This window comes from Dendrobates tinctorius, unplaced genomic scaffold (genome assembly GCF_039654945.1).
Source record: "Dendrobates tinctorius isolate UK_male_01 unplaced genomic scaffold, ASM3965494v1 ptg000033l, whole genome shotgun sequence".
NCBI lineage: Eukaryota > Metazoa > Chordata > Amphibia > Anura > Dendrobatidae > Dendrobates > Dendrobates tinctorius.
The window spans coordinates 4,416,954-4,489,042 of NW_027361701.1; positions in this window are offsets into that span (position 1 = coordinate 4,416,954).

Consider the following 72,089-nt stretch of genomic DNA (forward strand, 5'->3'; position numbering starts at 1 on the left):
TAGAATAATGAATGTTTTGAATTTTCTCCAAAAGGAAAGTAGTTGCAAACTCATCCTTTTAGAGTCTTGTTTGGGCTCATGAGAGGAGTAGAAAAACATCAAAAATTTCAGTCCTGCACGATTCTACCAAGAAATGTGAGTATTCATTCAAACCGCTGTTTTTTTATATTTTGGGCCCTATTGAATAATGAATGTTTTGAATTTTCTCCAAAAGTAAAGTAGTTGCAAACTCATCCTTTTAGAAACTTGTTTGGGCTGTTGAGAAGGAGTAAAAAACTATCAAAAACTTAAATCCTGCACGATTCTACCAAGAAATGTGATTCTTCATTCAAAACCTGATTTTTGCTATTGGGCTCTATTGAATAATGAATGTTTTGAATTTTCTCCAAAAGTAAAGTAGTTGCAAACTCATCCTTTTAGAGTCTTGTTTGGGCTCATGAGAGGAGTAGAAAAACATCAAAAATTTCAGTCCTGCACGATTCTACCAAGAAATGTGAGTATTCATTCAAACCGCTGTTTTTTGATATTTTGGGCCCTATTGAATAATGAATGTTTTGAATTTTCTCCAAAAGTAAAGTAGTTGCAAACTCATCCTTTTAGAAACTTGTTTGGGCTGTTGAGAGGAGTAAAAAACCATCAAAAATTTCAATCATGCATGATTCTACCAAGAAATGTGATTCTTCATTCAAAACCTGATTTTTGCTATTGGGCTCTATTGAATAATGAATGTTTTGAATTTTCTCCAAAAGTAAAGTAGTTGCAAACTCATCCTTTTAGAGTCTTGTTTGGGCTCATGAGAGGAGTAGAAAAACATCAAAAATTTCAGTCCTGCACGATTCTACCAAGAAATGTGACTATTCATTCAAACCGCTGTTTTTTGATATTTTGGGCCCTATTGAATAATGAATGTTTTGAATTTTCTCCAAAAGTAAAGTAGTTGCAAACTCATCCTTTTAGAAACTTGTTTGGGCTGTTGAGAGGAGTAAAAAACCATCAAAAATTTCAATCCTGCATGATTCTACCAAGAAATGTGATTCTTCATTCAAAACCTGATTTTTGCTATTGGGCTCTTTTGAATAATGAATGTTTTGAATTTTCTCCAAAAGTAAAGTAGTTGCAAACTCATCCTTTTAGAGTCTTGTTTGGGCTCATGAGAGGAGTAGAAAAACATCAAAAATTTCAGTCCTGCACGATTCTACCAAGAAATGTGAGTGTTCATTCAAACCACTGTTTTTTTTATATTTTGGGCCCTATTGAATAATGAATGTTTTGAATTTTCTCCAAAACTAAAGTAGTTGCAAACTCATCCTTTTAGAAACTTGTTTGGGCTGTTGAGAGGAGTAAAAAACTATCAAAAATTTCAATCCTGCATGATTCTACCAAGAAATGTGATTCTTCATTCAAAACCTGATTTTTGCTATTGGGCTCTATTGAATAATGAATGTTTTGAATTTTCTCCAAAAGTAAAGTAGTTGCAAACTCATCCTTTTAGAGTCTTGTTTGGGCTCATGAGAGGAGTAGAAAAACATCAAAAATTTCAGTCCTGCACGATTCTACCAAGAAATGTGAGTGAAGTAGTTGCAAACTCATCCTTTTAGAGTCTTGTTTGGGCTCATGAGAGGAGTAGAAAAACATCAAAAATTTCAGTCCTGCACGATTCTATCAAGAAATGTGAGTGTTCATTCAAACCGCTGGTTTTTGATATTTTGGGCCCTATTGAATAATGAATGTTTTGAATTTTCTCCAAAAGTAAAGTAGTTGCAAACTCATCCTTTTAGAAACTTGTTTGGGCTCATGAGGGGAGTGGAAAAACATCAAAAAATTCAGTCCTGCACGATTCTATCAAGAAATGTGAGTGTTCATTCAAAAAGCTGGTTTTTGATATTTTGGGCCCTATTGAATAATGAATGTTTTGAATTTTCTCCGAAAGTAAAGTAGTTGCAAACTCATCCTTTTAGAAACTTATTTGGGCTGTTGAGAGGAGTAAAAAACCATCAAAAATTTCAATCCTGCATGATTCTACCAAGAAATGTGATTCTTCATTCAAAACCTGATTTTTGCTATTGGGCTCTATTGAATAATGAATGTTTTGAATTTTCTCCAAAAGTAAAGTAGTTGCAAACTCATCCTTTTAGAGTCTTGTTTGGGCTCATGAGAGGAGTAGAAAAACATCAAAAATTTCAGTCCTGCACGATTCTACCAAGAAATGTGAGTGTTCATTCAAACCGCTGGTTTTTGATATTTTGGGCCCTATTGAATAATGAATGTTTTGAATTTTCTCCAAAAGTAAAGTAGTTGCAAACTCATCCTTTTAGAAACTTGTTTGGGCTGTTGAGAGGAGTAAAAAAACATCAAAAATTTCAGTCCTGCATGATTCTACCAAGAAATGTGATTCTTCATTCAAAACCTGATTTTTGCTATTGGGCTCTATTGAATAATGAATGTTTTGAATTTTCTCCAAAAGTAAAGTAGTTGCAAACTCATCCTTTTAGAGTCTTGTTTGGGCTCATGAGAGGAGTAGAAAAACATCAAAAATTTCAGTCCTGCACGATTCTACCAAGAAATGTGAGTGTTCATTCAAACCACTTTTTCTTATATTTTGGGCCCTATTGAATAATGAATGTTTTGAATTTTCTCCAAAAGTAAAGTAGTTGCAAACTCATCCTTTTAGAAACTTGTTTGGGCTGTTGAGAGGAGTAAAAAAACCATCAAAAATTTCAAACCTGCATGATTCTACCAAAAAATGTGATTCTTCATTCAAAAAGCTGGTTTTTGCTACTGGGCTCTATTGAATAATGAATGTTTTGAATTTTCTCCAAAAGTAAAGTAGTTGCAAACTCATCCTTTTAGAGTCTTGTTTGGGCTCATGAGAGGAGTAGAAAAACATCAAAAATTTCAGTCCTGCACGATTCTACCAAGAAATGTGAGTGTTCATTCAAACCGCTGGTTTTTTATATTTTGGGCCCTATTGAATAATGAATGTTTTGAATTTTCTCCAAAAGTAAAGTAGTTGCAAACTCATCCTTTTAGAAACTTGTTTGGGCTGTTGAGAGGAGTAAAAAAACATCAAAAATTTCAATTCTGCATGATTCTACCAAGAAATGTGATTCTTCATTCAAAACCTGATTTTTGCTATTGGGCTCTATTGAATAATGAATGTTTTGAATTTTCTCCAAAAGTAAAGTAGTTGCAAACTCATCCTTTTAGAGTCTTGTTTGGGCTCATGAGAGGAGTAGAAAAACATCAAAAATTTCAGTCCTGCACGATTCTACCAAGAAATGTGAGTATTCATTCAAACCGCTGGTTTTTGATATTTTGGGCCCTATTGAATAATGAATGTTTTGAATTTTCTCCAAAAGTAAAGTAGTTGCAAACTCATCCTTTTAGAAACTTGTTTGGGCTGTTGAGAGGAGTAAAAAACCATCAAAAATTTCAATCCTGCATGATTCTACCAAGAAATGTGATTCTTCATTCAAAACGCTGGTTTTTTCTACTGGGCTCTATTGAATAATGAATGTTTTGAATTTTCTCCAAAAGTAAAGTAGTTGCAAACGCATCCTTTTAGATTCTTGTTTGTGCTCATGAGAGGAGTAGAAAAACATCAAAAATTTCAGTCCTGCACGATTCTACCAAGAAATGTGAGTATTCATTCAAACCGCTGTTTTTTGATATTTTGGGCCCTATTGAATAATGAATGTTTTGAATTTTCTCCAAAAGTAAAGTAGTTGCAAACTCATCCTTTTAGAAACTTGTTTGGGCTGTTGAGAAGGAGTAAAAAACTATCAAAAATTTAAATCCTGCATGATTCTACCAAGAAATGTGATTCTTCATTCAAAACCTGATTTTTGCTATTGGGCTCTATTGAATAATGAATGTTTTGAATTTTCTCCAAAAGTAAAGTAGTTGCAAACTCATCCTTTTAGAGTCTTGTTTGGGCTCATGAGAGGAGTAGAAAAACATCAAAAATTTCAGTCCTGCACGATTCTACCAAGAAATGTGAGTATTCATTCAAACCGCTGTTTTTTGATATTTTGGGCCCTATTGAATAATGAATGTTTTGAATTTTCTCCAAAAGTAAAGTAGTTGCAAACTCATCCTTTTAGAAACTTGTTTGGGCTGTTGAGAGGAGTAAAAAACCATCAAAAATTTCAATCCTGCATGATTCTACCAAGAAATGTGATTCTTCATTCAAAACCTGATTTTTGCTATTGGGCTCTATTGAATAATGAATGTTTTGAATTTTCTCCAAAAGTAAAGTAGTTGCAAACTCATCCTTTTAGAGTCTTGTTTGGGCTCATGAGAGGAGTAGAAAAACATCAAAAATTTCAGTCCTGCACGATTCTACCAAGAAATGTGAGTATTCATTCAAACCGCTGTTTTTTGATATTTTGGGCCCTATTGAATAATGAATGTTTTGAATTTTCTCCAAAAGTAAAGTAGTTGCAAACTCATCCTTTTAGAAACTTGTTTGGGCTGTTGAGAGAAGTAAAAAACCATCAAAAATTTCAATCCTGCATGATTCTACCAAGAAATGTGATTCTTCATTCAAAACGCTGGTTTTTGCTACTGGGCTCTATTGAATAATGAATGTTTTGAATTTTCTCCAAAAGTAAAGTAGTTGCAAACTCATCCTTTTAGAGTCTTGTTTGGGCTCATGAGAGGAGTAGAAAAACATCAAAAATTTCAGTCCTGCACGATTCTACCAAGAAATGTGAGTATTCATTCAAACCGCTGGTTTTTGATATTTTGGGCCCTATTCAATAATGAATGTTTTGAATTTTCTCCAAAAGTAAAGTAGTTGCAAACTCATCCTTTTAGAAACTTGTTTGGGCTGTTGAGAGGAGTAAAAAACCATCAAAAATTTCAATCCTGCAAGATTCTACCAAGAAATGTGAGTATTCATTCAAACCGCTGGTTTTTGATATTTTGGGCCCTATTGAATAATGAATGTTTTGAATTTTCTCCAAAAGTAAAGTAGTTGCAAACTCATCCTTTTAGAAACTTGTTTGGGCTGTTGAGAGGAGTAAAAAACCATCAAAAATTTCAGTCCTGCACGATTCTACCAAGAAATGTGAGTATTCATTCAAACCGCTGTTTTTTGATATTTTGGGCCCTATTGAATAATGAATGTTTTGAATTTTCTCCAAAAGTAAAGTAGTTGCAAACTCATCCTTTTAGAAACTTGTTTGGGCTGTTGAGAGGAGTAAAAAACCATCAAAAATTTCAATCCTGCATGATTCTACCAAGAAATGTGATTCTTCATTCAAAACCTGATTTTTGCTAATGAGCTCTATTGAATAATGAATGTTTTGAATTTTCTCCAAAAGTAAAGTATTTGCAAACTCATCCTTTTAGAGTCTTGTTTGGGCTCATGAGAGGAGTAGAAAAACATCAAAAATTTCAGTCCTGCACGATTCTATCAAGAAATGTGAGTGTTCATTCAAACCGCTGGTTTTTGATATTTTGGGCCCTATTGAATAATGAATGTTTTGAATTTTCTCCAAAAGTAAAGTAGTTGCAAACTCATCCTTTTAGAAACTTGTTTGGGCTCATGAGGGGAGTAGAAAAACATCAAAAAATTCAGTTCTGCACGATTCTATCAAGAAATGTGAGTGTTCATTCAAACCGCTGGTTTTTGATATTTTGGGCCCTATTGAATAATGAATGTTTTGAATTTTCTCCGAAAGTAAAGTAGTTGCAAACTCATCCTTTTAGAAACTTATTTGGGCTGTTGAGAGGAGTAAAAAACCATCAAAAATTTCAATCCTGCATGATTCTACCAAGAAATGTGATTCTTCATTCAAAACCTGATTTTTGCTATTGGGCTCTATTGAATAATGAATGTTTTGAATTTTCTCCAAAAGTAAAGTAGTTGCAAACTCATCCTTTTAGAGTCTTGTTTGGGCTCATGAGAGGAGTAGAAAAACATCAAAAATTTCAGTCCTGCACGATTCTACCAAGAAATGTGAGTGTTCATTCAAACCACTTTTTTTATATTTTGGGCCCTATTGAATAATGAATGTTTTGAATTTTCTCCAAAAGTAAAGTAGTTGCAAACTCATCCTTTTAGAAACTTGTTTGGGCTGTTGAGAGGAGTAAAAAAACCATCAAAAATTTCAAACCTGCATGATTCTACCAAAAAATGTGATTCTTCATTCAAAAAGCTGTTTTTTGCTACTGGGCTCTATTGAATAATGAATGTTTTGAATTTTCTCCAAAAGTAAAGTAGTTGCAAACTCATCCTTTTAGAGTCTTGTTTGGGCTCATGAGAGGAGTAGAAAAACATCAAAAATTTCAGTCCTGCACGATTCTACCAAGAAATGTGAGTGTTCATTCAAACCGCTGGTTTTTTATATTTTGGGCCCTATTGAATAATGAATGTTTTGAATTTTCTCCAAAAGTAAAGTAGTTGCAAACTCATCCTTTTAGAAACTTGTTTGGGCTGTTGAGAGGAGTAAAAAAACATCAAAAATTTCAATTCTGCATGATTCTACCAAGAAATGTGATTCTTCATTCAAAACCTGGTTTTTTCTACTGGGCTCTATTGAATAATGAATGTTTTGAATTTTCTCCAAAAGTAAAGTAGTTGCAAACGCATCCTTTTAGATTCTTGTTTGTGCTCATGAGAGGAGTAGAAAAACATCAAAAATTTCAGTCCTGCACGATTCTACCAAGAAATGTGAGTATTCATTCAAACCGCTGTTTTTTTATATTTTGGGCCCTATTGAATAATGAATGTTTTGAATTTTCTCCAAAAGTAAAGTAGTTGCAAACTCATCCTTTTAGAAACTTGTTTGGGCTGTTGAGAAGGAGTAAAAAACTATCAAAAATTTAAATCCTGCATGATTCTACCAAGAAATGTGATTCTTCATTCAAAACCTGATTTTTGCTATTGGGCTCTATTGAATAATGAATGTTTTGAATTTTCTCCAAAAGTAAAGTAGTTGCAAACTCATCCTTTTAGAGTCTTGTTTGGGCTCATGAGAGGAGTAGAAAAACATCAAAAATTTCAGTCCTGCACGATTCTACCAAGAAATGTGAGTATTCATTCAAACCGCTGTTTTTTGATATTTTGGGCCCTATTGAATAATGAATGTTTTGAATTTTCTCCAAAAGTAAAGTAGTTGCAAACTCATCCTTTTAGAAACTTGTTTGGGCTGTTGAGAGGAGTAAAAAAACATCAAAAATTTCAATCCTGCATGATTCTACCAAGAAATGTGATTCTTCATTCAAAACCTGATTTTTGCTATTGGGCTCTATTGAATAATGAATGTTTTGAATTTTCTCCAAAAGTAAAGTAGTTGCAAACTCATCCTTTTAGAGTCTTGTTTGGGCTCATGAGAGGAGTAGAAAAACATCAAAAATTTCAGTCCTGCACGATTCTACCAAGAAATGTGAGTGTTCATTCAAACCACTTTTTTTTATATTTTGGGCCCTATTGAATAATGAATGTTTTGAATTTTCTCCAAAAGTAAAGTAGTTGCAAACTCATCCTTTTAGAAACTTGTTTGGACTGTTGAGAGGAGTAAAAAAACCATCAAAAATTTCAAACCTGCATGATTCTACCAAAAAATGTGATTCTTCATTCAAAAAGCTGGTTTTTGCTACTGGGCTCTATTGAATAATGAATGTTTTGAATTTTCTCCAAAAGTAAAGTAGTTGCAAACTCATCCTTTTAGAGTCTTGTTTGGGCTCATGAGAGGAGTAGAAAAACATCAAAAATTTCAGTCCTGCACGATTCTACCAAGAAATGTGAGTGTTCATTCAAACCGCTGGTTTTTTATATTTTGGGCCCTATTGAATAATGAATGTTTTGAATTTTCTCCAAAAGTAAAGTAGTTGCAAACTCATCCTTTTAGAAACTTGTTTGGGCTGTTGAGCGGAGTAAAAAAACATCAAAAATTTCAATTCTGCATGATTCTACCAAGAAATGTGATTCTTCATTCAAAACCTGATTTTTGCTATTGGGCTCTATTGAATAATGAATGTTTTGAATTTTCTCCAAAAGTAAAGTAGTTGCAAACTCATCCTTTTAGAGTCTTGTTTGGGCTCATGAGAGGAGTAGAAAAACATCAAAAATTTCAGTCCTGCACGATTCTACCAAGAAATGTGAGTATTCATTCAAACCGCTGGTTTTTGATATTTTGGGCCCTATTGAATAATGAATGTTTTGAATTTTCTCCAAAAGTAAAGTAGTTGCAAACTCATCCTTTTAGAAACTTGTTTGGGCTGTTGAGAGGAGTAAAAAACCATCAAAAATTTCAATCCTGCATGATTCTACCAAGAAATGTGATTCTTCATTCAAAACCTGATTTTTGCTATTGGGCTCTATTGAATAATGAATGTTTTGAATTTTCTCCAAAAGTAAAGTAGTTGCAAACTCATCCTTTTAGAGTCTTGTTTGGGCTCATGAGAGGAGTAGAAAAACATCAAAAATTTCAGTCCTGCACGATTCTACCAAGAAATGTGAGTATTCATTCAAACCGCTGTTTTTTGATATTTTGGGCCCTATTGAATAATGAATGTTTTGAATTTTCTCCAAAAGTAAAGTAGTTGCAAACTCATCCTTTTAGAAACTTGTTTGGGCTGTTGAGAGGAGTAAAAAACCATCAAAAATTTCAATCCTGCATGATTCTACCAAGAAATGTGATTCTTCATTCAAAACCTGATTTTTGCTATTGGGCTCTATTGAATAATGAATGTTTTGAATTTTCTCCAAAAGTAAAGTAGTTGCAAACTCATCCTTTTAGAGTCTTGTTTGGGCTCATGAGAGGAGTAGAAAAACATCAAAAATTTCAGTCCTGCACGATTCTACCAAGAAATGTGAGTATTCATTCAAACCGCTGTTTTTTGATATTTTGGGCCCTATTGAATAATGAATGTTTTGAATTTTCTCCAAAAGTAAAGTAGTTGCAAACTCATCCTTTTAGAAACTTGTTTGGGCTGTTGAGAGGAGTAAAAAACCATCAAAAATTTCAATCCTGCATGATTCTACCAAGAAATGTGATTCTTCATTCAAAACCTGATTTTTGCTATTGGGCTCTATTGAATAATGAATGTTTTGAATTTTCTCCAAAAGTAAAGTAGTTGCAAACTCATCCTTTTAGAGTCTTGTTTGGGCTCATGAGAGGAGTAGAAAAACATCAAAAATTTCAGTCCTGCACGATTCTACCAAGAAATGTGAGTGTTCATTCAAACCACTGTTTTTTTATATTTTGGGCCCTATTGAATAATGAATGTTTTGAATTTTCTCCAAAACTAAAGTAGTTGCAAACTCATCCTTTTAGAAACTTGTTTGGGCTGTTGAGAGGAGTAAAAAACTATCAAAAATTTCAATCCTGCATGATTCTACCAAGAAATGTGATTCTTCATTCAAAACGCTGGTTTTTGCTACTGGGCTCTATTGAATAATGAATGTTTTGAATTTTCTCCAAAAGTAAAGTAGTTGCAAACTCATCCTTTTAGAGTCTTGTTTGGGCTCATGAGAGGAGTAGAAAAACATCAAAAATTTCAGTCCTGCACAATTCTACCAAGAAATGTGAGTGTTCATTCAAACCGCTGGTTTTTTATATTTTGGGCCCTATTGAATAATGAATGTTTTGAATTTTCTCCAAAAGTAAAGTAGTTGCAAACTCATCCTTTTAGAAACTTGTTTGGGCTGTTGAGAGGAGTAAAAAAACATCAAAAATTTCAATTCTGCATGATTCTACCAAGAAATGTGATTCTTCATTCAAAACCTGATTTTTGCTATTGGGCTCTATTGAATAATGAATGTTTTGAATTTTCTCCAAAAGTAAAGTAGTTGCAAACTCATCCTTTTAGAGTCTTGTTTGGGCTCATGAGCGGAGTAGAAAAACATCAAAAATTTCAGTCCTGCACGATTCTACCAAGAAATGTGAGTATTCATTCAAACCGCTGGTTTTTGATATTTTGGGCCCTATTCAATAATGAATGTTTTGAATTTTCTCCAAAAGTAAAGTAGTTGCAAACTCATCCTTTTAGAAACTTGTTTGGGCTGTTGAGAGGAGTAAAAAACCATCAAAAATTTCAATCCTGCAAGATTCTACCAAGAAATGTGAGTATTCATTCAAACCGCTGGTTTTTGATATTTTGGGCCCTATTGAATAATGAATGTTTTGAATTTTCTCCAAAAGTAAAGTAGTTGCAAACTCATCCTTTTAGAAACTTGTTTGGGCTGTTGAGAGGAGTAAAAAACCATCAAAAATGTCAGTCCTGCACGATTCTACCAAGAAATGTGAGTATTCATTCAAACCGCTGTTTTTTGATATTTTGGGCCCTATTGAATAATGAATGTTTTGAATTTTCTCCAAAAGTAAAGTAGTTGCAAACTCATCCTTTTAGAAACTTGTTTGGGCTGTTGAGAGGAGTAAAAAACCATCAAAAATTTCAATCCTGCATGATTCTACCAAGAAATGTGATTCTTCATTCAAAACCTGATTTTTGCTAATGGGCTCTATTGAATAATGAATGTTTTGAATTTTCTCCAAAAGTAAAGTATTTGCAAACTCATCCTTTTAGAGTCTTGTTTGGGCTCATGAGAGGAGTAGAAAAACATCAAAAATTTCAGTCCTGCACGATTCTACCAAGAAATGTGAGTGTTCATTCAAACCACTGTTTTTTTTATATTTTGGGCCCTATTGAATAATGAATGTTTTGAATTTTCTCCAAAACTAAAGTAGTTGCAAACTCATCCTTTTAGAAACTTGTTTGGGCTGTTGAGAGGAGTAAAAAACTATCAAAAATTTCAATCCTGCATGATTCTACCAAGAAATGTGATTCTTCATTCAAAACGCTGGTTTTTGCTACTGGGCTCTATTGAATAATGAATGCTTTGAATTTTCTCCAAAAGTAAAGTAGTTGCAAACTCATACTTTTAGAGTCTTGTTTGGGCTCATGAGAGGAGTAGAAAAACATCAAAAATTTCAGTCCTGCACGATTCTACCAAGAAATGTGAGTGTTCATTCAAACCGCTGTTTTTTTATATTTTGGGCCCTATTAAATAATGAATGTTTTGAATTTTCTCCAAAAGTAAAGTAGTTGCAAACTCATTCTTTTAGAAACTTGTTTGGGCTGTTGAGAGGAGTAAAAAACCATCAAAAATTTCAATCCTGCATGATTCTACGAAGATATGTGATTCTTCATTCAAAACCTGATTTTTGCTATTGGGCTCTATTGAATAATGAATGTTTTGAATTTTCTCCAAAAGTAAAGTAGATGCAAACTCATCCTTTTAGAGTCTTGTTTGGGCTCATGAGAGGAGTAGAAAAACATCAAAAATTTCAGTCCTGCACGATTCTACCAAGAAATGTGAGTATTCATTCAAACCGCTGTTTTTTGATATTTTGGGCCCTATTGAATAATGAATGTTTTGAATTTTCTCCAAAAGTAAAGTAGTTGCAAACTCATCCTTTTAGAAACTTGTTTGGGCTGTTGAGAGGAGTAAAAAACCATCAAAAATTTCAATCCTGCATGATTCTACCAAGAAATGTGATTCTTCATTCAAAACCTGATTTTTGCTATTGGGCTCTATTGAATAATGAATGTTTTGAATTTTCTCCAAAAGTAAAGTAGTTGCAAACTCATCCTTTTAGAGTCTTGTTTGGGCTCATGAGAGGAGTAGAAAAACATCAAAAATTTCAGTCCTGCACGATTCTACCAAGAAATGTGAGTATTCATTCAAACCGCTGTTTTTTGATATTTTGGGCCCTATTGAATAATGAATGTTTTGAATTTTCTCCAAAAGTAAAGTAGTTGCAAACTCATCCTTTTAGAAACTTGTTTGGGCTGTTGAGAGGAGTAAAAAACCATCAAAAATTTCAATCCTGCATGATTCTACCAAGAAATGTGATTCTTCATTCAAAACCTGATTTTTGCTATTGGGCTCTATTGAATAATGAATGTTTTGAATTTTCTCCAAAAGTAAAGTAGTTGCAAACTCATCCTTTTAGAGTCTTGTTTGGGCTCATGAGAGGAGTAGAAAAACATCAAAAATTTCAGTCCTGCACGATTCTACCAAGAAATGTGAGTGTTCATTCAAACCACTGTTTTTTTATATTTTGGGCCCTATTGAATAATGAATGTTTTGAATTTTCTCCAAAACTAAAGTAGTTGCAAACTCATCCTTTTAGAAACTTGTTTGGGCTGTTGAGAGGAGTAAAAAACTATCAAAAATTTCAATCCTGCATGATTCTACCAAGAAATGTGATTCTTCATTCAAAACGCTGGTTTTTGCTACTGGGCTCTATTGAATAATGAATGTTTTGAATTTTCTCCAAAAGTAAAGTAGTTGCAAACTCATCCTTTTAGAGTCTTGTTTGGGCTCATGAGAGGAGTAGAAAAACATCAAAAATTTCAGTCCTGCACAATTCTACCAAGAAATGTGAGTGTTCATTCAAACCGCTGGTTTTTTATATTTTGGGCCCTATTGAATAATGAATGTTTTGAATTTTCTCCAAAAGTAAAGTAGTTGCAAACTCATCCTTTTAGAAACTTGTTTGGGCTGTTGAGAGGAGTAAAAAAACATCAAAAATTTCAATTCTGCATGATTCTACCAAGAAATGTGATTCTTCATTCAAAACCTGATTTTTGCTATTGGGCTCTATTGAATAATGAATGTTTTGAATTTTCTCCAAAAGTAAAGTAGTTGCAAACTCATCCTTTTAGAGTCTTGTTTGGGCTCATGAGCGGAGTAGAAAAACATCAAAAATTTCAGTCCTGCACGATTCTACCAAGAAATGTGAGTATTCATTCAAACCGCTGGTTTTTGATATTTTGGGCCCTATTCAATAATGAATGTTTTGAATTTTCTCCAAAAGTAAAGTAGTTGCAAACTCATCCTTTTAGAAACTTGTTTGGGCTGTTGAGAGGAGTAAAAAACCATCAAAAATTTCAATCCTGCAAGATTCTACCAAGAAATGTGAGTATTCATTCAAACCGCTGGTTTTTGATATTTTGGGCCCTATTGAATAATGAATGTTTTGAATTTTCTCCAAAAGTAAAGTAGTTGCAAACTCATCCTTTTAGAAACTTGTTTGGGCTGTTGAGAGGAGTAAAAAACCATCAAAAATGTCAGTCCTGCACGATTCTACCAAGAAATGTGAGTATTCATTCAAACCGCTGTTTTTTGATATTTTGGGCCCTATTGAATAATGAATGTTTTGAATTTTCTCCAAAAGTAAAGTAGTTGCAAACTCATCCTTTTAGAAACTTGTTTGGGCTGTTGAGAGGAGTAAAAAACCATCAAAAATTTCAATCCTGCATGATTCTACCAAGAAATGTGATTCTTCATTCAAAACCTGATTTTTGCTAATGGGCTCTATTGAATAATGAATGTTTTGAATTTTCTCCAAAAGTAAAGTATTTGCAAACTCATCCTTTTAGAGTCTTGTTTGGGCTCATGAGAGGAGTAGAAAAACATCAAAAATTTCAGTCCTGCACGATTCTACCAAGAAATGTGAGTGTTCATTCAAACCACTGTTTTTTTTATATTTTGGGCCCTATTGAATAATGAATGTTTTGAATTTTCTCCAAAACTAAAGTAGTTGCAAACTCATCCTTTTAGAAACTTGTTTGGGCTTTTGAGAGGAGTAAAAAACTATCAAAAATTTCAATCCTGCATGATTCTACCAAGAAATGTGATTCTTCATTCAAAACGCTGGTTTTTGCTACTGGGCTCTATTGAATAATGAATGTTTTGAATTTTCTCCAAAAGTAAAGTAGTTGCAAACTCATACTTTTAGAGTCTTGTTTGGGCTCATGAGAGGAGTAGAAAAACATCAAAAATTTCAGTCCTGCACGATTCTACCAAGAAATGTGAGTGTTCATTCAAACCGCTGTTTTTTTATATTTTGGGCCCTATTAAATAATGAATGTTTTGAATTTTCTCCAAAAGTAAAGTAGTTGCAAACTCATTCTTTTAGAAACTTGTTTGGGCTGTTGAGAGGAGTAAAAAACCATCAAAAATTTCAATCCTGCATGATTCTACGAAGATATGTGATTCTTCATTCAAAACCTGATTTTTGCTATTGGGCTCTATTGAATAATTAATGTTTTGAATTTTCTCCAAAAGTAAAGTAGTTGCAAACTCATCCTTTTAGAGTCTTGTTTGGGCTCATGAGAGGAGTAGAAAAACATCAAAAATTTCAGTCCTGCACGATTCTACCAAGAAATGTGAGTATTCATTCAAACCTCTGTTTTTTGATATTTTGGGCCCTATTGAATAATGAATGTTTTGAATTTTCTCCAAAAGTAAAGTAGTTGCAAACTCATCCTTTTAGAAACTTGTTTGGGCTGTTGAGAGGAGTAAAAAAACATCAAAAATTTCAATCCTGCATGATTCTACCAAGAAATGTGATTCTTCATTCAAAACCTGATTTTTGCTATTGGGCTCTATTGAATAATGAATGTTTTGAATTTTCTCCAAAAGTAAAGTAGTTGCAAACTCATCCTTTTAGAGTCTTGTTTGGGCTCATGAGAGGAGTAGAAAAACATCAAAAATTTCAGTCCTGCACTATTCTACCAAGAAATGTGAGTGTTCATTCAAACCGCTGGTTTTTGATATTTTGGGCCCTATTGAATAATGAATGTTTTGAATTTTCTCCAAAAGTAAAGTAGTTGCAAACTCATCCTTTTAGAAACTTGTTTGGGCTGTTGAGAGGAGTAAAAAAACCATCAAAAATTTCAATCCTGCATGATTCTACCAAAAAATGTGATTCTTCATTCAAAAAGCTGGTTTTTGCTACTGGGCTCTATTGAATAATGAATGTTTTGAATTTTCTCCAAAAGTAAAGTAGTTGCAAACTCATCCTTTTAGAGTCTTGTTTGGGCTCATGAGAGGAGTAGAAAAACATCAAAAATTTCAGTCCTGCACGATTCTACCAAGAAATGTGAGTGTTCATTCAAACCGCTGGTTTTTTATATTTTGGGCCCTATTGAATAATGAATGTTTTGAATTTTCTCCAAAAGTAAAGTAGTTGCAAACTCATCCTTTTAGAAACTTGTTTGGGCTGTTGAGAGGAGTAAAAAAACATCAAAAATTTCAATTCTGCATGATTCTACCAAGAAATGTGATTCTTCATTCAAAACCTGATTTTTGCTATTGGGCTCTATTGAATAATGAATGTTTTGAATTTTCTCCAAAAGTAAAGTAGTTGCAAACTCATCCTTTTAGAGTCTTGTTTGGGCTCATGAGAGGAGTAGAAAAACATCAAAAATTTCAGTCCTGCACGATTCTACCAAGAAATGTGAGTATTCATTCAAACCGCTGTTTTTTGATATTTTGGGCCCTATTGAATAATGAATGTTTTGAATTTTCTCCAAAAGTAAAGTAGTTGCAAACTCATCCTTTTAGAAACTTGTTTGGGCTGTTGAGAGGAGTAAAAAACCATCAAAAATTTCAATCCTGCATGATTCTACCAAGAAATGTGATTCTTCATTCAAAACGCTGGTTTTTTCTACTGGGCTCTATTGAATAATGAATGTTTTGAATTTTCTCCAAAAGTAAAGTAGTTGCAAACTCATCCTTTTAGATTCTTGTTTGTGCTCATGAGAGGAGTAGAAAAACATCAAAAATTTCAGTCCTGCACGATTCTACCAAGAAATGTGAGTATTCATTCAAACCGCTGTTTTTTTATATTTTGGGCCCTGTTGAATAATGAATGTTTTGAATTTTCTCCAAAAGTAAAGTAGTTGCAAACTCATCCTTTTAGAAACTTGTTTGGGCTGTTGAGAAGGAGTAAAAAACTATCAAAAATTTAAATCCTGCATGATTCTACCAAGAAATGTGATTCTTCATTCAAAACCTGATTTTTGCTATTGGGCTCTATTGAATAATGAATGTTTTGAATTTTCTCCAAAAGTAAAGTAGTTGCAAACTCATCCTTTTAGAGTCTTGTTTGGGCTCATGAGAGGAGTAGAAAAACATCAAAAATTTCAGTCCTGCACGATTCTACCAAGAAATGTGAGTATTCATTCAAACCGCTGTTTTTTGATATTTTGGGCCCTATTGAATAATGAATGTTTTGAATTTTCTCCAAAAGTAAAGTAGTTGCAAACTCATCCTTTTAGAAACTTGTTTGGGCTGTTGAGAGGAGTAAAAAACCATCAAAAATTTCAATCCTGCATGATTCTACCAAGAAATGTGATTCTTCATTCAAAACCTGATTTTTGCTATTGGGCTCTATTGAATAATGAATGTTTTGAATTTTCTCCAAAAGTAAAGTAGTTGCAAACTCATCCTTTTAGAGTCTTGTTTGGGCTCATGAGAGGAGTAGAAAAACATCAAAAATTTCAGTCCTGCACGATTCTACCAAGAAATGTGAGTATTCATTCAAACCGCTGGTTTTTGATATTTTGGGCCCTATTGAATAATGAATGTTTTGAATTTTCTCCAAAAGTAAAGTAGTTGCAAACTCATCCTTTTAGAAACTTGTTTGGGCTGTTGAGAGGAGTAAAAAACCATCAAAAATTTCAGTCCTGCACGATTCTACCAAGAAATGTGAGTATTCATTCAAACCGCTGTTTTTTGATATTTTGGGCCCTATTGAATAATGAATGTTTTGAATTTTCTCCAAAAGTAAAGTAGTTGCAAACTCATCCTTTTAGAAACTTGTTTGGGCTGTTGAGAGGAGTAAAAAACCATCAAAAATTTCAATCCTGCATGATTCTACCAAGAAATGTGATTCTTCATTCAAAACCTGATTTTTGCTATTGGGCTCTATTGAATAATGAATGTTTTGAATTTTCTCCAAAAGTAAAGTAGTTGCAAACTCATCCTTTTAGAGTCTTGTTTGGGCTCATGAGAGGAGTAGAAAAACATCAAAAATTTCAGTCCTGCACGATTCTACCAAGAAATGTGAGTGTTCATTCAAATCACTGTTTTTTTTATATTTTGGGCCCTATTGAATAATGAATGTTTTGAATTTTCTCCAAAACTAAAGTAGTTGCAAACTCATCCTTTTAGAAACTTGTTTGGGCTGTTGAGAGGAGTAAAAAACCATCAAAAATTTCAGTCCTGCACGATTCTACCAAGAAATGTGAGTATTCATTCAAACCGCTGTTTTTTGATATTTTGGGCCCTATTGAATAATGAATGTTTTGAATTTTCTCCAAAAGTAAAGTAGTTGCAAACTCATCCTTTTAGAAACTTGTTTGGGCTGTTGAGAGGAGTAAAAAAACATTAAAAATTTCAATCCTGCATGATTCTACCAAGAAATGTGATTCTTCATTCAAAACCTGATTTTTGCTATTGGGCTCTATTGAATAATGAATGTTTTGAATTTTCTCCAAAAGTAAAGTATTTGCAAACTCATCCTTTTAGAGTCTTGTTTGGGCTCATGAGAGGAGTAGAAAAACATCAAAAATTTCAGTCCTGCACGATTCTACCAAGAAATGTGAGTGTTCATTCAAACCACTGTTTTTTTTATATTTTGGGCCCTATTGAATAATGAATGTTTTGAATTTTCTCCAAAAGTAAAGTAGTTGCAAACTCATCCTTTTAGAAACTTGTTTGGGCTGTTGAGAGGAGTAAAAAACTATCAAAAATATCAATCCTGCATGATTCTACCAAGAAATGTGATTCTTCATTCAAAACGCTGGTTTTTGCTACTGGGCTCTATTGAATAATGAATGTTTTGAATTTTCTCCAAAAGTAAAGTAGTTGCAAACTCATACATTTAGAGTCTTGTTTGGGCTCATGAGAGGAGTAGAAAAACATCAAAAATTTCAGTCCTGCACGATTCTACCAAGAAATGTGAGTGTTCATTCAAACCGCTGGTTTTTTATATTTTGGGCCCTATTAAATAATGAATGTTTTGAATTTTCTCCAAAAGTAAAGTAGTTGCAAACTCATCCTTTTAGAAACTTGTTTGGGCTGTTGAGAGGAGTAAAAAACCATCAAAAATTTCAATCCTGCATGATTCTACGAAGATATGTGATTCTTCATTCAAAACCTGATTTTTGCTATTGGGCTCTATTGAATAATTAATGTTTTGAATTTTCTCCAAAAGTAAAGTAGTTGCAAACTCATCATTTTAGAGTCTTGTTTGGGCTCATGAGAGGAGTAGAAAAACATCAAAAATTTCAGTCCTGCACGATTCTACCAAGAAATGTGAGTATTCATTCAAACCGCTGTTTTTTTATATTTTGGGCCCTATTGAATAATGAATGTTTTGAATTTTCTCCAAAAGTAAAGTAGTTGCAAACTCATCCTTTTAGAAACTTGTTTGGTCTGTTGAGAAGGAGTAAAAAACTATCAAAAATTTCAATCCTGCATGATTCTACCAAGAAATGTGATTCTTCATTCAAAACCTGATTTTTGCTATTGGGCTCTATTGAATAATTAATGTTTTGAATTTTCTCCAAAAGTAAAGTAGTTGCAAACTCATCCTTTTAGAGTCTTGTTTGGGCTCATGAGAGGAGTAGAAAAACATCAAAAATTTCAGTCCTGCACGATTCTACCAAGAAATGTGAGTATTCATTCAAACCGCTGTTTTTTGATATTTTGGGCCCTATTGAATAATGAATGTTTTGAATTTTCTCCAAAAGTAAAGTAGTTGCAAACTCATCCTTTTAGAAACTTGTTTGGGCTGTTGAGAGGAGTAAAAAAACATCAAAAATTTCAATCCTGCATGATTCTACCAAGAAATGTGATTCTTCATTCAAAACCTGATTTTTGCTATTGGGCTCTATTGAATAATGAATGTTTTGAATTTTCTCCAAAAGTAAAGTAGTTGCAAACTCATCCTTTTAGAGTCTTGTTTGGGCTCATGAGAGGAGTAGAAAAACATCAAAAATTTCAGTCCTGCACGATTCTACCAAGAAATGTGAGTGGTCATTCAAACCGCTGGTTTTTGATATTTTGGGCCCTATTGAATAATGAATGTTTTGAATTTTCTCCAAAAGTAAAGTAGTTGCAAACTCATCCTTTTAGAAACTTGTTTGGGCTGTTGAGAGGAGTAAAAAAACATCAAAAATTTCAATCCTGCATGATTCTACCAAGAAATGTGATTCTTCATTCAAAACCTGATTTTTGCTATTGGGCTCTATTGAATAATGAATGTTTTGAATTTTCTCCAAAAGTAAAGTAGTTGCAAACTCATCCTTTTAGAGTCTTGTTTGGGCTCATGAGAGGAGTAGAAAAACATCAAAAATTTCAGTCCTGCACGATTCTACCAAGAAATGTGAGTGTTCATTCAAACCACTTTTTTTATATTTTGGGCCCTATTGAATAATGAATGTTTTGAATTTTCTCCAAAAGTAAAGTAGTTGCAAACTCATCCTTTTAGAAACTTGTTTGGGCTGTTGAGAGGAGTAAAAAAACCATCAAAAATTTCAATCCTGCATGATTCTACCAAAAAATGTGATTCTTCATTCAAAAAGCTGGTTTTTGCTACTGGGCTCTATTGAATAATGAATGTTTTGAATTTTCTCCAAAAGTAAAGTAGTTGCAAACTCATCCTTTTAGAGTCTTGTTTGGGCTCATGAGAGGAGTAGAAAAACATCAAAAATTTCAGTCCTGCACGATTCTACCAAGAAATGTGAGTGTTCATTCAAACCGCTGGTTTTTTATATTTTGGGCCCTATTGAATAATGAATGTTTTGAATTTTCTCCAAAAGTAAAGTAGTTGCAAACTCATCCTTTTAGAAACTTGTTTGGGCTGTTGAGAGGAGTAAAAAAAATCAAAAATTTCAATTCTGCATGATTCTACCAAGAAATGTGATTCTTCATTCAAAACCTGATTTTTGCTATTGGGCTCTATTGAATAATGAATGTTTTGAATTTTCTCCAAAAGTAAAGTAGTTGCAAACTCATCCTTTTAGAGTCTTGTTTGGGCTCATGAGAGGAGTAGAAAAACATCAAAAATTTCAGTCCTGCACGATTCTACCAAGAAATGTGAGTATTCATTCAAACCGCTGGTTTTTGATATTTTGGGCCCTATTGAATAATGAATGTTTTGAATTTTCTCCAAAAGTAAAGTAGTTGCAAACTCATCCTTTTAGAAACTTGTTTGGGCTGTTGAGAGGAGTAAAAAACCATCAAAAATTTCAATCCTGCATGATTCTACCAAGAAATGTGATTCTTCATTCAAAACGCTGGTTTTTTCTACTGGGCTCTATTGAATAATGAATGTTTTGAATTTTCTCCAAAAGTAAAGTAGTTGCAAACTCATCCTTTTAGATTCTTGTTTGTGATCATGAGAGGAGTAGAAAAACATCAAAAATTTCAGACCTGCACGATTCTACCAAGAAATGTGAGTATTCATTCAAACCGCTGTTTTTTTATATTTTGGGCCCTATTGAATAATGAATGTTTTGAATTTTCTCCAAAAGTAAAGTAGTTGCAAACTCATCCTTTTAGAAACTTGTTTGGGCTGTTGAGAAGGAGTAAAAAACTATCAAAAATTTAAATCCTGCATGATTCTACCAAGAAATGTGATTCTTCATTCAAAACCTGATTTTTGCTATTGGGCTCTATTGAATAATGAATGTTTTGAATTTTCTCCAAAAGTAAAGTAGTTGCAAACTCATCCTTTTAGAGTCTTGTTTGGGCTCATGAGAGGAGTAGAAAAACATCAAAAATTTCAGTCCTGCACGATTCTACCAAGAAATGTGAGTGTTCATTCAAACCACTTTTTTTATATTTTGGGCCCTATTGAATAATGAATGTTTTGAATTTTCTCCAAAAGTAAAGTAGTTGCAAACTCATCCTTTTAGAAACTTGTTTGGGCTGTTGAGAGGAGTAAAAAAACCATCAAAAATTTCAATCCTGCATGATTCTACCAAAAAATGTGATTCTTCATTCAAAAAGCTGGTTTTTGCTACTGGGCTCTATTGAATAATGAAGGTTTTGAATTTTCTCCAAAAGTAAAGTAGTTGCAAACTCATCCTTTTAGAGTCTTGTTTGGGCTCATGAGAGGAGTAGAAAAACATCAAAAATTTCAGTCCTGCAGGATTCTACCAAGAAATGTGAGTGTTCATTCAAACCGCTGGTTTTTTATATTTTGGGCCCTATTGAATAATGAATGTTTTGAATTTTCTCCAAAAGTAAAGTAGTTGCAAACTCATCCTTTTAGAAACTTGTTTGGGCTGTTGAGAGGAGTAAAAAAACATCAAAAATTTCAATTCTGCATGATTCTACCAAGAAATGTGATTCTTCATTCAAAACCTGATTTTTGCTATTGGGCTCTATTGAATAATGAATGTTTTGAATTTTCTCCAAAAGTAAAGTAGTTGCAAACTCATCCTTTTAGAGTCTTGTTTGGGCTAATGAGAGGAGTAGAAAAACATCAAAAATTTCAGTCCTGCACGATTCTACCAAGAAATGTGAGTATTCATTCAAACCGCTGGTTTTTGATATTTTGGGCCCTATTGAATAATGAATGTTTTGAATTTTCTCCAAAAGTAAAGTAGTTGCAAACTCATCCTTTTAGAAACTTGTTTGGGCTGTTGAGAGGAGTAAAAAACCATCAAAAATTTCAATCCTGCATGATTCTACCAAGAAATGTGATTCTTCATTCAAAACGCTGGTTTTTTCTACTGGGCTCTATTGAATAATGAATGTTTTGAATTTTCTCCAAAAGTAAAGTAGTTGCAAACTCATCCTTTTAGATTCTTGTTTGTGATCATGAGAGGAGTAGAAAAACATCAAAAATTTCAGTCCTGCACGATTCTACCAAGAAATGTGAGTATTCATTCAAACCGCTGTTTTTTTATATTTTGGGCCCTATTGAATAATGAATGTTTTGAATTTTCTCCAAAAGTAAAGTAGTTGCAAACTCATCCTTTTAGAAACTTGTTTGGGCTGTTGAGAAGGAGTAAAAAACTATCAAAAATTTAAATCCTGCATGATTCTACCAAGAAATGTGATTCTTCATTCAAAACCTGATTTTTGCTATTGGGCTCTATTGAATAATGAATGTTTTGAATTTTCTCCAAAAGTAAAGTAGTTGCAAACTCATCCTTTTAGAGTCTTGTTTGGGCTAATGAGAGGAGTAGAAAAACATCAAAAATTTCAGTCCTGCACGATTCTACCAAGAAATGTGAGTATTCATTCAAACCGCTGGTTTTTGATATTTTGGGCCCTATTGAATAATGAATGTTTTGAATTTTCTCCAAAAGTAAAGTAGTTGCAAACTCATCCTTTTAGAAACTTGTTTGGGCTGTTGAGAGGAGTAAAAAACCATCAAAAATTTCAATCCTGCATGATTCTACCAAGAAATGTGATTCTTCATTCAAAACGCTGGTTTTTTCTACTGGGCTCTATTGAATAATGAATGTTTTGAATTTTCTCCAAAAGTAAAGTAGTTGCAAACTCATCCTTTTAGATTCTTGTTTGGGCTGTTGAGAAGGAGTAAAAAACTATCAAAAATTTAAATCCTGCATGATTCTACCAAGAAATGTGATTCTTCATTCAAAACCTGATTTTTGCTATTGGGCTCTATTGAATAATGAATGTTTTGAATTTTCTCCAAAAGTAAAGTAGTTGCAAACTCATCCTTTTAGAGTCTTGTTTGGGCTCATGAGAGGAGTAGAAAAACATCAAAAATTTCAGTCCTGCACGATTCTACCAAGAAATGTGAGTATTCATTCAAACCGCTGTTTTTTGATATTTTGGGCCCTATTGAATAATGAATGTTTTGAATTTTCTCCAAAAGTAAAGTAGTTGCAAACTCATCCTTTTAGAAACTTGTTTGGGCTGTTGAGAGGAGTAAAAAACCATCAAAAATTTCAATCCTGCATGATTCTACCAAGAAATGTGATTCTTCATTCAAAACCTGATTTTTGCTATTGGGCTCTATTGAATAATGAATGTTTTGAATTTTCTCCAAAAGTAAAGTAGTTGCAAACTCATCCTTTTAGAGTCTTGTTTGGGCTCATGAGAGGAGTAGAAAAACATCAAAAATTTCAGTCCTGCACGATTCTACCAAGAAATGTGAGTGTTCATTCAAACCACTGTTTTTTTATATTTTGGGCCCTATTGAATAATGAATGTTTTGAATTTTCTCCAAAACTAAAGTAGTTGCAAACTCATCCTTTTAGAAACTTGTTTGGGCTGTTGAGAGGAGTAAAAAACTATCAAAAATTTCAATCCTGCATGATTCTACCAAGAAATGTGATTCTTCATTCAAAACGCTGGTTTTTGCTACTGGGCTCTATTGAATAATGAATGTTTTGAATTTTCTCCAAAAGTAAAGTAGTTGCAAACTCATCCTTTTAGAGTCTTGTTTGGGCTCATGAGAGGAGTAGAAAAACATCAAAAATTTCAGTCCTGCACGATTCTACCAAGAAATGTGAGTGTTCATTCAAACCGCTGGTTTTTTATATTTTGGGCCCTATTGAATAATGAATGTATTGAATTTTCTCCAAAAGTAAAGTAGTTGCAAACTCATCCTTTTAGAAACTTGTTTGGGCTGTTGAGAGGAGTAAAAAAACATCAAAAATTTCAATTCTGCATGATTCTACCAAGAAATGTGATTCTTCATTCAAAACCTGATTTTTGCTATTGGGCTCTATTGAATAATGAATGTTTTGAATTTTCTCCAAAAGTAAAGTAGTTGCAAACTCATCCTTTTAGAGTCTTGTTTGGGCTCATGAGCGGAGTAGAAAAACATCAAAAATTTCAGTCCTGCACGATTCTACCAAGAAATGTGAGTGTTCATTCAAACCACTGTTTTTTTTATATTTTGGGCCCTATTGAATAATGAATGTTTTGAATTTTCTCCAAAACTAAAGTAGTTGCAAACTCATCCTTTTAGAAACTTGTTTGGGCTGTTGAGAGGAGTAATAAACTATCAAAAATTTCAATCCTGCATGATTCTACCAAGAAATGTGATTCTTCATTCAAAACGCTGGTTTTTGCTACTGGGCTCTATTGAATAATGAATGTTTTGAATTTTCTCCAAAAGTAAAGTAGTTGCAAACTCATACTTTTAGAGTCTTGTTTGGGCTCATGAGAGGAGTAGAAAAACATCAAAAATTTCAGTCCTGCACGATTCTACCAAGAAATGTGAGTGTTCATTCAAACCGCTGGTTTTTCATATTTTGGGCCCTATTAAATAATGAATGTTTTGAATTTTCTCCAAAAGTAAAGTAGTTGCAAACTCATCCTTTTAGAAACTTGTTTGGGCTGTTGAGAGGAGTAAAAAACCATCAAAAATTTCAATCCTGCATGATTCTACGAAGATATGTGATTCTTCATTCAAAACCTGATTTTTGCTATTGGGCTCTATTGAATAATTAATGTTTTGAATTTTCTCCAAAAGTAAAGTAGTTGCAAACTCATCCTTTTAGAGTCTTGTTTGGGCTCATGAGAGGAGTAGAAAAACATCAAAAATTTCAGTCCTGCACGATTCTACCAAGAAATGTGAGTATTCATTCAAACCGCTGTTTTTTGATATTTTGGGCCCTATTGAATAATGAATGTTTTGAATTTTCTCCAAAAGTAAAGTAGTTGCAAACTCATCCTTTTAGAAACTTGTTTGGGCTGTTGAGAGGAGTAAAAAAACATCAAAAATTTCAATCCTGCATGATTCTACCAAGAAATGTGATTCTTCATTCAAAACCTGATTTTTGCTATTGGGCTCTATTGAATAATGAATGTTTTGAATTTTCTCCAAAAGTAAAGTAGTTGCAAACTCATCCTTTTAGAGTCTTGTTTGGGCTCATGAGAGGAGTAGAAAAACATCAAAAATTTCAGTCCTGCACGATTCTACCAAGAAATGTGAGTATTCATTCAAACCACTGTTTTTTTTATATTTTGGGCCCTATTGAATAATGAATGTTTTGAATTTTCTCCAAAACTAAAGTAGTTGCAAACTCATCCTTTTAGAAACTTGTTTGGGCTGTTGAGCGGAGTAAAAAACTATCAAAAATTTCAATCCTGCATGATTCTACCAAGAAATGTGATTCTTCATTCAAAACGCTGGTTTTTGCTACTGGGCTCTATTGAATAATGAATGTTTTGAATTTTCTCCAAAAGTAAAGTAGTTGCAAACTCATCCTTTTAGAGTCTTGTTTGGGCTCATGAGAGGAGTAGAAAAACATCAAAAATTTCAGTCCTGCACGATTCTACCAAGAAATGTGAGTGTTCATTCAAACAGCTGTTTTTTTATATTTTGGGCCCTATTGAATAATGAATGTTTTGAATTTTCTCCAAAAGTAAAGTAGTTGCAAACTCATCCTTTTAGAAACTTGTTTGGGCTGTTGAGAGGAGTAAAAGACCATCAAAAATTTCAATCCTGCATGATTCTACCAAGAAATGTGATTCTTCATTCAAAACCTGATTTTTGCTATTGGGCTCTATTGAATAATTAATGTTTTGAATTTTCTCCAAAAGTAAAGTAGTTGCAAACTCATCCTTTTAGAGTCTTGTTTGGGCTCATGAGAGGAGTAGAAAAACATCAAAAATTTCAGTCCTGCACGATTCTACCAAGAAATGTGAGTATTCATTCAAACCGCTGGTTTTTGATATTTTGGGCCCTATTGAATAATGAATGTTTTGAATTTTCTCCAAAAGTAAAGTAGTTGCAAACTCATCCTTTTAGAAACTTGTTTGGGCTGTTGAGAGGAGTAAAAATCCATCAAAAATTTCAATCCTGCATGATTCTACCAAGAAATGTGATTCTTCATTCAAAACCTGATTTTTGCTATTGGGCTCTATTGAATAATGAATGTTTTGAATTTTCTCCAAAAGTAAAGTAGTTGCAAACTCATCCTTTTAGAGTCTTGTTTGGGCTCATGAGAGGAGTAGAAAAACATCAAAAATTTCAGTCCTGCACGATTCTACCAAGAAATGTGAGTGTTCATTCAAACCACTGTTTTTTTATATTTTGGGCCCTATTGAATAATGAATGTTTTGAATTTTCTCCAAAAGTAAAGTAGTTGCAAACTCATCCTTTTAGAAACTTGTTTGGGCTGTTGAGAGGAGTAAAAAACCATCAAAAATTTCAATCCTGCATGATTCTACCAAGAAATGTGATTCTTCATTCAAAAAGCTGGTTTTTGCTACTGGGCTCTATTGAATAATGAAGGTTTTGAATTTTCTCCAAAAGTAAAGTAGTTGCAAACTCATCCTTTTAGAGTCTTGTTTGGGCTCATGAGAGGAGTAGAAAAACATCAAAAATTTCAGTCCTGCACGATTCTACCAAGAAATGTGAGTGTTCATTCAAACCGCTGGTTTTTTATATTTTGGGCCCTATTGAATAATGAATGTTTTGAATTTTCTCCAAAAGTAAAGTAGTTGCAAACTCATCCTTTTAGAAACTTGTTTGGGCTGTTGAGAGGAGTAAAAAAACATCAAAAATTTCAATTCTGCATGATTCTACCAAGAAATGTGATTCTTCATTCAAAACCTGATTTTTGCTATTGGGCTCTATTGAATAATGAATGTTTTGAATTTTCTCCAAAAGTAAAGTAGTTGCAAACTCATCCTTTTAGAGTCTTGTTTGGGCTAATGAGAGGAGTAGAAAAACATCAAAAATTTCAGTCCTGCACGATTCTACCAAGAAATGTGAGTATTCATTCAAACCGCTGGTTTTTGATATTTTGGGCCCTATTGAATAATGAATGTTTTGAATTTTCTCCAAAAGTAAAGTAGTTGCAAACTCATCCTTTTAGAAACTTGTTTGGGCTGTTGAGAGGAGTAAAAAACCATCAAAAATTTCAATCCTGCATGATTCTACCAAGAAATGTGATTCTTCATTCAAAACGCTGGTTTTTTCTACTGGGCTCTATTGAATAATGAATGTTTTGAATTTTCTCCAAAAGTAAAGTAGTTGCAAACTCATCCTTTTAGATTCTTGTTTGTGATCATGAGAGGAGTAGAAAAACATCAAAAATTTCAGTCCTGCACGATTCTACCAAGAAATGTGAGTATTCATTCAAACCGCTGTTTTTTTATATTTTGGGCCCTATTGAATAATGAATGTTTTGAATTTTCTCCAAAAGTAAAGTAGTTGCAAACTCATCCTTTTAGAAACTTGTTTGGGCTGTTGAGAAGGAGTAAAAAACTATCAAAAATTTAAATCCTGCATGATTCTACCAAGAAATGTGATTCTTCATTCAAAACCTGATTTTTGCTATTGGGCTCTATTGAATAATGAATGTTTTGAATTTTCTCCAATAGTAAAGTAGTTGCAAACTCATCCTTTTAGAGTCTTGTTTGGGCTAATGAGAGGAGTAGAAAAACATCAAAAATTTCAGTCCTGCACGATTCTACCAAGAAATGTGAGTATTCATTCAAACCGCTGGTTTTTGATATTTTGGGCCCTATTGAATAATGAATGTTTTGAATTTTCTCCAAAAGTAAAGTAGTTGCAAACTCATCCTTTTAGAAACTTGTTTGGGCTGTTGAGAGGAGTAAAAAACCATCAAAAATTTCAATCCTGCATGATTCTACCAAGAAATGTGATTCTTCATTCAAAACGCTGGTTTTTTCTACTGGGCTCTATTGAATAATGAATGTTTTGAATTTTCTCCAAAAGTAAAGTAGTTGCAAACTCATCCTTTTAGATTCTTGTTTGGGCTGTTGAGAAGGAGTAAAAAACTATCAAAAATTTAAATCCTGCATGATTCTACCAAGAAATGTGATTCTTCATTCAAAACCTGATTTTTGCTATTGGGCTCTATTGAATAATGAATGTTTTGAATTTTCTCCAAAAGTAAAGTAGTTGCAAACTCATCCTTTTAGAGTCTTGTTTGGGCTCATGAGAGGAGTAGAAAAACATCAAAAATTTCAGTCCTGCACGATTCTACCAAGAAATGTGAGTATTCATTCAAACCGCTGTTTTTTGATATTTTGGGCCCTATTGAATAATGAATGTTTTGAATTTTCTCCAAAAGTAAAGTAGTTGCAAACTCATCCTTTTAGAAACTTGTTTGGGCTGTTGAGAGGAGTAAAAAACCATCAAAAATTTCAATCCTGCATGATTCTACCAAGAAATGTGATTCTTCATTCAAAACCTGATTTTTGCTATTGGGCTCTATTGAATAATGAATGTTTTGAATTTTCTCCAAAAGTAAAGTAGTTGCAAACTCATCCTTTTAGAGTCTTGTTTGGGCTCATGAGAGGAGTAGAAAAACATCAAAAATTTCAGTCCTGCACGATTCTACCAAGAAATGTGAGTGTTCATTCAAACCACTGTTTTTTTATATTTTGGGCCCTATTGAATAATGAATGTTTTGAATTTTATCCAAAACTAAAGTAGTTGCAAACTCATCCTTTTAGAAACTTGTTTGGGCTGTTGAGAGGAGTAAAAAACTATCAAAAATTTCAATCCTGCATGATTCTACCAAGAAATGTGATTCTTCATTCAAAACGCTGGTTTTTGCTACTGGGCTCTATTGAATAATGAATGTTTTGAATTTTCTCCAAAAGTAAAGTAGTTGCAAACTCATCCTTTTAGAGTCTTGTTTGGGCTCATGAGAGGAGTAGAAAAACATCAAAAATTTCAGTCCTGCACGATTCTACCAAGAAATGTGAGTGTTCATTCAAACCGCTGGTTTTTTATATTTTGGGCCCTATTGAATAATGAATGTATTGAATTTTCTCCAAAAGTAAAGTAGTTGCAAACTCATCCTTTTAGAAACTTGTTTGGGCTGTTGAGAGGAGTAAAAAAACATCAAAAATTTCAATTCTGCATGATTCTACCAAGAAATGTGATTCTTCATTCAAAACCTGATTTTTGCTATTGGGCTCTATTGAATAATGAATGTTTTGAATTTTCTCCAAAAGTAAAGTAGTTGCAAACTCATCCTTTTAGAGTCTTGTTTGGGCTCATGAGCGGAGTAGAAAAACATCAAAAATTTCAGTCCTGCACGATTCTACCAAGAAATGTGAGTGTTCATTCAAACCACTGTTTTTTTTATATTTTGGGCCCTATTGAATAATGAATGTTTTGAATTTTCTCCAAAACTAAAGTAGTTGCAAACTCATCCTTTTAGAAACTTGTTTGGGCTGTTGAGAGGAGTAAAAAACTATCAAAAATTTCAATCCTGCATGATTCTACCAAGAAATGTGATTCTTCATTCAAAACGCTGGTTTTTGCTACTGGGCTCTATTGAATAATGAATGTTTTGAATTTTCTCCAAAAGTAAAGTAGTTGCAAACTCATACTTTTAGAGTCTTGTTTGGGCTCATGAGAGGAGTAGAAAAACATCAAAAATTTCAGTCCTGCACGATTCTACCAAGAAATGTGAGTGTTCATTCAAACCGCTGGTTTTTCATATTTTGGGCCCTATTAAATAATGAATGTTTTGAATTTTCTCCAAAAGTAAAGTAGTTGCAAACTCATCCTTTTAGAAACTTGTTTGGGCTGTTGAGAGGAGTAAAAAACCATCAAAAATTTCAATCCTGCATGATTCTACGAAGATATGTGATTCTTCATTCAAAACCTGATTTTTGCTATTGGGCTCTATTGAATAATTAATGTTTTGAATTTTCTCCAAAAGTAAAGTAGTTGCAAACTCATCCTTTTAGAGTCTTGTTTGGGCTCATGAGAGGAGTAGAAAAACATCAAAAATTTCAGTCCTGCACGATTCTACCAAGAAATGTGAGTATTCATTCAAACCGCTGTTTTTTGATATTTTGGGCCCTATTGAATAATGAATGTTTTGAATTTTCTCCAAAAGTAAAGTAGTTGCAAACTCATCCTTTTAGAAACTTGTTTGGGCTGTTGAGAGGAGTAAAAAAACATCAAAAATTTCAATCCTGCATGATTCTACCAAGAAATGTGATTCTTCATTCAAAACCTGATTTTTGCTATTGGGCTCTATTGAATAATGAATGTTTTGAATTTTCTCCAAAAGTAAAGTAGTTGCAAACTCATCCTTTTAGAGTCTTGTTTGGGCTCATGAGAGGAGTAGAAAAACATCAAAAATTTCAGTCCTGCACGATTCTACCAAGAAATGTGAGTATTCATTCAAACCACTGTTTTTTTTATATTTTGGGCCCTATTGAATAATGAATGTTTTGAATTTTCTCCAAAACTAAAGTAGTTGCAAACTCATCCTTTTAGAAACTTGTTTGGGCTGTTGAGCGGAGTAAAAAACTATCAAAAATTTCAATCCTGCATGATTCTACCAAGAAATGTGATTCTTCATTCAAAACGCTGGTTTTTGCTACTGGGCTCTATTGAATAATGAATGTTTTGAATTTTCTCCAAAAGTAAAGTAGTTGCAAACTCATCCTTTTAGAGTCTTGTTTGGGCTCATGAGAGGAGTAGAAAAACATCAAAAATTTCAGTCCTGCACGATTCTACCAAGAAATGTGAGTGTTCATTCAAACAGCTGTTTTTTTATATTTTGGGCCCTATTGAATAATGAATGTTTTGAATTTTCTCCAAAAGTAAAGTAGTTGCAAACTCATCCTTTTAGAAACTTGTTTGGGCTGTTGAGAGGAGTAAAAGACCATCAAAAATTTCAATCCTGCATGATTCTACCAAGAAATGTGATTCTTCATTCAAAACCTGATTTTTGCTATTGGGCTCTATTGAATAATTAATGTTTTGAATTTTCTCCAAAAGTAAAGTAGTTGCAAACTCATCCTTTTAGAGTCTTGTTTGGGCTCATGAGAGGAGTAGAAAAACATCAAAAATTTCAGTCCTGCACGATTCTACCAAGAAATGTGAGTATTCATTCAAACCGCTGGTTTTTGATATTTTGGGCCCTATTGAATAATGAATGTTTTGAATTTTCTCCAAAAGTAAAGTAGTTGCAAACTCATCCTTTTAGAAACTTGTTTGGGCTGTTGAGAGGAGTAAAAATCCATCAAAAATTTCAATCCTGCATGATTCTACCAAGAAATGTGATTCTTCATTCAAAACCTGATTTTTGCTATTGGGCTCTATTGAATAATGAATGTTTTGAATTTTCTCCAAAAGTAAAGTAGTTGCAAACTCATCCTTTTTAGAGTCTTGTTTGGGCTCATGAGAGGAGTAGAAAAACATCAAAAATTTCAGTCCTGCACGATTCTACCAAGAAATGTGAGTGTTCATTCAAACCACTGTTTTTTTATATTTTGGGCCCTATTGAATAATGAATGTTTTGAATTTTCTCCAAAAGTAAAGTAGTTGCAAACTCATCCTTTTAGAAACTTGTTTGGGCTGTTGAGAGGAGTAAAAAACCATCAAAAATTTCAATCCTGCATGATTCTACCAAGAAATGTGATTCTTCATTCAAAAAGCTGGTTTTTGCTACTGGGCTCTATTGAATAATGAATGTTTTGAATTTTCTCCAAAAGTAAAGTAGTTGCAAACTCATCCTTTTAAAGTCTTGTTTGGGCTCATGAGAGGAGTAGAAAAACATCAAAAATTTCAGTCCTGCACGATTCTACCAAGAAATGTGAGTGTTCATTCAAACCGCTGTTTTTTTATATTTTGGGCCCTATTGAATAATGAATGTTTTGAATTTTCTCCAAAAGTAAAGTAGTTGCAAACTCATCCTTTTAGAAACTTGTTTGGGCTGTTGAGAGGAGTAAAAAACCATCAAAAATTTCAATCCTGCATGATTCTACCAAGAAATGTGATTCTTCATTCAAAACCTGATTTTTGCTATTGGGCTCTATTGAATAATGAATGTTTTGAATTTTCTCCAAAAGTAAAGTAGTTGCAAACTTATCCTTTTAGAGTCTTGTTTGGGCTCATGAGAGGAGTAGAAAAACATCAAAAATTTCAGTCCTGCACGATTCTACCAAGAAATGTGCGTAGTCATTCAAACCGCTGGTTTTTGATATTTTGGGCCCTATTGAATAATGAATGTTTTGAATTTTCTCCAAAAGTAAAGTAGTTGCAAACTCATCCTTTTAGAGTCTTGTTTGGGCTCATGAGAGGAGTAAAAAACCATCAAAAATTTCAATCCTGCATGATTCTACCAAGAAATGTGATTCTTCATTCAAAACGCTGGTTTTTGCTACTGGGCTCTATTGAATAATGAATGTTTTGAATTTTCTCCAAAAGTAAAGTAGTTGCAAACTCATCCTTTTAGAGTCTTGTTTGGGCTCATGAGAGGAGTAGAAAAACATCAAAAATTTCAGTCCTGCACGATTCTATCAAGAAATGTGAGTGTTCATTCAAACCACTGGTTTTTGATATTTTAGGCCCCATTGAATAATGGATGTTTTGAATTTTCTCCAAAAGTAAAGTAGTTGCAAACTCATCCTTTTAGAAACTTGTTTGGGCTGTTGAGAGGAGAAAAAAACGATCAAAAATTTCAATCCTGCATGATTCTACCAAGAAATGTGATTCTTCATTCAAAACATTGGTTTTTGCTACTGGGCTCTATTGAATAATGAATGTTTTGAATTTTCTCCAAAAGTAAAGTAGTTGCAAACTCATCCTTTTAGAGTCTTGTTTGGGCTCATGAGAGGAGTAGAAAAACATCAAAAATTTCAGTCCTGCACGATTCTACCAAGAAATGTGAGTATTCATTCAAACCGCTGGTTTTTGATATTTTGGGCCCTATTGAATAATGAATGTTTTGAATTTTCTCCAAAAGTAAAGTAGTTGCAAACTCATCCTTTTAAAAACTTGTTTGGGCTGTTGAGAGGAGTAAAAAACCATCAAAAATTTCAATCCTGCATGATTCTACCAAGAAATGTGATTCTTCATTCAAAACCTGATTTTTGCTATTGGGCTCTATTGAATAATGACTGTTTTGAATTTTCTCCAAAAGTAAAGTAGTTGCAAACTCATCCTTTTAGAGTCTTGTTTGGGCTCATGAGAGGAGTAGAAAAACATCAAAAATTTCAGTCCTGCACGATTCTACCAAGAAATGTGAGTAAAGTAGTTGCAAACTCATCCTTTTAGAGTCTTGTTTGGGCTCATGAGAGGAGTAGAAAAACATCAAAAATTTCAGTCCTGCACGATTCTATCAAGAAATGTGAGTGTTCATTCAAACCGCTGGTTTTTGATATTTTGGGCCCTATTGAATAATGAATGTTTTGAATTTTCTCCAAAAGTAAAGTAGTTGCAAACTCATCCTTTTAGAAACTTGTTTGGGCTCATGAGAGGAGTAGAAAAACATCAAAAATTTCAGTCCTGCACGATTCTATCAAGAAATGTGAGTGTTCATTCAAACCGCTGGTTTTTGATATTTTGGGCCCTATTGAATAATGAATGTTTTGAATTTTCTCCAAAAGTAAAGTAGTTGCAAACTCATCCTTTTAGAAACTTGTTTGGGCTGTTCAGAGGAGTAAAAAACTATCAAAAATTTCAATCCTGCTTCATTCTACCAAGAAATGTGATTCTTCATTCAAAACCTGATTTTTGCTATTGGGCTCTATTGAATAATGAATGTTTTGAATTTTCTCCAAAAGTAAAGTAGTTGCAAACTCATCCTTTTAGAGTCTTGTTTGGGCTCATGAGAGGAGTAGAAAAACATCAAAAATTTCATTCCTGCACGATTCTACCAAGAAATGTGAGTGTTCATTCAAACCACTTTTTTTATATTTTGGGCCCTATTGAATAATGAATGTTTTTAATTTTCTCCAAAAGTAAAGTAGTTGCAAACTCATCCTTTTAGAAACTTGTTTGGGCTGTTGAGAGGAGTAAAAAACCATCAAAAATTTCAATCCTGCATGATTCTACCAAGAAATGTGATTCTTCATTCAAAAAGCTGGTTTTTGCTACTGGGCTCTATTGAATAATGAATGTTTTGAATTTTCTCCAAAAGTAAAGTAGTTGCAAACTCATCCTTTTAGAGTCTTGTTTGGGCTCATGAGAGGAGTAGAAAAACATCAAAAATTTCAGTCCTGCACGATTCTACCAAGAAATGTGAGTGTTCATTCAAACAGCTGGTTTTTTATATTTTGGGCCCTATTGAATAATGAATGTTTTGAATTTTCTCCAAAAGTAAAGTAGTTGCAAACTCATCCTTTTAGAAACTTGTTTGGGCTGTTGAGAGGAGTAAAAGACCATCAAAAATTTCAATCCTGCATGATTCTACCAAGAAATGTGATTCTTCATTCAAAACCTGATTTTTGCTATTGGGCTCTATTGAATAATTAATGTTTTGAATTTTCTCCAAAAGTAAAGTAGTTGCAAACTCATCCTTTTAGAGTCTTGTTTGGGCTCATGAGAGGAGTAGAAAAACATCAAAAATTTCAGTCCTGCACGATTCTACCAAGAAATGTGAGTATTCATTCAAACCGCTGGTTTTTGATATTTTGGGCCCTATTGAATAATGAATGTTTTGAATTTTCTCCAAAAGTAAAGTAGTTGCAAACTCATCCTTTTAGAAACTTGTTTGGGCTGTTGAGAGGAGTAAAAATCCATCAAAAATTTCAATCCTGCATGATTCTACCAAGAAATGTGATTCTTCATTCAAAACCTGATTTTTGCTATTGGGCTCTATTGAATAATGAATGTTTTGAATTTTCTCCAAAAGTAAAGTAGTTGCAAACTCATCCTTTTAGAGTCTTGTTTGGGCTCATGAGAGGAGTAGAAAAACATCAAAAATTTCAGTCCTGCACGATTCTACCAAGAAATGTGAGTGTTCATTCAAACCACTGTTTTTTTATATTTTGGGCCCTATTGAATAATGAATGTTTTGAATTTTCTCCAAAAGTAAAGTAGTTGCAAACTCATCCTTTTAGAAACTTGTTTGGGCTGTTGAGAGGAGTAAAAAACCATCAAAAATTTCAATCCTGCATGATTCTACCAAGAAATGTGATTCTTCATTCAAAAAGCTGGTTTTTGCTACTGGGCTCTATTGAATAATGAATGTTTTGAATTTTCTCCAAAAGTAAAGTAGTTGCAAACTCATCCTTTTAGAGTCTTGTTTGGGCTCATGAGAGGAGTAGAAAAACATCAAAAATTTCAGTCCTGCACGATTCTACCAAGAAATGTGAGTGTTCATTCAAACCGCTGGTTTTTTATATTTTGGGCCCTATTGAATAATGAATGTTTTGAATTTTCTCCAAAAGTAAAGTAGTTGCAAACTCATCCTTTTAGAAACTTGTTTGGGCTGTTGAGAGGAGTAAAAAACCATCAAAAATTTCAATCCTGCATGATTCTACCAAGAAATGTGATTCTTCATTCAAAACCTGATTTTTGCTATTGGGCTCTATTGAATAATGAATGTTTTGAATTTTCTCCAAAAGTAAAGTAGTTGCAAACTTATCCTTTTAGAGTCTTGTTTGGGCTCATGAGAGGAGTAGAAAAACATCAAAAATTTCAGTCCTGCACGATTCTACCAAGAAATGTGCGTAGTCATTCAAACCGCTGGTTTTTGATATTTTGGGCCCTATTGAATAATGAATGTTTTGAATTTTCTCCAAAAGTAAAGTAGTTGCAAACTCATCCTTTTAGAGTCTTGTTTGGGCTCATGAGAGGAGTAAAAAACCATCAAAAATTTCAATCCTGCATGATTCTACCAAGAAATGTGATTCTTCATTCAAAACGCTGGTTTTTGCTACTGGGCTCTATTGAATAATGAATGTTTTGAATTTTCTCCAAAAGTAAAGTAGTTGCAAACTCATCCTTTTAGAGTCTTGTTTGGGCTCATGAGAGGAGTAGAAAAACATCAAAAATTTCAGTCCTGCACGATTCTATCAAGAAATGTGAGTGTTCATTCAAACCACTGGTTTTTGATATTTTAGGCCCCATTGAATAATGGATGTTTTGAATTTTCTCCAAAAGTAAAGTAGTTGCAAACTCATCCTTTTAGAAACTTGTTTGGGCTGTTGAGAGGAGTAAAAAACGATCAAAAATTTCAATCCTGCATGATTCTACCAAGAAATGTGATTCTTCATTCAAAACGCTGGTTTTTGCTACTGGGCTCTATTGAATAATGAATGTTTTGAATTTTCTCCAAAAGTAAAGTAGTTGCAAACTCATCCTTTTAGAGTCTTGTTTGGGCTCATGAGAGGAGTAGAAAAACATCAAAAATTTCAGTCCTGCACGATTCTACCAAGAAATGTGAGTGTTCATTCAAACCACTGGTTTTTGATATTTTGGGCCCTATTGAATAATGAATGTTTTGAATTTTCTCCAAAAGTAAAGTAGTTGCAAACTCATCCTTTTAGAAACTTGTTTGGGCTGTTGAGAGGAGTAAAAAAACCATCAAAAATTTCAATCCTGCATGATTCTACCAAGAAATGTTATTCTTCATTCAAAACCTGATTTTTGCTATTGGGCTCTATTGAGTAATGAATGTTTTGAATTTTCTCCAAAAGTAAAGTAGTTGCAAACTCATCCTTTTAGAGTCTTGTTTGGGCTCATGAGAGGAGTAGAAAAACATCAAAAATTTCAGTCCTGCACGATTCTACCAAGAAATGTGAGTATTCATTCAAACCGCTGGTTTTTGATATTTTGGGCCCTATTGAATAATGAATGTTTTGAATTTTCTCCAAAAGTAAAGTAGTTGCAAACTCATCCTTTTAAAAACTTGTTTGGGCTGTTGAGAGGAGTAAAAAACCATCAAAAATTTCAATCCTGCATGATTCTACCAAGAAATGTGATTCTTCATTCAAAACCTGATTTTTGCTATTGGGCTCTATTGAATAATGACTGTTTTGAATTTTCTCCAAAAGTAAAGTAGTTGCAAACTCATCCTTTTAGAGTCTTGTTTGGGCTCATGAGAGGAGTAGAAAAACATCAAAAATTTCAGTCCTGCACGATTCTACCAAGAAATGTGAGTAAAGTAGTTGCAAACTCATCCTTTTAGAGTCTTGTTTGGGCTCATGAGAGGAGTAGAAAAACATCAAAAATTTCAGTCCTGCACGATTCTATCAAGAAATGTGAGTGTTCATTCAAACCGCTGGTTTTTGATATTTTGGGCCCTATTGAATAATGAATGTTTTGAATTTTCTCCAAAAGTAAAGTAGTTGCAAACTCATCCTTTTAGAAACTTGTTTGGGCTCATGAGAGGAGTAGAAAAACATCAAAAATTTCAGTCCTGCACGATTCTATCAAGAAATGTGAGTGTTCATTCAAACCGCTGGTTTTTGATATTTTGGGCCCTATTGAATAATGAATGTTTTGAATTTTCTCCAAAAGTAAAGTAGTTGCAAACTCATCCTTTTAGAAACTTGTTTGGGCTGTTCAGAGGAGTAAAAAACTATCAAAAATTTCAATCCTGCTTCATTCTACCAAGAAATGTGATTCTTCATTCAAAACCTGATTTTTGCTATTGGGATCTATTGAATAATGAATGTTTTGAATTTTCTCCAAAAGTAAAGTAGTTGCAAACTCATCCTTTTAGAGTCTTGTTTGGGCTCATGAGAGGAGTAGAAAAACATCAAAAATTTCAGTCCTGCACGATTCTACCAAGAAATGTGAGTATTCATTCAAACCGCTGTTTTTTGATATTTTGGGCCCTATTGAATAATGAATGTTTTGAATTTTCTCCGAAAGTAAAGTAGTTGCAAACTCATCCTTTTAGAAACTTATTTGGGCTGTTGAGAGGAATAAAAAACCATCAAAAATTTCAATCCTGCATGATTCTACCAAGAAATGTGATTCTTCATTCAAAACCTGATTTTTGCTATTGGGCTCTATTGAATAATGAATGTTTTGAATTTTCTCCAAAAGTAAAGTAGTTGCAAACTCATCCTTTTAGAGTCTTGTTTGGGCTCATGAGAGGAGTAGAAAAACATCAAAAATTTCAGTCCTGCACGATTCTACCAAGAAATGTGAGTGTTCATTCAAACCGCTGGTTTTTGATATTTTGGGCCCTATTGAATAATGAATGTTTTGAATTTTCTCCAAAAGTAAAGTAGTTGCAAACTCATCCTTTTAGAAACTTGTTTGGGCTGTTGAGAGGAGTAAAAAAACATCAAAAATTTCAATCCTGCATGATTCTACCAAGAAATGTGATTCTTCATTCAAAACCTGATTTTTGCTATTGGGCTCTATTGAATAATGAATGTTTTGAATTTTCTCCAAAAGTAAAGTAGTTGCAAACTCATCCTTTTAGAGTCTTGTTTGGGCTCATGAGAGGAGTAGAAAAACATCAAAAATTTCAGTCCTGCACGATTCTACCAAGAAATGTGAGTGTTCATTCAAACCACTTTTTTTTATATTTTGGGCCCTATTGAATGTTTTTAATTTTCTCCAAAAGTAAAGTAGTTGCAAACTCATCCTTTTAGAAACTTGTTTGGGCTGTTGAGAGGAGTAAAAAACCATCAAAAATTTCAATCCTGCATGATTCTACCAAGAAATGTGATTCTTCATTCAAAAAGCTGGTTTTTGCTATTGGGCTCTATTGAATAATGAATGTTTTGAATTTTCTCCAAAAGTAAAGTAGTTGCAAACTCATCCTTTTAGAGTCTTGTTTGGGCTCATGAGAGGAGTAGAAAAACATCAAAAATTTCAGTCCTGCACGATTCTACCAAGAAATGTGAGTATTCATTCAAACCGCTGGTTTTTGATATTTTGGGACCTATTGAATAATGAATGTTTTGAATTTTCTCCAAAAGTAAAGTAGTTGCAAACTCATCCTTTTAGAAACTTGTTTGGGCTGTTGAGAGGAGTAAAAAACCATCAAAAATTTCAATCCTGCATGATTCTACCAAGAAATGTGATTCTTCATTCAAAACGCTGTTTTTTTCTACTGGGCTCTATTGAATAATGAATGTTTTGAATTTTCTCCAAAAGTAAAGTAGTTGCAAACTCATCCTTTTAGATTCTTGTTTGTGCTTATGAGAGGAGTAGAAAAACATCAAAAATTTCAGTCCTGCACGATTCTACCAAGAAATGTGAGTATTCATTCAAACCGCTGGTTTTTGATATTTTGGGCCCTATTGAATAATGAATGTTTTGAATTTTCTCCAAAAGTAAAGTAGTTGCAAACTCATCCTTTTAGAAACTTGTTTGGGCTGTTGAGAGGAGTAAAAATCCATCAAAAATTTCAATCCTGCATGATTCTACCAAGAAATGTGATTCTTCATTCAAAACCTGATTTTTGCTATTGGGCTCTATTGAATAATGAATGTTTTGAATTTTCTCCAAATGTAAAGTAGTTGCAAACTCATCCTTTTAGAGTCTTGTTTGGGCTCATGAGAGGAGTAGAAAAACATCAAAAATGTCAGTCCTGCACGATTCTACCAAGAAATGTGAGTATTCATTCAAACCGCTGGTTTTTGATATTTTGGGCCCTATTGAATAATGAATGTATTGAATTTTCTCCAAAAGTAAAGTAGTTGCAAACTCATCCTTTTAGAAACTTGTTTGGGCTGTTGAGAGGAGTAAAAAACCATCAAAAATTTCAATCCTGCATGATTCTACCAAGAAATGTGATTCTTCATTCAAAACCTGATTTTTGCTATTGGGCTCTATTGAATAATGAATGTTTTGAATTTTCTCCAAAAGTAAAGTAGTTGCAAACTCATCCTTTTAGAGTCTTGTTTGGGCTCATGAGAGGAGTAGAAAAACATCAAAAATTTCAGTCCTGCACGATTCTACCAAGAAATGTGAGTATTCATTCAAACCGCTGGTTTTTGATATTTTGGGCCCTATTGAATAATGAATGTTTTGAATTTTCTCCAAAAGTAAAGTAGTTGCAAACTCATCCTTTTAGAAACTTGTTTGGGCTGTTGAGAGGAGTAAAAAAACATCAAAAATTTCAATTCTGCATGATTCTACCAAGAAATGTGATTCTTCATTCAAAACCTGATTTTTGCTATTGGGCTCTATTGAATAATGAATGTTTTGAATTTTCTCCAAAAGTAAAGTAGTTGCAAACTCATCCTTTTAGAGTCTTGTTTGGGCTCATGAGAGGAGTAGAAAAACATCAAAAATTTCAGTCCTGCACGATTCTACCAAGAAATGTGAGTATTCATTCAAACCGCTGGTTTTTGATATTTTGGGACCTATTGAATAATGAATGTTTTGAATTTTCTCCAAAAGTAAAGTAGTTGCAAACTCATCCTTTTAGAAACTTGTTTGGGCTGTTGAGAGGAGTAAAAAACCATCAAAAATTTCAGTCCTGCATGATTCTACCAAGAAATGTGATTCTTCATTCAAAACGCTGTTTTTTTCTACTGGGCTCTATTGAATAATGAATGTTTTGAATTTTCTCCAAAAGTAAAGTAGTTGCAAACTCATCCTTTTAGATTCTTGTTTGGGCTCATGAGAGGAGTAGAAAAACATCAAAAATTTCAGTCCTGCACGATTCTACCAAGAAATGTGAGTATTCATTCAAACCGCTGGTTTTTGATATTTTGGGCCCTATTGAATAATGAATGTATTGAATTTTCTCCAAAAGTAAAGTAGTTGCAAACTCATCCTTTTAGAAACTTGTTTGGGCTGTTGAGAGGAGTAAAAAACATCAAAAATTTCAATCCTGCATGATTCTACCAAGAAATGTGATTCTTCATTCAAAACCTGATTTTTGCTATTGGGCTCTATTGAATAATGAATGTTTTGAATTTTCTCCAAAAGTAAAGTAGTTGCAAACTCATCCTTTTAGAGTCTTGTTTGGGCTCATGAGAGGAGTAGAAAAACATCAAAAATTTCAGTCCTGCACGATTCTGCCAAGAAATGTGAGTGTTCATTCAAACCACTGTTTTTTATATTTTGGGCCCTATTGAATAATGAATGTTTTTAATTTTCTCCAAAAGTAAAGTAGTTGCAAACTCATCCTTTTGGAAACTTGTTTGGGCTGTTGAGAGGAGTAAAAAACCATCAAAAATTTCAATCCTGCATGATTCTACCAAGAAATGTGATTCTTCATTCAAAAAGCTGGTTTTTGCTACTGGGCTCTATTGAATAATGAATGTTTTGAATTTTCTCCAAAAGTAAAGTAGTTGCAAACTCATCCTTTTAGAGTCTTGTTTGGGCTCATGAGAGGAGTAGAAAAACATCAAAAATTTCAGTCCTGCACGATTCTACCAAGAAATGTGAGTGTTCATTCAAACCGCTGGTTTTTTATATTTTGGGCCCTATTGAATAATGAATGTTTTGAATTTTCTCCAAAAGTAAAGTAGTTGCAAACTCATCCTTTTAGAAACTTGTTTGGGCTGTTGAGAGGAGTAAAAAAACATCAAAAATTTCAATTCTGCATGATTCTACCAAGAAATGTGATTCTTCATTCAAAACCTGATTTTTGCTATTGGGCTCTATTGAATAATGAATGTTTTGAATTTTCTCCAAAAGTAAAGTAGTTGCAAACTCATCCTTTTAGAGTCTTGTTTGGGCTCATGAGAGGAGTAGAAAAACATCAAAAATTTCAGTCCTGCACGATTCTACCAAGAAATGTGAGTATTCATTCAAACCGCTGGTTTTTGATATTTTGGGACCTATTGAATAATGAATGTTTTGAATTTTCTCCAAAAGTAAAGTAGTTGCAAACTCATCCTTTTAGAAATTTGTTTGGGCTGTTGAGAGGAGTAAAAAACCATCAAAAATTTCAATCCTGCATGATTCTACCAAGAAATGTGATTCTTCATTCAAAACGCTGTTTTTTTCTACTGGGCTCTATTGAATAATGAATGTTTTGAATTTTCTCCAAAAGTAAAGTAGTTGCAAACTCATCCTTTTAGATTCTTGTTTGTGCTTATGAGAGGAGTAGAAAAACATCAAAAATTTCAGTCCTGCACGATTCTACCAAGAAATGTGAGTATTCATTCAAACCGCTGGTTTTTGATATTTTGGGCCCTATTGAATAATGAATGTTTTGAATTTTCTCCAAAAGTAAAGTAGTTGCAAACTCATCCTTTTATAAACTTGTTTGGGCTGTTGAGAGGAGTAAAAATCCATCAAAAATTTCAATCCTGCATGATTCTACCAAGAAATGTGATTCTTCATTCAAAACCTGATTTTTGCTATTGGGCTCTATTGAATAATGAATGTTTTGAATTTTCTCCAAATGTAAAGTAGTTGCAAACTCATCCTTTTAGAGTCTTGTTTGGGCTCATGAGAGGAGTAGAAAAACATCAAAAATTTCAGTCCTGCACGATTCTGCCAAGAAATGTGAGTGTTCATTCAAACCACTTTTTTTTATATTTTGGGCCCTATTGAATAATGAATGTTTTTAATTTTCTCCAAAAGTAAAGTAGTTGCAAACTCATCCTTTTAGAAACTTGTTTGGGCTGTTGAGAGGAGTAAAAAACCATCAAAAATTTCAATCCTGCATGATTCTACCAAGAAATGTGATTCTTCATTCAAAAAGCTGGTTTTTGCTACTGGGCTCTATTGAATAATGAATGTTTTGAATTTTCTCCAAAAGTAAAGTAGTTGCAAACTCATCCTTTTAGAGTCTTGTTTGGGCTCATGAGAGGAGTAGAAAAACATCAAAAATTTCAGTCCTGCACGATTCTACCAAGAAATGTGAGTGTTCATTCAAACCGCTGGTTTTTTATATTTTGGGCCCTATTGAATAATGAATGTTTTGAATTTTCTCCAAAAGTAAAGTAGTTGCAAACTCATCCTTTTAGAAACTTGTTTGGGCTGTTGAGAGGAGTAAAAAAACATCAAAAATTTCAATTCTGCATGATTCTACCAAGAAATGTGATTCTTCATTCAAAACCTGATTTTTGCTATTGGGCTCTATTGAATAATGAATGTTTTGAATTTTCTCCAAAAGTAAAGTAGTTGCAAACTCATCCTTTTAGAGTCTTGTTTGGGCTCATGAGAGGAGTAGAAAAACATCAAAAATTTCAGTCCTGCACGATTCTACCAAGAAATGTGAGTATTCATTCAAACCGCTGGTTTTTGATATTTTGGGACCTATTGAATAATGAATGTTTTGAATTTTCTCCAAAAGTAAAGTAGTTGCAAACTCATCCTTTTAGAAATTTGTTTGGGCTGTTGAGAGGAGTATAAAACCATCAAAAATTTCAATCCTGCATGATTCTACCAAGAAATGTGATTCTTCATTCAAAACGCTGTTTTTTTCTACTGGGCTCTATTGAATAATGAATGTTTTGAATTTTCTCCAAAAGTAAAGTAGTTGCAAACTCATCCTTTTAGATTCTTGTTTGTGCTTATGAGAGGAGTAGAAAAACATCAAAAATTTCAGTCCTGCACGATTCTACCAAGAAATGTGAGTATTCATTCAAACCGCTGGTTTTTGATATTTTGGGCCCTATTGAATAATGAATGTATTGAATTTTCTCCAAAAGTAAAGTAGTTGCAAACTCATCCTTTTAGAAACTTGTTTGGGCTGTTGAGAGGAGTAAAAAACCATCAAAAATTTCAATCCTGCATGATTCTACCAAGAAATGTGATTCTTCATTCAAAACCTGATTTTTGCTATTGGGCTCTATTGAATAATGAATGTTTTGAATTTTCTCCAAAAGTAAAGTAGTTGCAAACTCATCCTTTTAGAGTCTTGTTTGGGCTCATGAGAGGAGTAGAAAAACATCAAAAATTTCAGTCCTGCACGATTCTGCCAAGAAATGTGAGTGTTCATTCAAACCACTTTTTTTTATATTTTGGGCCCTATTGAATAATGAATGTTTTTAATTTTCTCCAAAAGTAAAGTAGTTGCAAACTCATCCTTTTAGATTCTTGTTTGTGCTTATGAGAGGAGTAGAAAAACATCAAAAATTTCAGTCCTGCACGATTCTACCAAGAAATGTGAGTATTCATTCAAACCGCTGGTTTTTGATATTTTGGGCCCTATTGAATAATGAATGTATTGAATTTTCTCCAAAAGTAAAGTAGTTGCAAACTCATCCTTTTAGAAACTTGTTTGGGCTGTTGAGAGGAGTAAAAAACCATCAAAAATTTCAATCCTGCATGATTCTACCAAGAAATGTGATTCTTCATTCAAAACCTGATTTTTGCTATTGGGCTCTATTGAATAATGAATGTTTTGAATTTTCTCCAAAAGTAAAGTAGTTGCAAACTCATCCTTTTAGAGTCTTGTTTGGGCTCATGAGAGGAGTAGAAAAACATCAAAAATTTCAGTCCTGCACGATTCTACCAAGAAATGTGAGTATTCATTCAAACCGCTGGTTTTTGATATTTTGGGACCTATTGAATAATGAATGTTTTGAATTTTCTCCAAAAGTAAAGTAGTTGCAAACTCATCCTTTTAGAAACTTGTTTGGGCTGTTGAGAGGAGTAAAAAACCATCAAAAATTTCAATCCTGCATGATTCTACCAAGAAATGTGATTCTTCATTCAAAACGCTGTTTTTTTCTACTGGGCTCTATTGAATAATGAATGTTTTGAATTTTCTCCAAAAGTAAAGTAGTTGCAAACTCATCCTTTTAGATTCTTGTTTGTGCTTATGAGAGGAGTAGAAAAACATCAAAAATTTCAGTCCTGCACGATTCTACCAAGAAATGTGAGTATTCATTCAAACCGCTGGTTTTTGATATTTTGGGCCCTATTGAATAATGAATGTTTTGAATTTTCTCCAAAAGTAAAGTAGTTGCAAACTCATCCTTTTAGAAATTTGTTTGGGCTGTTGAGAGGAGTATAAAACCATCAAAAATTTCAATCCTGCATGATTCTACCAAGAAATGTGATTCTTCATTCAAAACGCTGTTTTTTTCTACTGGGCTCTATTGAATAATGAATGTTTTGAATTTTCTCCAAAAGTAAAGTAGTTGCAAACTCATCCTTTTAGATTCTTGTTTGTGCTTATGAGAGGAGTAGAAAAACATCAAAAATTTCAGTCCTGCACGATTCTACCAAGAAATGTGAGTATTCATTCAAACCGCTGGTTTTTGATATTTTGGGCCCTATTGAATAATGAATGTATTGAATTTTCTCCAAAAGTAAAGTAGTTGCAAACTCATCCTTTTAGAAACTTGTTTGGGCTGTTGAGAGGAGTAAAAAACCATCAAAAATTTCAATCCTGCATGATTCTACCAAGAAATGTGATTCTTCATTCAAAACCTGATTTTTGCTATTGGGCTCTATTGAATAATGAATGTTTTGAATTTTCTCCAAAAGTAAAGTAGTTGCAAACTCATCCTTTTAGAGTCTTGTTTGGGCTCATGAGAGGAGTAGAAAAACATCAAAAATTTCAGTCCTGCACGATTCTGCCAAGAAATGTGAGTGTTCATTCAAACCACTTTTTTTTATATTTTGGGCCCTATTGAATAATGAATGTTTTTAATTTTCTCCAAAAGTAAAGTAGTTGCAAACTCATCCTTTTAGATTCTTGTTTGTGCTTATGAGAGGAGTAGAAAAACATCAAAAATTTCAGTCCTGCACGATTCTACCAAGAAATGTGAGTATTCATTCAAACCGCTGGTTTTTGATATTTTGGGCCCTATTGAATAATGAATGTATTGAATTTTCTCCAAAAGTAAAGTAGTTGCAAACTCATCCTTTTAGAAACTTGTTTGGGCTGTTGAGAGGAGTAAAAAACCATCAAAAATTTCAATCCTGCATGATTCTACCAAGAAATGTGATTCTTCATTCAAAACCTGATTTTTGCTATTGGGCTCTATTGAATAATGAATGTTTTGAATTTTCTCCAAAAGTAAAGTAGTTGCAAACTCATCCTTTTAGAGTCTTGTTTGGGCTCATGAGAGGAGTAGAAAAACATCAAAAATTTCAGTCCTGCACGATTCTACCAAGAAATGTGAGTATTCATTCAAACCGCTGGTTTTTGATATTTTGGGACCTATTGAATAATGAATGTTTTGAATTTTCTCCAAAAGTAAAGTAGTTGCAAACTCATCCTTTTAGAAACTTGTTTGGGCTGTTGAGAGGAGTAAAAAACCATCAAAAATTTCAATCCTGCATGATTCTACCAAGAAATGTGATTCTTCATTCAAAACGCTGTTTTTTTCTACTGGGCTCTATTGAATAATGAATGTTTTGAATTTTCTCCAAAAGTAAAGTAGTTGCAAACTCATCCTTTTAGATTCTTGTTTGTGCTTATGAGAGGAGTAGAAAAACATCAAAAATTTCAGTCCTGCACGATTCTACCAAGAAATGTGAGTATTCATTCAAACCGCTGGTTTTTGATATTTTGGGCCCTATTGAATAATGAATGTTTTGAATTTTCTCCAAAAGTAAAGTAGTTGCAAACTCATCCTTTTAGAAACTTGTTTGGGCTGTTGAGAGGAGTAAAAATCCATCAAAAATTTCAATCCTGCATGATTCTACCAAGAAATGTGATTCTTCATTCAAAACCTGATTTTTGCTATTGGGCTCTATTGAATAATGAATGTTTTGAATTTTCTCCAAATGTAAAGTAGTTGCAAACTCATCCTTTTAGAGTCTTGTTTGGGCTCATGAGAGGAGTAGAAAAACATCAAAAATGTCAGTCCTGCACGATTCTACCAAGAAATGTGAGTATTCATTCAAACCGCTGGTTTTTGATATTTTGGGCCCTATTGAATAATGAATGTATTGAATTTTCTCCAAAAGTAAAGTAGTTGCAAACTCATCCTTTTAGAAACTTGTTTGGGCTGTTGAGAGGAGTAAAAAACCATCAAAAATTTCAATCCTGCATGATTCTACCAAGAAATGTGATTCTTCATTCAAAACGCTGTTTTTTTCTACTGGGCTCTATTGAATAATGAATGTTTTGAATTTTCTCCAAAAGTAAAGTAGTTGCAAACTCATCCTTTTAGATTCTTGTTTGTGCTTATGAGAGGAGTAGAAAAACATCAAAAATTTCAGTCCTGCACGATTCTACCAAGAAATGTGAGTATTCATTCAAACCGCTGGTTTTTGATATTTTGGGCCCTATTGAATAATGAATGTATTGAATTTTCTCCAAAAGTAAAGTAGTTGCAAACTCATCCTTTTAGAAACTTGTTTGGGCTGTTGAGAGGAGTAAAAAACCATCAAAAATTTCAATCCTGCATGATTCTACCAAGAAATGTGATTCTTCATTCAAAACCTGATTTTTGCTATTGGGCTCTATTGAATAATGAATGTTTTGAATTTTCTCCAAAAGTAAAGTAGTTGCAAACTCATCCTTTTAGAGTCTTGTTTGGGCTCATGAGAGGAGTAGAAAAACATCAAAAATTTCAGTCCTGCACGATTCTACCAAGAAATGTGAGTATTCATTCAAACCGCTGGTTTTTGATATTTTGGGACCTATTGAATAATGAATGTTTTGAATTTTCTCCAAAAGTAAAGTAGTTGCAAACTCATCCTTTTAGAAACTTGTTTGGGCTGTTGAGAGGAGTAAAAAACCATCAAAAATTTCAATCCTGCATGATTCTACCAAGAAATGTGATTCTTCATTCAAAACGCTGTTTTTTTCTACTGGGCTCTATTGAATAATGAATGTTTTGAATTTTCTCCAAAAGTAAAGTAGTTGCAAACTCATCCTTTTAGATTCTTGTTTGTGCTTATGAGAGGAGTAGAAAAACATCAAAAATTTCAGTCCTGCACGATTCTACCAAGAAATGTGAGTATTCATTCAAACCGCTGGTTTTTGATATTTTGGGCCCTATTGAATAATGAATGTTTTGAATTTTCTCCAAAAGTAAAGTAGTTGCAAACTCATCCTTTTAGAAACTTGTTTGGGCTGTTGAGAGGAGTAAAAATCCATCAAAAATTTCAATCCTGCATGATTCTACCAAGAAATGTGATTCTTCATTCAAAACCTGATTTTTGCTATTGGGCTCTATTGAATAATGAATGTTTTGAATTTTCTCCAAATGTAAAGTAGTTGCAAACTCATCCTTTTAGAGTCTTGTTTGGGCTCATGAGAGGAGTAGAAAAACATCAAAAATGTCAGTCCTGCACGATTCTACCAAGAAATGTGAGTATTCATTCAAACCGCTGGTTTTTGATATTTTGGGCCCTATTGAATAATGAATGTATTGAATTTTCTCCAAAAGTAAAGTAGTTGCAAACTCATCCTTTTAGAAACTTGTTTGGGCTGTTGAGAGGAGTAAAAAACCATCAAAAATTTCAATCCTGCATGATTCTACCAAGAAATGTGATTCTTCATTCAAAACCTGATTTTTGCTATTGGGCTCTATTGAATAATGAATGTTTTGAATTTTCTCCAAAAGTAAAGTAGTTGCAAACTCATCCTTTTAGAGTCTTGTTTGGGCTCATGAGAGGAGTAGAAAAACATCAAAAATTTCAGTCCTGCACGATTCTACCAAGAAATGTGAGTATTCATTCAAACCGCTGGTTTTTGATATTTTGGGCCCTATTGAATAATGAATGTTTTGAATTTTCTCCAAAAGTAAAGTAGTTGCAAACTCATCCTTTTAGAAACTTGTTTGGGCTGTTGAGAGGAGTAAAAAAACATCAAAAATTTCAATTCTGCATGATTCTACCAAGAAATGTGATTCTTCATTCAAAACCTGATTTTTGCTATTGGGCTCTATTGAATAATGAATGTTTTGAATTTTCTCCAAAAGTAAAGTAGTTGCAAACTCATCCTTTTAGAGTCTTGTTTGGGCTCATGAGAGGAGTAGAAAAACATCAAAAATTTCAGTCCTGCACGATTCTACCAAGAAATGTGAGTATTCATTCAAACCGCTGGTTTTTGATATTTTGGGACCTATTGAATAATGAATGTTTTGAATTTTCTCCAAAAGTAAAGTAGTTGCAAACTCATCCTTTTAGAAACTTGTTTGGGCTGTTGAGAGGAGTAAAAAACCATCAAAAATTTCAGTCCTGCATGATTCTACCAAGAAATGTGATTCTTCATTCAAAACGCTGGTTTTTGCTACTAGGCTCTATTGAATAATGAATGTTTTGAATTTTCTCCAAAAGTAAAGTAGTTGCAAACTCATCCTTTTAGAAACTTGTTTGGGCTGTTGAGCGGAGTAAAAAAACATCAAAAATTTCAATTCTGCATGATTCTACCAAGAAATGTGATTCTTCATTCAAAACCTGATTTTTGCTATTGGGCTCTATTGAATAATGAATGTTTTGAATTTTCTCCAAAAGTAAAGTAGTTGCAAACTCATCCTTTTAGAGTCTTGTTTGGGCTCATGAGAGGAGTAGAAAAACATCAAAAATTTCAGTCCTGCACGATTCTACCAAGAAATGTGAGTATTCATTCAAACCGCTGGTTTTTGATATTTTGGGACCTATTGAATAATGAATGTTTTGAATTTTCTCCAAAAGTAAAGTAGTTGCAAACTCATCCTTTTAGAAACTTGTTTGGGCTGTTGAGAGGAGTAAAAAACCATCAAAAATTTCAATCCTGCATGATTCTACCAAGAAATGTGATTCTTCATTCAAAACGCTGTTTTTTTCTACTGGGCTCTATTGAATAATGAATGTTTTGAATTTTCTCCAAAAGTAAAGTAGTTGCAAACTCATCCTTTTAGATTCTTGTTTGTGCTTATGAGAGGAGTAGAAAAACATCAAAAATTTCAGTCCTGCACGATTCTACCAAGAAATGTGAGTATTCATTCAAACCGCTGGTTTTTGATATTTTGGGCCCTATTGAATAATGAATGTTTTGAATTTTCTCCAAAAGTAAAGTAGTTGCAAACTCATCCTTTTAGAAACTTGTTTGGGCTGTTGAGAGGAGTAAAAATCCATCAAAAATTTCAATCCTGCATGATTCTACCAAGAAATGTGATTCTTCATTCAAAACCTGATTTTTGCTATTGGGCTCTATTGAATAATGAATGTTTTGAATTTTCTCCAAATGTAAAGTAGTTGCAAACTCATCCTTTTAGAGTCTTGTTTGGGCTCATGAGAGGAGTAGAAAAACATCAAAAATGTCAGTCCTGCACGATTCTACCAAGAAATGTGAGTATTCATTCAAACCGCTGGTTTTTGATATTTTGGGCCCTATTGAATAATGAATGTATTGAATTTTCTCCAAAAGTAAAGTAGTTGCAAACTCATCCTTTTAGAAACTTGTTTGGGCTGTTGAGAGGAGTAAAAAACCATCAAAAATTTCAATCCTGCATGATTCTACCAAGAAATGTGATTCTTCATTCAAAACCTGATTTTTGCTATTGGGCTCTATTGAATAATGAATGTTTTGAATTTTCTCCAAAAGTAAAGTAGTTGCAAACTCATCCTTTTAGAGTCTTGTTTGGGCTCATGAGAGGAGTAGAAAAACATCAAAAATTTCAGTCCTGCACGATTCTACCAAGAAATGTGAGTATTCATTCAAACCGCTGGTTTTTGATATTTTGGGCCCTATTGAATAATGAATGTTTTGAATTTTCTCCAAAAGTAAAGTAGTTGCAAACTCATCCTTTTAGAAACTTGTTTGGGCTGTTGAGAGGAGTAAAAAAACATCAAAAATTTCAATTCTGCATGATTCTACCAAGAAATGTGATTCTTCATTCAAAACCTGATTTTTGCTATTGGGCTCTATTGAATAATGAATGTTTTGAATTTTCTCCAAAAGTAAAGTAGTTGCAAACTCATCCTTTTAGAGTCTTGTTTGGGCTCATGAGAGGAGTAGAAAAACATCAAAAATTTCAGTCCTGCACGATTCTACCAAGAAATGTGAGTATTCATTCAAACCGCTGGTTTTTGATATTTTGGGACCTATTGAATAATGAATGTTTTGAATTTTCTCCAAAAGTAAAGTAGTTGCAAACTCATCCTTTTAGAAACTTGTTTGGGCTGTTGAGAGGAGTAAAAAACCATCAAAAATTTCAGTCCTGCATGATTCTACCAAGAAATGTGATTCTTCATTCAAAACGCTGTTTTTTTCTACTGGGCTCTATTGAATAATGAATGTTTTGAATTTTCTCCAAAAGTAAAGTAGTTGCAAACTCATCCTTTTAGATTCTTGTTTGGGCTCATGAGAGGAGTAGAAAAACATCAAAAATTTCAGTCCTGCACGATTCTACCAAGAAATGTGAGTATTCATTCAAACCGCTGGTTTTTGATATTTTGGGCCCTATTGAATAATGAATGTATTGAATTTTCTCCAAAAGTAAAGTAGTTGCAAACTCATCCTTTTAGAAACTTGTTTGGGCTGTTGAGAGGAGTAAAAAACATCAAAAATTTCAATCCTGCATGATTCTACCAAGAAATGTGATTCTTCATTCAAAACCTGATTTTTGCTATTGGGCTCTATTGAATAATGAATGTTTTGAATTTTCTCCAAAAGTAAAGTAGTTGCAAACTCATCCTTTTAGAGTCTTGTTTGGGCTCATGAGAGGAGTAGAAAAACATCAAAAATTTCAGTCCTGCACGATTCTGCCAAGAAATGTGAGTGTTCATTCAAACCACTGTTTTTTATATTTTGGGCCCTATTGAATAATGAATGTTTTTAATTTTCTCCAAAAGTAAAGTAGTTGCAAACTCATCCTTTTGGAAACTTGTTTGGGCTGTTGAGAGGAGTAAAAAACCATCAAAAATTTCAATCCTGCATGATTCTACCAAGAAATGTGATTCTTCATTCAAAAAGCTGGTTTTTGCTACTGGGCTCTATTGAATAATGAATGTTTTGAATTTTCTCCAAAAGTAAAGTAGTTGCAAACTCATCCTTTTAGAGTCTTGTTTGGGCTCATGAGAGGAGTAGAAAAACATCAAAAATTTCAGTCCTGCACGATTCTACCAAGAAATGTGAGTGTTCATTCAAACCGCTGGTTTTTTATATTTTGGGCCCTATTGAATAATGAATGTTTTGAATTTTCTCCAAAAGTAAAGTAGTTGCAAACTCATCCTTTTAGAAACTTGTTTGGGCTGTTGAGAGGAGTAAAAAAACATCAAAAATTTCAATTCTGCATGATTCTACCAAGAAATGTGATTCTTCATTCAAAACCTGATTTTTGCTATTGGGCTCTATTGAATAATGAATGTTTTGAATTTTCTCCAAAAGTAAAGTAGTTGCAAACTCATCCTTTTAGAGTCTTGTTTGGGCTCATGAGAGGAGTAGAAAAACATCAAAAATTTCAGTCCTGCACGATTCTACCAAGAAATGTGAGTATTCATTCAAACCGCTGGTTTTTGATATTTTGGGACCTATTGAATAATGAATGTTTTGAATTTTCTCCAAAAGTAAAGTAGTTGCAAACTCATCCTTTTAGAAATTTGTTTGGGCTGTTGAGAGGAGTAAAAAACCATCAAAAATTTCAATCCTGCATGATTCTACCAAGAAATGTGATTCTTCATTCAAAACGCTGTTTTTTTCTACTGGGCTCTATTGAATAATGAATGTTTTGAATTTTCTCCAAAAGTAAAGTAGTTGCAAACTCATCCTTTTAGATTCTTGTTTGTGCTTATGAGAGGAGTAGAAAAACATCAAAAATTTCAGTCCTGCACGATTCTACCAAGAAATGTGAGTATTCATTCAAACCGCTGGTTTTTGATATTTTGGGCCCTATTGAATAATGAATGTTTTGAATTTTCTCCAAAAGTAAAGTAGTTGCAAACTCATCCTTTTATAAACTTGTTTGGGCTGTTGAGAGGAGTAAAAATCCATCAAAAATTTCAATCCTGCATGATTCTACCAAGAAATGTGATTCTTCATTCAAAACCTGATTTTTGCTATTGGGCTCTATTGAATAATGAATGTTTTGAATTTTCTCCAAATGTAAAGTAGTTGCAAACTCATCCTTTTAGAGTCTTGTTTGGGCTCATGAGAGGAGTAGAAAAACATCAAAAATGTCAGTCCTGCACGATTCTACCAAGAAATGTGAGTATTCATTCAAACCGCTGGTTTTTGATATTTTGGGCCCTATTGAATAATGAATGTATTGAATTTTCTCCAAAAGTAAAGTAGTTGCAAACTCATCCTTTTAGAAACTTGTTTGGGCTGTTGAGAGGAGTAAAAAACCATCAAAAATTTCAATCCTGCATGATTCTACCAAGAAATGTGATTCTTCATTCAAAACCTGATTTTTGCTATTGGGCTCTATTGAATAATGAATGTTTTGAATTTTCTCCAAAAGTAAAGTAGTTGCAAACTCATCCTTTTAGAGTCTTGTTTGGGCTCATGAGAGGAGTAGAAAAACATCAAAAATTTCAGTCCTGCACGATTCTGCCAAGAAATGTGAGTGTTCATTCAAACCACTTTTTTTTATATTTTGGGCCCTATTGAATAATGAATGTTTTTAATTTTCTCCAAAAGTAAAGTAGTTGCAAACTCATCCTTTTAGAAACTTGTTTGGGCTGTTGAGAGGAGTAAAAAACCATCAAAAATTTCAATCCTGCATGATTCTACCAAGAAATGTGATTCTTCATTCAAAAAGCTGGTTTTTGCTACTGGGCTCTATTGAATAATGAATGTTTTGAATTTTCTCCAAAAGTAAAGTAGTTGCAAACTCATCCTTTTAGAGTCTTGTTTGGGCTCATGAGAGGAGTAGAAAAACATCAAAAATTTCAGTCCTGCACGATTCTACCAAGAAATGTGAGTGTTCATTCAAACCGCTGGTTTTTTATATTTTGGGCCCTATTGAATAATGAATGTTTTGAATTTTCTCCAAAAGTAAAGTAGTTGCAAACTCATCCTTTTAGAAACTTGTTTGGGCTGTTGAGAGGAGTAAAAAAACATCAAAAATTTCAATTCTGCATGATTCTACCAAGAAATGTGATTCTTCATTCAAAACCTGATTTTTGCTATTGGGCTCTATTGAATAATGAATGTTTTGAATTTTCTCCAAAAGTAAAGTAGTTGCAAACTCATCCTTTTAGAGTCTTGTTTGGGCTCATGAGAGGAGTAGAAAAACATCAAAAATTTCAGTCCTGCACGATTCTACCAAGAAATGTGAGTATTCATTCAAACCGCTGGTTTTTGATATTTTGGGACCTATTGAATAATGAATGTTTTGAATTTTCTCCAAAAGTAAAGTAGTTGCAAACTCATCCTTTTAGAAATTTGTTTGGGCTGTTGAGAGGAGTATAAAACCATCAAAAATTTCAATCCTGCATGATTCTACCAAGAAATGTGATTCTTCATTCAAAACGCTGTTTTTTTCTACTGGGCTCTATTGAATAATGAATGTTTTGAATTTTCTCCAAAAGTAAAGTAGTTGCAAACTCATCCTTTTAGATTCTTGTTTGTGCTTATGAGAGGAGTAGAAAAACATCAAAAATTTCAGTCCTGCACGATTCTACCAAGAAATGTGAGTATTCATTCAAACCGCTGGTTTTTGATATTTTGGGCCCTATTGAATAATGAATGTATTGAATTTTCTCCAAAAGTAAAGTAGTTGCAAACTCATCCTTTTAGAAACTTGTTTGGGCTGTTGAGAGGAGTAAAAAACCATCAAAAATTTCAATCCTGCATGATTCTACCAAGAAATGTGATTCTTCATTCAAAACCTGATTTTTGCTATTGGGCTCTATTGAATAATGAATGTTTTGAATTTTCTCCAAAAGTAAAGTAGTTGCAAACTCATCCTTTTAGAGTCTTGTTTGGGCTCATGAGAGGAGTAGAAAAACATCAAAAATTTCAGTCCTGCACGATTCTGCCAAGAAATGTGAGTGTTCATTCAAACCACTTTTTTTTATATTTTGGGCCCTATTGAATAATGAATGTTTTTAATTTTCTCCAAAAGTAAAGTAGTTGCAAACTCATCCTTTTAGAAACTTGTTTGGGCTGTTGAGAGGAGTAAAAAACCATCAAAAATTTCAATCCTGCATGATTCTACCAAGAAATGTGATTCTTCATTCAAAAAGCTGGTTTTTGCTACTGGGCTCTATTGAATAATGAATGTTTTGAATTTTCTCCAAAAGTAAAGTAGTTGCAAACTCATCCTTTTAGAGTCTTGTTTGGGCTCATGAGAGGAGTAGAAAAACATCAAAAATTTCAGTCCTGCACGATTCTACCAAGAAATGTGAGTGTTCATTCAAACCGCTGGTTTTTTATATTTTGGGCCCTATTGAATAATGAATGTTTTGAATTTTCTCCAAAAGTAAAGTAGTTGCAAACTCATCCTTTTAGAAACTTGTTTGGGCTGTTGAGAGGAGTAAAAAAACATCAAAAATTTCAATTCTGCATGATTCTACCAAGAAATGTGATTCTTCATTCAAAACCTGATTTTTGCTATTGGGCTCTATTGAATAATGAATGTTTTGAATTTTCTCCAAAAGTAAAGTAGTTGCAAACTCATCCTTTTAGAGTCTTGTTTGGGCTCATGAGAGGAGTAGAAAAACATCAAAAATTTCAGTCCTGCACGATTCTACCAAGAAATGTGAGTATTCATTCAAACCGCTGGTTTTTGATATTTTGGGACCTATTGAATAATGAATGTTTTGAATTTTCTCCAAAAGTAAAGTAGTTGCAAACTCATCCTTTTAGAAATTTGTTTGGGCTGTTGAGAGGAGTAAAAAACCATCAAAAATTTCAATCCTGCATGATTCTACCAAGAAATGTGATTCTTCATTCAAAACGCTGTTTTTTTCTACTGGGCTCTATTGAATAATGAATGTTTTGAATTTTCTCCAAAAGTAAAGTAGTTGCAAACTCATCCTTTTAGATTCTTGTTTGTGCTTATGAGAGGAGTAGAAAAACATCAAAAATTTCAGTCCTGCACGATTCTACCAAGAAATGTGAGTATTCATTCAAACCGCTGGTTTTTGATATTTTGGGCCCTATTGAATAATGAATGTTTTGAATTTTCTCCAAAAGTAAAGTAGTTGCAAACTCATCCTTTTATAAACTTGTTTGGGCTGTTGAGAGGAGTAAAAATCCATCAAAAATTTCAATCCTGCATGATTCTACCAAGAAATGTGATTCTTCATTCAAAACCTGATTTTTGCTATTGGGCTCTATTGAATAATGAATGTTTTGAATTTTCTCCAAATGTAAAGTAGTTGCAAACTCATCCTTTTAGAGTCTTGTTTGGGCTCATGAGAGGAGTAGAAAAACATCAAAAATGTTAGTCCTGCACGATTCTACCAAGAAATGTGAGTATTCATTCAAACCGCTGGTTTTTGATATTTTGGGCCCTATTGAATAATGAATGTATTGAATTTTCTCCAAAAGTAAAGTAGTTGCAAACTCATCCTTTTAGAAACTTGTTTGGGCTGTTGAGAGGAGTAAAAAACCATCAAAAATTTCAATCCTGCATGATTCTACCAAGAAATGTGATTCTTCATTCAAAACCTGATTTTTGCTATTGGGCTCTATTGAATAATGAATGTTTTGAATTTTCTCCAAAAGTAAAGTAGTTGCAAACTCATCCTTTTAGAGTCTTGTTTGGGCTCATGAGAGGAGTAGAAAAACATCAAAAATTTCAGTCCTGCACGATTCTACCAAGAAATGTGAGTATTCATTCAAACCGCTGGTTTTTGATATTTTGGGCCCTATTGAATAATGAATGTTTTGAATTTTCTCCAAAAGTAAAGTAGTTGCAAACTCATCCTTTTAGAAACTTGTTTGGGCTGTTGAGAGGAGTAAAAAAACATCAAAAATTTCAATTCTGCATGATTCTACCAAGAAATGTGATTCTTCATTCAAAACCTGATTTTTGCTATTGGGCTCTATTGAATAATGAATGTTTTGAATTTTCTCCAAAAGTAAAGTAGTTGCAAACTCATCCTTTTAGAGTCTTGTTTGGGCTCATGAGAGGAGTAGAAAAACATCAAAAATTTCAGTCCTGCACGATTCTACCAAGAAATGTGAGTATTCATTCAAACCGCTGGTTTTTGATATTTTGGGACCTATTGAATAATGAATGTTTTGAATTTTCTCCAAAAGTAAAGTAGTTGCAAACTCATCCTTTTAGAAACTTGTTTGGGCTGTTGAGAGGAGTAAAAAACCATCAAAAATTTCAATCCTGCATGATTCTACCAAGAAATGTGATTCTTCATTCAAAACGCTGGTTTTTTCTACTGGGCTCTATTGAATAATGAATGTTTTGAATTTTCTCCAAAAGTAAAGTAGTTGCAAACTCATCCTTTTAGATTCTTGTTTGGGCTCATGAGAGGAGTAGAAAAACATCAAAAATTTCAGTCCTGCACGATTCTACCAAGAAATGTGAGTATTCATTCAAACCGCTGGTTTTTGATATTTTGGGCCCTATTGAATAATGAATGTATTGAATTTTCTCCAAAAGTAAAGTAGTTGCAAACTCATCCTTTTAGAAACTTGTTTGGGCTGTTGAGAGGAGTAAAAAACCATCAAAAATTTCAATCCTGCATGATTCTACCAAGAAATGTGATTCTTCATTCAAAACCTGATTTTTGCTATTGGGCTCTATTGAATAATGAATGTTTTGAATTTTCTCCAAAAGTAAAGTAGTTGCAAACTCATCCTTTTAGAGTCTTGTTTGGGCTCATGAGAGGAGTAGAAAAACATCAAAAATTTCAGTCCTGCACGATTCTACCAAGAAATGTGAGTATTCATTCAAACCGCTGGTTTTTGATATTTTGGGCCCTATTGAATAATGAATGTTTTGAATTTTCTCCAAAAGTAAAGTAGTTGCAAACTCATCCTTTTAGAAACTTGTTTGGGCTGTTGAGAGGAGTAAAAAACCATCAAAAATTTCAATCCTGCATGATTCTACCAAGAAATGTGATTCTTCATTCAAAACCTGTTTTTTGCTATTGGGCTCTATTGAATAATGAATGTTTTGAATTTTCTCCAAAAGTAAAGTAGTTGCAAACTTATCCTTTTAGAGTCTTGTTTGGGCTCATGAGAGGAGTAGAAAAACATCAAAAATTTCAGTCCTACACAATTCTACCAAGAAATGTGAGTATTCATTCAAACCGCTGGTTTTTGATATTTTGGGCCCTATTGAATAATGAATGTTTTGAATTTTCTCCAAAAGTAAAGTAGTTGCAAACTCATCCTTTTAGAAACTTGTTTGGGCTGTTGAGAGGAGTAAAAAAACATCAAAAATTTCAATTCTGCATGATTCTACCAAGAAATGTGATTCTTCATTCAAAACCTGATTTTTGCTATTGGGCTCTATTGAATAATGAATGTTTTGAATTTTCTCCAAAAGTAAAGTAGTTGCAAACTCATCCTTTTAGAGTCTTGTTTGGGCTCATGAGAGGAGTAGAAAAACATCAAAAATTTCAGTCCTGCACGATTCTACCAAGAAATGTGAGTATTCATTCAAACCGCTGGTTTTTGATATTTTGGGACCTATTGAATAATGAATGTTTTGAATTTTCTCCAAAAGTAAAGTAGTTGCAAACTCATCCTTTTAGAAACTTGTTTGGGCTGTTGAGAGGAGTAAAAAACCATCAAAAATTTCAATCCTGCATGATTCTACCAAGAAATGTGATTCTTCATTCAAAACGCTGGTTTTTTCTACTGGGCTCTATTAAATAATGAATGTTTTGAATTTTCTCCAAAAGTAAAGTAGTTGCAAACTCATCCTTTTAGATTCTTGTTTGGGCTCATGAGAGGAGTAGAAAAACATCAAAAATTTCAGTCCTGCACGATTCTACCAAGAAATGTGAGTGTTCATTCAAACAGCTGGTTTTTTATATTTTGGGCCCTATTGAATAATGAATGTTTTGAATTTTCTCCAAAAGTAAAGTAGTTGCAAACTCATCCTTTTAGAAACTTGTTTGGGCTGTTGAGAGGAGTAAAAGACCATCAAAAATTTCAATCCTGCATGATTCTACCAAGAAATGTGATTCTTCATTCAAAACCTGATTTTTGCTATTGGGCTCTATTGAATAATTAATGTTTTGAATTTTCTCCAAAAGTAAAGTAGTTGCAAACTCATCCTTTTAGAGTCTTGTTTGGGCTCATGAGAGGAGTAGAAAAACATCAAAAATTTCAGTCCTGCACGATTCTACCAAGAAATGTGAGTATTCATTCAAACCGCTGGTTTTTGATATTTTGGGCCCTATTGAATAATGAATGTATTGAATTTTCTCCAAAAGTAAAGTAGTTGCAAACTCATCCTTTTAGAAACTTGTTTGGGCTGTTGAGAGGAGTAAAAAACCATCAAAAATTTCAATCCTGCATGATTCTACCAAGAAATGTGATTCTTCATTCAAAACCTGATTTTTGCTATTGGGCTCTATTGAATAATGAATGTTTTGAATTTTCTCCAAAAGTAAAGTAGTTGCAAACTCATCCTTTTAGAGTCTTGTTTGGGCTCATGAGAGGAGTAGAAAAACATCAAAAATTTCAGTCCTGCACGATTCTGCCAAGAAATGTGAGTGTTCATTCAAACCACTTTTTTTTATATTTTGGGCCCTATTGAATAATGAATGTTTTTAATTTTCTCCAAAAGTAAAGTAGTTGCAAACTCATCCTTTTAGAAACTTGTTTGGGCTGTTGAGAGGAGTAAAAAACCATCAAAAATTTCAATCCTGCATGATTCTACCAAGAAATGTGATTCTTCATTCAAAAAGCTGGTTTTTGCTACTGGGCTCTATTGAATAATGAATGTTTTGAATTTTCTCCAAAAGTAAAGTAGTTGCAAACTCATCCTTTTAGAGTCTTGTTTGGGCTCATGAGAGGAGTAGAAAAACATCAAAAATTTCAGTCCTGCACGATTCTACCAAGAAATGTGAGTGTTCATTCAAACCGCTGGTTTTTTATATTTTGGGCCCTATTGAATAATGAATGTTTTGAATTTTCTCCAAAAGTAAAGTAGTTGCAAACTCATCCTTTTAGAAACTTGTTTGGGCTGTTGAGAGGAGTAAAAAAACATCAAAAATTTCAATTCTGCATGATTCTACCAAGAAATGTGATTCTTCATTCAAAACCTGATTTTTGCTATTGGGCTCTATTGAATAATGAATGTTTTGAATTTTCTCCAAAAGTAAAGTAGTTGCAAACTCATCCTTTTAGAGTCTTGTTTGGGCTCATGAGAGGAGTAGAAAAACATCAAAAATTTCAGTCCTGCACGATTCTACCAAGAAATGTGAGTATTCATTCAAACCGCTGGTTTTTGATATTTTGGGACCTATTGAATAATGAATGTTTTGAATTTTCTCCAAAAGTAAAGTAGTTGCAAACTCATCCTTTTAGAAATTTGTTTGGGCTGTTGAGAGGAGTAAAAAACCATCAAAAATTTCAATCCTGCATGATTCTACCAAGAAATGTGATTCTTCATTCAAAACGCTGTTTTTTTCTACTGGGCTCTATTGAATAATGAATGTTTTGAATTTTCTCCAAAAGTAAAGTAGTTGCAAACTCATCCTTTTAGATTCTTGTTTGTGCTTATGAGAGGAGTAGAAAAACATCAAAAATTTCAGTCCTGCACGATTCTACCAAGAAATGTGAGTATTCATTCAAACCGCTGGTTTTTGATATTTTGGGCCCTATTGAATAATGAATGTTTTGAATTTTCTCCAAAAGTAAAGTAGTTGCAAACTCATCCTTTTATAAACTTGTTTGGGCTGTTGAGAGGAGTAAAAATCCATCAAAAATTTCAATCCTGCATGATTCTACCAAGAAATGTGATTCTTCATTCAAAACCTGATTTTTGCTATTGGGCTCTATTGAATAATGAATGTTTTGAATTTTCTCCAAATGTAAAGTAGTTGCAAACTCATCCTTTTAGAGTCTTGTTTGGGCTCATGAGAGGAGTAGAAAAACATCAAAAATGTTAGTCCTGCACGATTCTACCAAGAAATGTGAGTATTCATTCAAACCGCTGGTTTTTGATATTTTGGGCCCTATTGAATAATGAATGTATTGAATTTTCTCCAAAAGTAAAGTAGTTGCAAACTCATCCTTTTAGAAACTTGTTTGGGCTGTTGAGAGGAGTAAAAAACCATCAAAAATTTCAATCCTGCATGATTCTACCAAGAAATGTGATTCTTCATTCAAAACCTGATTTTTGCTATTGGGCTCTATTGAATAATGAATGTTTTGAATTTTCTCCAAAAGTAAAGTAGTTGCAAACTCATCCTTTTAGAGTCTTGTTTGGGCTCATGAGAGGAGTAGAAAAACATCAAAAATTTCAGTCCTGCACGATTCTACCAAGAAATGTGAGTATTCATTCAAACCGCTGGTTTTTGATATTTTGGGCCCTATTGAATAATGAATGTTTTGAATTTTCTCCAAAAGTAAAGTAGTTGCAAACTCATCCTTTTAGAAACTTGTTTGGGCTGTTGAGAGGAGTAAAAAAACATCAAAAATTTCAATTCTGCATGATTCTACCAAGAAATGTGATTCTTCATTCAAAACCTGATTTTTGCTATTGGGCTCTATTGAATAATGAATGTTTTGAATTTTCTCCAAAAGTAAAGTAGTTGCAAACTCATCCTTTTAGAGTCTTGTTTGGGCTCATGAGAGGAGTAGAAAAACATCAAAAATTTCAGTCCTGCACGATTCTACCAAGAAATGTGAGTATTCATTCAAACCGCTGGTTTTTGATATTTTGGGACCTATTGAATAATGAATGTTTTGAATTTTCTCCAAAAGTAAAGTAGTTGCAAACTCATCCTTTTAGAAACTTGTTTGGGCTGTTGAGAGGAGTAAAAAACCATCAAAAATTTCAATCCTGCATGATTCTACCAAGAAATGTGATTCTTCATTCAAAACGCTGGTTTTTTCTACTGGGCTCTATTGAATAATGAATGTTTTGAATTTTCTCCAAAAGTAAAGTAGTTGCAAACTCATCCTTTTAGATTCTTGTTTGGGCTCATGAGAGGAGTAGAAAAACATCAAAAATTTCAGTCCTGCACGATTCTACCAAGAAATGTGAGTATTCATTCAAACCGCTGGTTTTTGATATTTTGGGCCCTATTGAATAATGAATGTATTGAATTTTCTCCAAAAGTAAAGTAGTTGCAAACTCATCCTTTTAGAAACTTGTTTGGGCTGTTGAGAGGAGTAAAAAACCATCAAAAATTTCAATCCTGCATGATTCTACCAAGAAATGTGATTCTTCATTCAAAACCTGATTTTTGCTATTGGGCTCTATTGAATAATGAATGTTTTGAATTTTCTCCAAAAGTAAAGTAGTTGCAAACTCATCCTTTTAGAGTCTTGTTTGGGCTCATGAGAGGAGTAGAAAAACATCAAAAATTTCAGTCCTGCACGATTCTACCAAGAAATGTGAGTATTCATTCAAACCGCTGGTTTTTGATATTTTGGGCCCTATTGAATAATGAATGTTTTGAATTTTCTCCAAAAGTAAAGTAGTTGCAAACTCATCCTTTTAGAAACTTGTTTGGGCTGTTGAGAGGAGTAAAAAACCATCAAAAATTTCAATCCTGCATGATTCTACCAAGAAATGTGATTCTTCATTCAAAACCTGTTTTTTGCTATTGGGCTCTATTGAATAATGAATGTTTTGAATTTTCTCCAAAAGTAAAGTAGTTGCAAACTTATCCTTTTAGAGTCTTGTTTGGGCTCATGAGAGGAGTAGAAAAACATCAAAAATTTCAGTCCTACACAATTCTACCAAGAAATGTGAGTATTCATTCAAACCGCTGGTTTTTGATATTTTGGGCCCTATTGAATAATGAATGTTTTGAATTTTCTCCAAAAGTAAAGTAGTTGCAAACTCATCCTTTTAGAAACTTGTTTGGGCTGTTGAGAGGAGTAAAAAAACATCAAAAATTTCAATTCTGCATGATTCTACCAAGAAATGTGATTCTTCATTCAAAACCTGATTTTTGCTATTGGGCTCTATTGAATAATGAATGTTTTGAATTTTCTCCAAAAGTAAAGTAGTTGCAAACTCATCCTTTTAGAGTCTTGTTTGGGCTCATGAGAGGAGTAGAAAAACATCAAAAATTTCAGTCCTGCACGATTCTACCAAGAAATGTGAGTATTCATTCAAACCGCTGGTTTTTGATATTTTGGGACCTATTGAATAATGAATGTTTTGAATTTTCTCCAAAAGTAAAGTAGTTGCAAACTCATCCTTTTAGAAACTTGTTTGGGCTGTTGAGAGGAGTAAAAAACCATCAAAAATTTCAATCCTGCATGATTCTACCAAGAAATGTGATTCTTCATTCAAAACGCTGGTTTTTTCTACTGGGCTCTATTAAATAATGAATGTTTTGAATTTTCTCCAAAAGTAAAGTAGTTGCAAACTCATCCTTTTAGATTCTTGTTTGGGCTCATGAGAGGAGTAGAAAAACATCAAAAATTTCAGTCCTGCACGATTCTACCAAGAAATGTGAGTGTTCATTCAAACAGCTGGTTTTTTATATTTTGGGCCCTATTGAATAATGAATGTTTTGAATTTTCTCCAAAAGTAAAGTAGTTGCAAACTCATCCTTTTAGAAACTTGTTTGGGCTGTTGAGAGGAGTAAAAGACCATCAAAAATTTCAATCCTGCATGATTCTACCAAGAAATGTGATTCTTCATTCAAAACCTGATTTTTGCTATTGGGCTCTATTGAATAATTAATGTTTTGAATTTTCTCCAAAAGTAAAGTAGTTGCAAACTCATCCTTTTAGAGTCTTGTTTGGGCTCATGAGAGGAGTAGAAAAACATCAAAAATTTCAGTCCTGCACGATTCTACCAAGAAATGTGAGTATTCATTCAAACCGCTGGTTTTTGATATTTTGGGCCCTATTGAATAATGAATGTTTTGAATTTTCTCCAAAAGTAAAGTAGTTGCAAACTCATCCTTTTAGAAACTTGTTTGGGCTGTTGAGAGGAGTAAAAATCCATCAAAAATTTCAATCCTGCATGATTCTACCAAGAAATGTGATTCTTCATTCAAAACCTGATTTTTGCTATTGGGCTCTATTGAATAATGAATGTTTTGAATTTTCTCCAAAAGTAAAGTAGTTGCAAACTCATCCTTTTAGAGTCTTGTTTGGGCTCATGAGAGGAGTAGAAAAACATCAAAAATTTCAGTCCTGCACGATTCTACCAAGAAATGTGAGTATTCATTCAAACCGCTGGTTTTTGATATTTTGGGCCCTATTGAATAATGAATGTTTTGAATTTTCTCCAAAAGTAAAGTAGTTGCAAACTCATCCTTTTAGAAACTTGTTTGGGCTGTTGAGAGGAGTAAAAATATATCAAAAATTTCAATCCTGCATGATTCTACCAAGAAATGTGATTCTTCATTCAAAACCTGATTTTTGCTATTGGGCTCTATTGAATAATGAATGTTTTGAATTTTCTCCAAAAGTAAAGTAGTTGCAAACTCATCCTTTTAGAGTCTTGTTTGGGCTCATGAGAGGAGTAGAAAAACATCAAAAATTTCAGTCCTGCACGATTCTACCAAGAAATGTGAGTGTTCATTCAAACCACTGTTTTTTTTATATTTTGGGCCCTATTGAATAATGAATGTTTTGAATTTTCTCCAAAACTAAAGTAGTTGCAAACTCATCCTTTTAGAAACTTGTTTGGGCTGTTGAAAGGAGTAAAAAACTATCAAAAATTTCAATCCTGCATGATTCTACCAAGAAATGTGATTCTTCATTCAAAAAGCTGGTTTTTGCTACTGGGCTCTATTGAATAATGAATGTTTTGAATTTTCTCCAAAACTAAAGTAGTTGCAAACTCATCCTTTTAGAAACTTGTTTGGGCTGTTGAGAGAAGTAAAAAACTATCAAAAATTTCAATCCTGCATGATTCTACCAAGAAATGTGATTCTTCATTCAAAACGCTGTTTTTTGCTACTGGGCTCTATTGAATAATGAATGTTTTGAATTTTCTCCAAAAGTAAAGTAGTTGCAAACTCATCCTTTTAGAGTCTTGTTTGGGCTCATGAGAGGAGTAGAAAAACATCAAAAATTTCAGTCCTGCACGATTCTACCAAGAAATGTGAGTGTTCATTCAAACAGCTGGTTTTTTATATTTTGGGCCCTATTGAATAATGAATGTTTTGAATTTTCTCCAAAAGTAAAGTAGTTGCAAGCTCATCCTTTTAGAAACTTGTTTGGGCTGTTGAGAGGAGTAAAAGACCATCAAAAATTTCAATCCTGCATGATTTTACCAAGAAATGTGATTCTTCATTCAAAACCTGATTTTTGCTATTGGGCTCTATTGAATAATGAATGTTTTGAATTTTCTCCAAAAGTAAAGTAGTTGCAAACTCATCCTTTTAGAGTCTTGTTTGGGCTCATGAGAGGAGTAGAAAAACATCAAAAATTTCAGTCCTGCACGATTCTACCAAGAAATGTGAGTGTTCATTCAAACCACTGTTTTTTTATATTTTGGGCCCTATTGAATAATGAATGTTTTGAATTTTCTCCAAAAGTAAAGTAGTTGCAAACTCATTCTTTTAGAAACTTGTTTGGGCTGTTGAGAGGAGTAAAAAACCATCAAAAATTTCAATCCTGCATGATTCTACCAAGAAATGTGATTCTTCATTCAAAAAGCTGGTTTTTGCTACTGGGCTCTATTGAATAATGAATGTTTTGAATTTTCTCCAAAAGTAAAGTAGTTGCAAACTCATCCTTTTAGAAACTTGTTTGGGCTGTTGAGAGGAGTAAAAAAAATCAAAAATTTCAATCCTGCATGATTCTACCAAGAAATGTGATTCTTCATTCAAAACCTGATTTTTGCTATTGGGCTCTATTGAGTAATGAATGTTTTGAATTTTCTCCAAAAGTAAAGTAGTTGCAAACTCATCCTTTTAGAGTCTTGTTTGGGCTCATGAGTGGAGTAGAAAAACATCAAAAACTACAGTCCTGCACGATTCTACCAAGAAATGTTAGTATTCATTCAAACCGCTGGTTTTTGATATTTTGGGCCCTATTGAATAATGAATGTTTTGAATTTTCTCCAAAAGTAAAAGTAAAGTAGTTGCAAACTCATCCTTTTAGAAACTTGTTTGGGCTGTTGAGAGGAGTAAAAAACCATCAAAAATTTCAATCCTGCATGATTCTACCAAGAAATGTGATTCTTCATTCAAAACCTGATTTTTGCTATTGGGCTCTATTGAATAATGAATGTTTTGAATTTTCTCCAAAAGTAAAGTAGTTGCAAACTCATCCTTTTAGAGTCTTGTTTGGGCTCATGAGAGGAGTAGAAAAACATCAAAAATTTCAGTCCTGCACAATTCTACCAAGAAATGTGAGTATTCATTCAAACCGCTGGTTTTTGATATTTTGGGCACTATTGAATAATGAATGTTTTGAATTTTCTCCAAAAGTAAAGTAGTTGCAAACTCATCCTTTTAGAAACTTGTTTGGGCTGTTGAGAGGAGTAAAAAACCATCAAAAATTTCAATCCTGCATGATTCTACCAAGAAATGTGATTCTTCATTCAAAACCTGATTTTTGCTATTGGGCTCTATTGAATAATGAATGTTTTGAATTTTCTCCAAAAGTAAAGTAGTTGCAAACTCATCCTTTTAGAGTCTTGTTTTGGCTCATGAGAGGAGTAGAAAAACATCAAAAATTTCAGTCCTGCACGATTCTACCAAGAAATGTGAGTGTTCATTCAAACCGCTGGTTTTTGATATTTTGGGCCCTATTGAATAATGAATGTTTTGAATTTTCTCCAAAAGTAAAGTAGTTGCAAACTCATCCTTTTAGAGTCTTGTTTGGGCTCATGAGAGGAGTAGAAAAACATCAAAAATTTCAGTCCTGCACGATTCTACCAAGAAATGTGAGTGTTCATTCAAACCACTTTTTTTATATTTTGGGCCCTATTGAATAACGAATGTTTTGAATTTTCTCCAAAAGTAAAGTAGTTGCAAACTCATCCTTTTAGAAACTTGTTTGTGCTGTTGAGAGGAGTAAAAAAACCATCAAAAATTTCAAACCTGCATGATTCTACCAAAAAATGTGATTCTTCATTCAAAAAGCTGGTTTTTGCTACTGGGCTCTATTGAATAATGAATGTTTTGAATTTTCTCCAAAAGTAAAGTAGTTGCAAACTCATCCTTTTAGAGTCTTGTTTGGGCTCATGAGAGGAGTAGAAAAACATCAAAAATTTCAGTCCTGCACGATTCTACCAAGAAATGTGAGTGTTCATTCAAACCGCTGGTTTTTTATATTTTGGGCCCTATTGAATAATGAATGTTTTGAATTTTCTCCAAAAGTAAAGTAGTTGCAAACTCATCCTTTTAGAAACTTGTTTGGGCTGTTGAGAGGAGTAAAAAAACATCAAAAATTTCAATTCTGCATGATTCTACCAAGAAATGTGATTCTTCATTCAAAACCTGATTTTTGCTATTGGGCTCTATTGAATAATGAATGTTTTGAATTTTCTCCAAAAGTAAAGTAGTTGCAAACTCATCCTTTTAGAGTCTTGTTTGGGCTCATGAGAGGAGTAGAAAAACATCAAAAATTTCAGTCCTGCACGATTCTACCAAGAAATGTGAGTATTCATTCAAACCGCTGGTTTTTGATATTTTGGGCCCTATTGAATAATGAATGTTTTGAATTTTCTCCAAAAGTAAAGTAGTTGCAAACTCATCCTTTTAGAAACTTGTTTGGGCTGTTGAGAGGAGTAAAAAACCATCAAAAATTTCAATCCTGCATGATTCTACCAAGAAATGTGATTCTTCATTCAAAACGCTGGTTTTTTCTACTGGGCTCTATTGAATAATGAATGTTTTGAATTTTCTCCAAAAGTAAAGTAGTTGCAAACTCATCCTTTTAGATTCTTGTTTGTGCTCATGAGAGGAGTAGAAAAACATCAAAAATTTCAGTCCTGCACGATTCTACCAAGAAATGTGAGTATTCATTCAAACCACTGTTTTTTTATATTTTGGGCCCTATTGAATAATGAATGTTTTGAATTTTCTCCAAAAGTAAAGTAGTTGCAAACTCATCCTTTTAGAAACTTGTTTGGGCTGTTGAGAAGGAGTAAAAAACTATCAAAAATTTAAATCCTGCACGATTCTACCAAGAAATGTGATTCTTCATTCAAAACCTGATTTTTGCTATTGGGCTCTATTGAATAATGAATGTTTTGAATTTTCTCCAAAAGTAAAGTAGTTGCAAACTCATCCTTTTAGAGTCTTGTTTGGGCTCATGAGAGGAGTAGAAAAACATCAAAAATTTCAGTCCTGCACGATTCTACCAAGAAATGTGAGTATTCATTCAAACCGCTGTTTTTTGATATTTTGGGCCCTATTGAATAATGAATGTTTTGAATTTTCTCCAAAAGTAAAGTAGTTGCAAACTCATCCTTTTAGAAACTTGTTTGGGCTGTTGAGAGGAGTAAAAAACCATCAAAAATTTCAATCCTGCATGATTCTACCAAGAAATGTGATTCTTCATTCAAAACCTGATTTTTGCTATTGGGCTCTATTGAATAATGAATGTTTTGAATTTTCTCCAAAAGTAAAGTAGTTGCAAATGCATCCTTTTAGATTCTTGTTTGTGCTCATGAGAGGAGTAGAAAAACATCAAAAATTTCAGTCCTGCACGATTCTACCAAGAAATGTGAGTATTCATTCAAACCACTGTTTTTTTATATTTTGGGCCCTATTGAATAATGAATGTTTTGAATTTTCTCCAAAAGTAAAGTAGTTGCAAACTCATCCTTTTAGAAACTTGTTTGGGCTGTTGAGAAGGAGTAAAAAACTATCAAAAATTTAAATCCTGCACGATTCTACCAAGAAATGTGATTCTTCATTCAAAACCTGATTTTTGCTATTGGGCTCTATTGAATAATGAATTTGTTTTGAATTTTCTCCAAAAGTAAAGTAGTTGCAAACTCATCCTTTTAGAGTCTTGTTTGGGCTCATGAGAGGAGTAGAAAAACATCAAAAATTTCAGTCCTGCACGATTCTACCAAGAAATGTGAGTATTCATTCAAACCGCTGTTTTTTGATATTTTGGGCCCTATTGAATAATGAATGTTTTGAATTTTCTCCAAAAGTAAAGTAGTTGCAAACTCATCCTTTTAGAAACTTGTTTGGGCTGTTGAGAGGAGTAAAAAACCATCAAAAATTTCAATCCTGCATGATTCTACCAAGAAATGTGATTCTTCATTCAAAACCTGATTTTTGCTATTGGGCTCTATTGAATAATGAATGTTTTGAATTTTCTCCAAAAGTAAAGTAGTTGCAAACTCATCCTTTTAGAGTCTTGTTTGGGCTCATGAGAGGAGTAGAAAAACATCAAAAATTTCAGTCCTGCACGATTCTACCAAGAATTGTGAGTGTTCATTCAAACCACTGTTTTTTTTATATTTTGGGCCCTATTGAATAATGAATGTTTTGAATTTTCTCCAAAACTAAAGTAGTTGCAAACTCATCCTTTTAGAAACTTGTTTGGGCTGTTGAGAGGAGTAAAAAACTATCAAAAATTTCAATCCTGCATGATTCTACCAAGAAATGTGATTCTTCATTCAAAACCTGATTTTTGCTATTGGGCTCTATTGAATAATGAATGTTTTGAATTTTCTCCAAAAGTAAAGTAGTTGCAAACTCATCCTTTTAGAGTCTTGTTTGGGCTCATGAGAGGAGTAGAAAAACATCAAAAATTTCAGTCCTGCACGATTCTATCAAGAAATGTGAGTGTTCATTCAAACCACTGGTTTTTGATATTTTAGGCCCCATTGAATAATGAATGTTTTGAATTTTCTCCAAAAGTAAAGTAGTTGCAAACTCATCCTTTTAGAGTCTTGTTTGGGCTCATGAGAGGAGTAGAAAAACATCAAAAATTTCAGTCCTGCACGATTCTACCAAGAAATGTGAGTATTCATTCAAACCGCTGGTTTTTGATATTTTGGGCCCTATTGAATAATGAATGTTTTGAATTTTCTCCAAAAGTAAAGTAGTTGCAAACTCATCCTTTTAGAAACTTGTTTGGGCTGTTGAGAGGAGTAAAAAAACATCAAAAATTTCAATCCTGCATGATTCTACCAAGAAATGTGATTCTTCATTCAAAACCTGATTTTTGCTATTGGGCTCTATTGAATAATGAATGTTTTGAATTTTCTCCAAAAGTAAAGTAGTTGCAAACTCATCCTTTTAGAGTCTTGTTTGGGCTCATGAGAGGAGTAGAAAAACATCAAAAATTTCAGTCCTGCACGATTCTACCAAGAAATGTGAGTATTCATTCAAACCACTGTTTTTTTATATTTTGGGCCCTATTGAATAATGAATGTTTTGAATTTTCTCCAAAACTAAAGTAGTTGTAAACTCATCCTTTTAGAAACTTGTTTGGCTGTTGAAAGGAGTAAAAAACTATCAAAAATTTCAATCCTGCATGATTCTACCAAGAAATGTGATTCTTCATTCAAAACGCTGGTTTTTGCTACTGGGCTCTATTGAATAATGAATGTTTTGAATTTTCTCCAAAAGTAAAGTAGTTGCAAACTCATCCTTTTAGAGTCTTGTTTGGGCTCATGAGAGGAGTAGAAAAACATCAAAAATTTCAGTCCTGCACGATTCTACCAAGAAATGTGAGTGTTCATTCAAACAGCTGTTTTTTTATATTTTGGGCCCTATTGAATAATGAATGTTTTGAATTTTCTCCAAAAGTAAAGTAGTTGCAAACTCATCCTTTTAGAAACTTGTTTGGGCTGTTGAGAGGAGTAAAAGACCATCAAAAATTTCAATCCTGCATGATTCTACCAAGAAATGTGATTCTTCATTCAAAACCTGATTTTTGCTATTGGGCTCTATTGAATAATTAATGTTTTGAATTTTCTCCAAAAGTAAAGTAGTTGCAAACTCATCCTTTTAGAGTCTTGTTTGGGCTCATGAGAGGAGTAGAAAAACATCAAAAATTTCAGTCCTGCATGATTCTACCAAGAAATGTGAGTATTCATTCAAACCGCTGGTTTTTGATATTTTGGGCCCTATTGAATAATGAATGTTTTGAATTTTCTCCAAAAGTAAAGTAGTTGCAAACTCATCCTTTTAGAAACTTGTTTGGGCTGTTGAGAGGAGTAAAAGACCATCAAAAATTTCAATCCTGCATGATTCTACCAAGAAATGTGATTCTTCATTCAAAACCTGATTTTTGCTATTGGGCTCTATTGAATAATGAATGTTTTGAATTTTCTCCAAAAGTAAAGTAGTTGCAAACTCATCCTTTTAGAGTCTTGTTTGGGCTCATGAGAGGAGTAGAAAAACATCAAAAATTTCAGTCCTGCACGATTCTACCAAGAAATGTGAGTATTCATTCAAACCGCTGGTTTTTGATATTTTGGGCCCTATTGAATAATGAATGTTTTGAATTTTCTCCAAAAGTAAAGTAGTTGCAATCTCATCCTTTTAGAAACTTGTTTGGGCTGTTGAGAGGAGTAAAAAACCATCAAAAATTTCAATCCTGCATGATTCTACCAAGAAATGTGATTCTTCATTCAAAACGCTGGTTTTTTCTACTGGGCTCTATTGAATAATGAATGTTTTGAATTTTCTCCAAAAGTAAAGTAGTTGCAAACTCATCCTTTTAGAGTCTTGTTTGGGCTCATGAGAGGAGTAGAAAAACATCAAAAATTTCAGTCCTGCACGATTCTACCAAGAAATGTGAGTATTCATTCAAACCGCTGTTTTTTTATATTTTGGGCCCTATTGAATAATGAATGTTTTGAATTTTCTCCAAAAGTAAAGTAGTTGCAAACTCATCCTTTTAGAAACTTGTTTGGGCTGTTGAGAGGAGTAAAAAACCATCAAAAATTTCAATCCTGCATGATTCTACCAAGAAATGTGATTCTTCATTCAAATCCTGATTTTTGCTATTGGGCTCTATTGAATAATGAATGTTTTGAATTTTCTCCAAAAGTAAAGTAGTTGCAAACTCATCCTTTTAGAGTCTTGTTTGGGCTCATGAGAGGAGTAGAAAAACATCAAAAATTTCAGTCCTGCACGATTCTACCAAGAAATGTGAGTATTCATTCAAACCGCTGGTTTTTGATATTTTGGGCCCTATTGAATAATGAATGTTTTGAATTTTCTCCAAAAGTAAAGTAGTTGCAAACTCATCCTTTTAGAAACTTGTTTGGGCTGTTGAGAGGAGTAAAAAACCATCAAAAATTTCAATCCTGCATGATTCTACCAAGAAATATGATTCTTCATTCAAAACCTGATTTTTGCTATTGGGCTCTATTGAATAATGAATGTTTTGAATTTTCTCCAAAAGTAAAGTAGTTGCAAACTCATCCTTTTAGAGTCTTGTTTGGGCTCATGAGAGGAGTAGAAAAACATCAAAAATTTCAGTCCTGCACGATTCTACCAAGAAATGTGAGTATTCATTCAAACCGCTGGTTTTTGATATTTTGGGCCATATTGAATAATGAATGTTTTGAATTTTCTCCAAAAGTAAAGTAGTTGCAAACTCATCCTTTTAGAAACTTGTTTGGGCTGTTGAGAGGAGTAAAAAACCATCAAAAATTTCAATCCTGCATGATTCTACCAAGAAATGTGATTCTTCATTCAAAACGCTGGTTTTTTCTACTGGGCTCTATTGAATAATGAATGTTTTGAATTTTCTCCAAAAGTAAAGTAGTTGCAAACTCATCCTTATAGATTCTTGTTTGGGCTCATGAGAGGAGTAGAAAAACATCA